The sequence below is a fragment of the Hydractinia symbiolongicarpus genome, chromosome 14 (genome assembly GCF_029227915.1).
Source record: "Hydractinia symbiolongicarpus strain clone_291-10 chromosome 14, HSymV2.1, whole genome shotgun sequence".
Lineage (NCBI taxonomy): Eukaryota > Metazoa > Cnidaria > Hydrozoa > Anthoathecata > Hydractiniidae > Hydractinia > Hydractinia symbiolongicarpus.
Genome location: NC_079888.1, coordinates 18,981,877 through 19,044,838, shown reverse-complemented (window position 1 = coordinate 19,044,838; position 62,962 = coordinate 18,981,877). Strand labels below are relative to the sequence as shown.

General features: G+C 33.6%; 3 protein-coding genes across 7 annotated transcripts; 1 reads left to right on the top strand and 2 right to left on the bottom strand.

Moving 5' to 3' along the window:
• Positions 1-6,831: 6,831 nt before the first annotated feature.
• LOC130625381 (uncharacterized) lies at positions 6,832-18,260 on the bottom strand. 4 transcript variants are annotated; one of them, XM_057440465.1, is made up of 13 exons: positions 18,092-18,260; positions 14,839-14,931; positions 14,569-14,649; positions 13,429-13,497; positions 13,061-13,186; positions 12,680-12,745; positions 11,965-12,037; positions 11,634-11,703; positions 10,202-10,292; positions 9,859-9,953; positions 8,992-9,221; positions 8,389-8,570; positions 6,832-7,670 (listed from the first exon to the last, which is right to left on the bottom strand). In XM_057440465.1, the coding sequence occupies exons 1-12, from the start codon at positions 18,185-18,187 to the stop codon at positions 8,395-8,397; spliced, it is 1,266 nt and encodes a 421-aa protein (XP_057296448.1). In that variant the 5' UTR covers positions 18,188-18,260; the 3' UTR covers positions 6,832-7,670; positions 8,389-8,394. The 4 variants fall into 4 exon arrangements, with proteins under 4 accessions (XP_057296448.1, XP_057296449.1, XP_057296447.1 ...); XM_057440466.1 differs by having other exon boundaries at positions 6,832-7,667; XM_057440464.1 differs by lacking the exon at positions 6,832-7,670 and having other exon boundaries at positions 7,733-8,570; positions 18,092-18,259.
• Positions 18,261-18,870: 610 nt separating this feature from the next.
• Positions 18,871-20,090, top strand: LOC130625382 (uncharacterized). Its single transcript, XM_057440468.1, has one exon. The coding sequence runs from the start codon at positions 18,992-18,994 to the stop codon at positions 19,925-19,927; it is 936 nt and encodes a 311-aa protein (XP_057296451.1). The 5' UTR covers positions 18,871-18,991; the 3' UTR covers positions 19,928-20,090.
• Positions 20,091-24,575: 4,485 nt separating this feature from the next.
• On the bottom strand, positions 24,576-62,035 carry LOC130624961 (general transcription factor 3C polypeptide 1-like). 2 transcript variants are annotated; one of them, XM_057440027.1, is made up of 34 exons: positions 61,979-62,035; positions 54,574-54,636; positions 47,226-47,401; positions 46,404-46,558; positions 45,990-46,233; positions 44,631-44,825; positions 44,049-44,274; positions 43,556-43,766; positions 42,935-43,241; positions 42,586-42,735; positions 42,050-42,174; positions 41,130-41,280; positions 40,840-40,948; positions 40,253-40,425; positions 39,829-39,932; positions 39,477-39,576; positions 38,491-38,677; positions 37,870-38,155; positions 37,624-37,784; positions 36,757-36,912; positions 35,854-35,976; positions 34,734-34,921; positions 34,440-34,619; positions 33,660-33,791; positions 32,604-32,746; positions 31,127-31,349; positions 29,342-30,619; positions 27,991-28,068; positions 27,774-27,851; positions 27,060-27,493; positions 26,544-26,667; positions 25,969-26,031; positions 25,418-25,502; positions 24,576-25,024 (listed from the first exon to the last, which is right to left on the bottom strand). In XM_057440027.1, the coding sequence occupies exons 2-34, from the start codon at positions 54,623-54,625 to the stop codon at positions 24,945-24,947; spliced, it is 6,477 nt and encodes a 2,158-aa protein (XP_057296010.1). In that variant the 5' UTR covers positions 54,626-54,636; positions 61,979-62,035; the 3' UTR covers positions 24,576-24,944. The 2 variants fall into 2 exon arrangements, with proteins under 2 accessions (XP_057296010.1, XP_057296011.1); XM_057440028.1 differs by lacking the exon at positions 61,979-62,035 and having other exon boundaries at positions 54,574-54,668.
• Positions 62,036-62,962: the final 927 nt, after the last annotated feature.

The window sequence follows — 62,962 nt, the reverse complement described above, 5'->3', positions numbered from 1 at the left end:
ACAACTATTTTACTTAAGAGGTCAAGAGCATCTCTTCTGTTTTTTGCCATAACAACGTGTTATTGTACTTATAAAACTTTAATACAAAAATTGAAATTTATATACAACTTTTCTCAAACAGTCATTGTTTACGGGGCCAAAGTCAATTTTAAATAATAATTTAGAAAACATTAAAATGTCATACACTATACTTTTTCACAACATTGAAACAGTAACACAAGAAATGATCTGCAACAAACAGCAATTGCGGAAATTTTTTCTCAGGTTTTTATTTATTTTATTTCATGTTTTTTTAGAAACTCTAAATCGATTCATATTTGTTACTAAATGTTAAAATACCATTTTCACCACGATTTAAATTTCACATATCTACTTAACCAGGTTTGGATTTATCGCGATCATAATTGCAATAAATTATCATTCCGTTAAAGGAAAGATTCTACGATTGCCCTGTTCATTTTATTCTGATCTTTCTGTGGTTCAGAAGAATTCTCGACTTTTGGCGGGAATACTTGATACAATCCAAGTGGAGGATGATCTCGACTGTATAAAACAATGCATTTTAAATGACGCCTGTCAATCAATCAATTACAATGACCAATTAAAAACCTGTGACTTGTTAGAGAGTGCAATCGCTGATAGTGGCAACAATGCAACTACTTCAAATGGTTGGATACACTATGAAACTGATCCTACTGACCAAGAGGTAGGCTAGACGGTTTCCATTAACATTAAAAGTCTTAAGCAAATTTTATTGAGCAGCAAGGACAACAATTGAACAACAGTCAACGTTTAGCAAAATCTTATTAATTGTTTGTCTTGCAAAAAACAAATGTGTTTCAGAGCTACATGTTCCCTCGCGTCTTTGTGGCACAATAAATATTGATTCTGAGATATGAGGATTTTTTTTCTTTTCTCCGTTCTTTAAAAAAATAATTTCTGCGTTTTACTTTTTTTAAAAAATCTATAAATCTCGAAAGAAAAGAAAATCTTAAATATTAATACAATTTCATTTTAGGCGGGTTTTGAGTAAATTATTAATTTCTTCAGCGAACATATATTTTAAATTTATTTAGCGCTAAATTTCATTCGCTGGTTAAATAATAAATATTATTCGCAATGAATTTTCTGCTATGTTCAACGAACCAATCAACGAATAAGTGTTGAATTTTGCCATCATGCGTTAACTAAGCATTCCTCAGGAAGATCAACATTAAGCTTCCTCTCAGCTTAAGCAAACGAATTTCTCAGTGTAAGTCAAGAAATAGAAAAAACCATGATACAAATTATCTAAAGAAAAAACCTGAAAGTGTTTTTTCCTCTAACTATTAATAGGTTGGAAATGTTTGTTCCAGCACATCGCCATGTAAGGGCCATTATTGCGAAGATATTTGTGAGCCGCCTGGTTTTAAATGTACATGCCAAAACAACAGATATGAAGAACGATGTGAGCTAGGTATAGTGAATATATATTATTGATATTATAATTATACTGTTGAGTGTCACAGTAGTGTGCAATGTGATTCTGCTTTCTTTTCGTTTTAGATCCTTCCCCCTTCCCCCTACTACACCCCATTCCTTCCTTCTCCAACTTTGACTTACCTCCTCTTCCTGAGTTGGCGTCATCTTTTGAAAGTGGACCTCAAGTCGAGATGTTCATACTTATTTGAACTCAAGAGGGATCTATTACAACACCAACAACAAAAGATTTTTCAAATAGATAGTTTTAATACCCCCTTGTTTCCTAACGGTTGGCGTCACTTGTGAACAATCCCCTTAAAGATTAAAACTGTGACCTTGATTCATAATAAAATGATATATATTAAACATAGAATAAGGCAGATATAAACGCTAATTCAACTTACTCTCTTTTCAGGAAATAATCTTAACCCTGGCAAGTCTTGCAAGTGGATTAAAGAGAATTACCCTACTATGAAAAGTGGCTATTACTTGGTACAACTGCACAAACCAACATCAGTATATTGTGATATGGAAACCTTGGGTGGTCAGTATTGCACATCAATCTGTTTCCCATTTTCGTGTTGCATTGTTGATTTTGCGTTTCTTAGTTTTTAAAGCAAAGAACTTTAAATCAGAACGATTTTGCCAAGGTTACATAACTTACCCTAAATGTGCGAAAAAAGGTTGGCCTCGCGCAATATTCATTTAATGCGGCTTTTTTCCGAATGAAATTTGAGGTGTGAGAAATTAGCGACATTATGGTAGCTAATATCAACTGCTCACGTGATCAAGTAATACACAATTATGTATTCTTAGTTCTATGAAAAAGTAAAAAGTGATTGGTCATTAAATTACGAATATCTCATTGAAGTAAAAAGTAAAACACCCTATTACTGAAAAAAACACTTCTCCCTCCCCTATACACAAAAACATAACAATATTCTGTTTGTTCATTAAAATTATTGCTTACTACTAACAGGTGGATGGACAAAATTTGGTGACGTGTTAGAAGAAAAGACGCCTACTGACATTCTCGAATTCGTTGAAAGCGACATCTCGCTTCTTCACGAGGTATCAACAAGAAGATTTCTCTTAGATGGTGCTGGCTTTAATGACTTGTACGAGATTCTTAATTTTACACAGTTTCGTTTTATGTGTCGCAAACAATGGCATGGCAGAAAGATTCATATCGTTACCACGGACAATGATTTAGGTCATAGCGTCATTGAATATCTTCGTGGAAAGACTGTCACACAACCCGATGCTTGTGGATCTTACATCAGACTTGCTGATGATACGTCTGTACTGTCATCTGATTGTTCGAGATGGAGAAGGTGGGGGCATCATGGAAATGCAGATAAACCTCTTAGTAGGCGCAAAAGTCATTTGTTTTACGTTTCACATAATAAACATGTTAACTTGATTGGTAGAAGAATGGAGTGTGATGATCAGATAAAAAAAGAATACAATGCGACCCATAAGTATGGCGAATGGAGATTTTATGTGCGATAGCTTGATGAGAGCAAACGAAGAGTACAGGATCAGTAGAAAGCATTATTTTTTTTATTATTTTTTTCTGTTTGTTTGTTTGGTTATTTGTTTTTATTGTTTTGGAAAGGATATGTTTAAGTAATTGGGGTGGCAATAGTTTGTTGATTACCTCAGGAAGTTTTTCATGGCTTGTTATAAAAACATAGAATCCTACGGAGTGCCAATTTATATATACCTGTATCTAATTTGATACAGAACGCATTCCAAAGCATAAAAATCAGCACATTTTTGTTTTGAGACAGATCAAATAGTATGACATATTTACTGTATCTTACCGGTTACAAAAGCCCTTATCTTTAAAATCACAATCTCCCCGGGTTGTTGGAATATTACCAGGCAAAGATAAGGAATATCCTTTTTGTCACTGCCATGGTTTTTTTTATTAAAATATCCTATTTAACTTAATAATTTTTGGGGAAAGTTTATTAGCATTGGTTTTACCGTGGGCGTTTATCACCCTTGTTGCCAGGACTTTTGTCTTCTTGATATGAGAGATGACATGGAAAAAGTTTTCGTGGGTGGGAATTTCGTGGGTATAAGACGTTTATGTAAAAAAGGCGTTTATGTAATTAGGGCGTTTATATAGGTGCGGCGTCTATCTCAATGTTTTATCTGGTAGCGTCTTGGATAATATATTTATAGATCTTTTAATTTCCTTCTTCTCCACAAATCGAAGGCTGAATTTTTCAAAACGGATGACTGCTTTGGCTTCAACACTGACTGTTGGTAGGAAGACTAAAAGTTGTACTTGCCAACTCATTTCTGTCCAAGGTTGAAAGTAGCGATGACTACCAGTAACAATATCTTAATTCTATCTGTAGTAGTATTTCTCTGTTACTTCTCTTTAGTTTAATTTTTCAGAAAGCTCACTTATTGTACCTTAGTATTTTCTTTTCGTAAAACTTTTCTCTGGTATTTAAGATTTTCTTAATTCAAAATATTGCCGAATTCAAGACGTAAGAAATAGGAAACCGTTATATTGAGGTGAATCAGTTACAGCTAGCTTACAGGTTTACACACGCTGCGAGGTCAGTTAAATAGAAACAGAACTCCCTATATTTTATCTTAGAGTAAAGAAAAAGTTTCCGAAAAGATAATTTTGCTAAACTTTTTTGTTATGTGGAAAATTATTAGAGAATTCATGAAAAGACACCCTAACCACACTTCCAACTAAGAAAGCTACAATCGCTCACAAAAAATTCTGAGATTCCATCCCCTTTCCCTAAATACAACCTTGACCTCTCTTATGCAAAGGCTTGTCTGTGCTACAATTGTTCCGCTTGTTTGACATCAATATCAAGGTAAGGGAATAAAGGAGCCATGATACAAAACTACAAAACTGCCAAATAATTTTTGTAACGGATCGTAGGTAGATATCGGGTATTTAATGTAACAATTCATGCAACTATTTTTTATTTCTTGTATTCCGTTAACATTCTTACTTCAGGATATAAATTGTGAATATTGCATTTTGTCTAATTAATACTAGATTTGCTTTAAACCTGGACCTGTAACATGCATCGAACTTAATACGCGTACACGGTTCAATTAGAGGAAATGCAAATACATATATATTATATATATTGCATGTATTTATACAAGATTTTTCATTTGAAAATATACTCATACAGCACAATATCTCTCTACTAAACTTCTCTAACTTTTAAGATAGGTTACACGAACGAGCAAAGATTGATCAGTAACCGAATTTTAAAAAAGAACGACAACAGAGCTCAATAAATTATACCACAAGCTCGATCATAGAACCTTGTACTGTGACCATCAAAAAGAGCGCTGCTGTTGAGAAGCAAATAGTACTGGGGACGAGGATCATTAAACATTCTCATTTAGAAAAAACTGGATATCCCCTTTTACTAACAGTCATTTTCCCCTAAAAGTAAATTTGTGATCCTTATACTTCAGAACTCGAAATAAAAATCCATCCATTTCAATTAATTAAACCCTATTAAAAATTATAGTCGAAAGAATTATAAAAATGGGTGTAGTCGAACGAATTATAAAAATGTGTGTAGTCGAATAAATTATAAAAATGTGTGTCGTCGAATGAATTATAAGCATGTGCGTAGTAGAATGAATTATAAACATGTGTGTCGTCAAATGAATTATAAAAATGAGTGTAGTCGAATGAATTATAAACATGTGTGTAGTCGAACGAATTAAAAAAATGTGTGTAGTCGAATGAATTATAAACATGTGCGTAGTAGAATGAATTATAAAAATGTGTGTAGTCGAACGAATTAAAAAAATGTGTGTCGTCGAATGAATTATAAACATCTGCGTAGTCAAACGTATTATAAAAATGTGTGTAGTCAAACGAATTAAAAAAATGTGTGTCGTCGAATGAATTATAAGCATGTGCGTAGTAGAATGAATTATAAACATGTGTGTCGTCAAATGAATTATAAAAATGAGTGTAGTCGAATGAATTATAAACATGTGTGTAGTCGAACGAATTAAAAAAATGTGTGTAGTCGAATGAATTATAAACATGTGCGTAGTAGAATGAATTATAAAAATGTGTGTAGTCGAACGAATTAAAAAAATGTGTGTCGTCGAATGAATTATAAACATCTGCGTAGTCAAACGTATTATAAAAATGTGTGTAGTCTAACGAATTAAAAAAATGTGTGTCGTCGAATGAATTATAAGCATGTGCGTAGTAGAATGAATTATAAAAATGTGTGTAGTCGAACGAATTAAAAAAATAGTGTCGTCGAATGAATTATAAACATCTGCGTAGTCAAACGTATTATAAAAATGTGTGTAGTCAAACGAATTAAAAAAATGTGTGTCGTCGAATGAATTATAAACATGTGCGTAGTAGAATGAATTATAAACATGTGTGTACTCGAACGAATTAAAAAAATGTGTGTCGTCGAATGAATTATAAACATGTGCGTAGTAGAATGAATTATTAAACTTTGTGTAGTCGAACGAATTAAAAAAATGTGTGTCGTCGAATGAATTATAAGCATGTGCGTAGTAGAATGAATTATAAACATGTGTGTACTCGAACGAATTAAAAAAATGTGCGTCGTCGAATGAATTATAAGCATGTGCGTAGTAGAATGAATTATAAACATGTGTGTACTCGAACGAATTAAAAAAATGTGTGTCGTGGAATGAATTATAAACATGTGCGTAGTAGAATGAATTATTAAAATTTGTGTAGTCGAACGAATTAAAAAAATGTGTGTCGTCGAATGAATTATAAACATGTGCGTAGTCGAACGAATTAAAAAAATGTGTGTCGTCGAATGAATTATAAACATGTGCGTAGTCGAACGAATTAAAAAAATGTGTGTCGTCGAATGAATTATAAACATGTGCGTACTTGAACGAATTAAAAAAATGTGTGTCGTCGAATGAATTATAAACATGTGTGTAGTCGAACGTATTATAAAAATGTGTGTCGTCGAATGAATTATAAAAATGTGTGTCGTCGAATGAATTATAAACATGTGTGTAGTCGAACGAATTAAAAAAATGTGTGTCGTCGAATGAATTATAAACATGTGCGTAGTAGAATGAATTATTAAAATTTGTGTAGTCGAACGAATTAAAAAAATGTGTGTCGTCGAATGAATTATAAACATGTGCGTAGTCGAACGAATTTAAAAAATGTGTGTCGTCGAATGAATTATAAACATGTGCGTAGTCGAACGTATTATAAAAATGTGTGTAGTCGAATGAATTATAAACATGTGCGTAGTCGAATGAACTATAAAAATGTGTGTAGTCGAAGGAATTCGTAATTTACAGCCTCAGAATGGTTTATTCAATATAGATAAGCAGAAGTATATTTTCTCTATTTCAATTTTTTCTAATTTTTACCAAATTAAAATACAAATGATATATATAATATCACATAATATAAATATATCCTATTTTTTCTAAATTCACGAAGCTATTACAGCAAGCAACGTTAAAAATTTCGTGTTCAAAGGACATGAAACCATAAGATAAACTACACTATATGCATTTAAATGAAGATTCCCTTATTTACATTTTTAGTTAAATGCGAAGGTGATATTCCCCTAAACTGGCGATATCAACAGTAAGATAAGATACCTCAATCAGGGTTTGAGTCATCGATCATAAGCCGGAAAATAGTAATGCTAACCTCACACTGAAAAAAAATCGCGCGTGTGTTTAAACCGTACATGGCAATCGCAGATAACGTATAGTCACTTTTGGTTCGAGGCATGCTCATATGATAATTTTCATTGTTATTTTTCTATTAGTACACAAAAATAAGACACAGAATTTCGAAATTTAATGTAAATAAAAAGACGTAAATGAGCCGCACTCTAAGTACTGCGTTCTAAGTATGAACCTTGCTTAGGGAACAAGCGACTAAAAACACACTACAATAACATAGAAAAATAATCTAACGTAAGGGAAAATAATTCTCTGTTAAAATAAAAAACAACTTCCAAAGTTGCACAATATCACTGACCACGCTCACAGGTTCGGAGCCTTTGCTTTGTGTTAGGACTGAATCCAAAAGGTATTGTCGAAAACTCTTCTTGATAAAAAATAATTTACCTTCATATTAATTCTGTAATAATTCCTTTTACTTCCATAATATTTTTTACTTCTATAATGATATCAACAAAAGTCCCATTCGCGAACTGCTGAATAATAAAGAAATTCGTTTTTAGATTAATTCAAAGTGCAGCCATTATGGATTTTTCGGTATGTCACTATGGGAAAAGTAAGAAGCGCAACCCAAGCATGTTTCCATGTGTAATGCGCTATTGAATATCCGAAATAAAAGTGCAATGGACCTGACAGTGCTTAAAAAATATGTGCAAGAAAGTTGTTCACGTGAAAATACAAAGTAGAGTTTGGGCTTTCTCACTAAATAATTAACAAAGAAAAATCCCAAGGAGTTTCAAGGGTTATACCAATTTTTAGGTAAAAGCACTGTAATAAACAATCTTTTACATATCTTTATCTTTTAAATTCGAAGTTCACTTCATCAAAAGTGCGAAAAATCTATAATGGAGACAGAAACTTCGAAATTAACTTCGAAATTAACTTCAGAAGAATAGCCAAGCTAAAAATTAATCCAATAAATGATATCTCTTTATATAATTATATAATTAATTCTGTTCTAAAAACATTCTTTAAAAAGAAATTCTCAACATGGGACAGACATTTGAACTCTAAAACGTAAACGCCTAACATAAGACAATGCTTTCTAACATCGAACTGTGTCCATTTTGAACTATTATTTGTGTGAAAGAAGCCCTTGCACTTCATGGAATAATTCCGGGTTACCTCTCTAACACTACAACGCGGATTATAAATACATTTTCCCAAAATTATAACCTTAGTATTGGTACGTACATCCTTTTATATGGTTCCTGGTGTTGCGGTAGTTTTCCCATGCATTATGGCAGCTTTAAAGATTGCGGCCGCACTAATGAGCGTTAGAAAGATCATCGCGTAGAAAGTACCGCCCCAACCAAAATTGGTTGCAATAAATGCAATGATTGGTCCTTCCAGTACAGTACCAAGACTTCCAAATCCTAAAAGGTGAAGAACATGCAGTCAACACGCGTTTTTAAATGCAACAGCCTTTATAGAGAAATGCCGCTACTTTCTGTTCTTCGTAAAAAGATTCGAAGTCTCGCATATTAGCTGCAATGTTAAGTGTTTTCTTTTGATGCCGTACGAAGATGTACGAAATCATGCTTTGCTGGAAAGAAATTTAATCGAATTTGTTTTTCCGCCAAAAGGTTATCTTCTGCTATATATTATTAGCAGCCACTACTGTGACACTTAGTTTTATTACAATATGCAAAGTCATTCGAATTCCCTTTACGAGAAAACAAATCATCCTAGAAAGGTATTGAATAAGGCGAGGGAAAAGACTTCGCAAGTCAAACATTTACAAACTTTTCTCGTGTAACTTAATTTCACGACCACGCTACTTTAAAAGAAACCTACCGTTCACTACACCAGAAACCGCTGACTGAGCATTTTCTCGTTCACCGACTTGTGACGCCAATGCGCCGGACACCACTGAATCCGGTCCAGAGCTGCAGCCACCAGCAAGGAAGAGAAAAGCGAAATTAAAGAGCAATCCCCATGAACTTGTCAGTTGAAAAAACATCAAAGACGTCGCGCTACCAATCAGAGCAAAAAATACACCCCAATGGGTACGCCCACCCATAAATCTAAAAAAAAGAACATTTGAATAAAACAAACTCCGTAAAAATTTAAGAAAAGCAAAGAATACACCCCAATGGGTACGCCCATAAATGTAAAATAAAAAATATTTGAATAAAACAAGGTCTAGAGAATTAAGTGGCCACATCTCTGTACAAAATAAACAAGGAGACCAACAATGAACTACCCACTAAACATAGAGACACCAATCTACCTACAGCGAACAAATTTCTTGCGTTCCTATTAAAATCACAATCTCGGAACAAAAGCAGGGTTTTTTTTACAAATAGGACCGAAAACAATTAATTGCGAATGTTCTGCAGCCGAAAGAAGCTACTTTTACACATGCTTCGGCCAGGCGGACATCATTTAAAATCTCCTAGGTCATGCTGACGTCAGCAACAAAACAACATCTTATACAGAACAACCTACATAATTACTTCTGGGGATGGACTTTGAAATTTACAGTTTTGTTTACAAATATTTAAGATTGCACATTTTTCTATGACGCACAGTTTGTTTTGGCTCTCACGGATGTCCGCTTTAATTATGTTTCACTCTAAACCTGTACTCCGACTTCTAGTACAGATTAAGGATTTTCTATTTACTTGACATCACAAAGAAAACACAAATTGCTCGACTCACTTGTCTATAAAAACGCCTATACCAGCGGATCCAAACACGCCTCCAATCTCAAAAGCTGTACTTAATATGCCAGCTCTTGCCCGTGGATAGTTCAACTAAAAAAAGACAATTAAAAAAAAAATAGATCTTTTTTTTCAAACTGCATTATGCTCCGAGGGCTGAGATATAAAAACAGGATACGAGAAAAGTAGTAAGACATTGGAAAGACAACATTACAAACACTTCTAAACTTCCCGTAAAAATTCTTCCCTGGTGTCAATAAACAGCCTTCGTTTAAAAAGCATAAACCGACTGGAGAAGGATTACGAAAAAAACAACAAGAAAAGAACATTTTAACACTTACATTTTGATTCAAATACATCGGTAGCCACATGTATAGACAATAACGAACCAACTTCATTCCAAACATGGTCCATGCTAACTCTGGAACCATTCTTAAAAAAACAAAAAAACAATTAACGACCCATTAAAATTTACTCCCTACATATTACTTTAGAATTGGTAGCTCGGTTCGTAGAGCGCTTGATTCACGTTTAAAAGATCGTGCGTTCGATCCCCTCATAGGCAAATAGGAGCTTCAAACACTTTAGAACCGCCTTTCTGATCCCTCCTAGAAACAATTGACAGGGTGGATCTCTCGAAATTAGCGAGTCTAAATATAAAAAATATAAAACACCACCACTCGAACCTTAGTCGCAGGAACGCGAGGCACTAAGTTGTTTATGCATATATCATATGCGGATGGGTTGTGTATGCAGATGTACAAATACACAAGAAAGTTTAAAAAAAAAGTTTATTATTTGATCAAAAAATGCTTACAGTATGATAAATATGTTCTTCCGAAAACTTTCCGAAAAGAACTTATAAAAAACTATGTCAACAATTCTCTGTTAGAGAGTAAAATAGTTTAAGTAAAAAATAACTAATTCGCCTTGATTTGCAATAGAGCGCTAGCTCAGTCTTGCCAAGTTTGGAAGATCGTTATTTCCACGTCCCAAGGCCAATCCCTTAGCAGTAAAAGCGAAGGAGCACAGTAATAACGGAAGATTATCGCTAAATTCTTTTTGGTACGAATGCATGACGCAACTGTGGAAACACAAACGGACTGGGTACCGTTAAAAAGTCGATGAAATGTAGTTGTGGAAACAATCTAAGGTGTGGATTGGTACCAAAGTAAAAATGGCTCTCAAAAATAGCTTTCAAATCTTGCAAAATTGGAATATCAGCAGGCGCGAGACTGACAACTACATTTAATAAATTTAAGCCTGAGAATGTTTGTAGAAAAAAAAAAGATTCTCTAGTTTCTTTGTCTGATATGGACAGAAAATTTTTCTAATCGGAAAGGCAAAATGAAATGGCTAATAAAGGATAAAACAGACAAATTACTTTTTCTATGGGAAACAGAAATTGCTCACAAGGCTACGATGGTTTCATTCACTATTTTTTAAAAATTAAAAAAAAAACTAATTGAACATGCTCAAAGTTATAAGATGGTGTAAAAGAACGATACTTAATGATTCGATTTTCAGGCTAAATACCAATTTTTGTCTTATATTTCTCCTTGTTTTTCAATACGTGTCTGGCGTCATTCTCAAAACAATAGGATAACCCATCTCGTTTTAAAAAAGAGGTCAGTTAAAAATATAGACTACTTAAATTGCTAGGCTATTTAACAGCCACTTAATGTTTTTTTGGCAAATAAACGAATGGACTACTGTACATAGTGGTGTACAGCTAATTTATGAGCACAGACATTCATTGAAAAAACATTTTACCTTATTCTCCAACACTGAAAGAAGTTTAGCTGCTTTTGCTCTACTTTTGCTGATATATGTTTGGGTAAAACTAAAAGACAGAAAATAATAAAAATTAACGCTGATTAGCAAGTAGCTACATGCAGTTTCTCCACAGGTATTAAAGAGATCTCTAATAACATTAAGGTCTTGATAGTCAAAATGCTTCATATCCTAGATAGAATTTCCTTCAACCTTCAAATGCCAACGGCTCTGATCTCTCACCTTGTACCAACTTCTTAGTGATCGATACAATAAATGTATTTTGAAATGATGCAATGCACGAGTTCGTGTAATGGTGAGTTCTCCCTACCTCTTTTTTCTACTTCTATTTCCATCTCTTCGGGCGTTCTTAGAAATGTGTATATAATAACAGCAACCAAGAGCTAAACGTGGAATAAATATGTACACTATTACCAACTGGTAGCCTTTGTTAGAGCGCTCGATTCCAGTGCGGGAGGTCTTGGCTTCAAACCCCGGCCCAGTCATGCCTGAGACTATAAAAGTGTGAATCTATCCTTTCTGCTTAGCGCTCAGTCTAGTTAAGCGATTGCTGTGCTTGCACGACTTTCGTAGCTCAAAGGAAACTTTAAATGCACTGGGACCTCCCTTTGCAGGACCCTTGTTGATAGCAGTACCAATAGGAACTGAAGAGGCTATCCTGGGAAAATAATTTTTATAATAATAAAGCAGAAATTTTTCGACAATATTTTATGTTATTGACAAACAATTGAAACTCTCTTTCACGACTTCTGGTGTTGTAAAGATGATGTCCTTTTTTTAAAAAAAAAAACACACAGAGAAATAAATTAAATGCTATTTTCATGCATCAATAAGTCAATATCACATGCTTGCTTGTTTTTTAACTGAAAAAACCACTGCAAAAAATGTATTTTTTTGTTCGAAGAAGTAAAGTAGACTAGCTGATTAACAAAAGTTAAGAAAAAGTGAAACAATCAAATATATGCATATTTTGATCTAACCAAAAAAGTAGTGAACAGACCAAGCATTGTAATGGACGCACTTACCACGACAATAGAAGGAATAATGAAAACCATTTTTAAATCCGGGGCATACATAGCTTGTAGTTGAACCTGTTAGAAAACAGAAATACAAATACAGTATGCAAAATAACTACTCTTGTAATATGATTATGCTGAGCAAAAATTCTGTTGGTTCAACTGTTGTGTAGATTTCCAAAAATGAAGAAAATAATAGCGCAGCGTTTTGGTTCGCCATTCACACAAAACTTTAAAAAAAGTTCAATGAAATATTTACACTGAAAGTTTTTTCAGGTATGCGAAAAGTCTTTTTTAACAAAGATGAAATTCATTTATCTTCCAGTCTCAAATTTTTCCAGATTAATATGTATACAAATCGCAAGATAGGAAAAATTAAAAATAAATTACTGCAAGTGCTGTTCCAAATATACCACCAGCAAATGTACAAGTACCCCATATTCCAAAAATGGTGGCACGTTGCTCATCGTCGTACCATTCAGAAAGGGATTTAACACAGTTTGGCCAGAGAGTAGCCTAAGTACGAAGATAAAGGAAAATAACAAGGAAATAATGTCACTTTTCAAGTTATTTCTAAAAACCTGATCTTTCACCTTAACTATACAAAATTTTTCCTTAAAATAAACATTTTCAGAAAATCACTCCAAACATTATTAAAAAATAATCTAGAAAAACAGGTTTAACCAAAAATAAACCACCATGAAAGTCAAGGTATACATAGAGATACTTGCATCGGTAGTATAGATGCACCAACTTACCTGCGCTGAACCGTTAAGAAACAGAAGGGCTGCCATTGCAACTGTGGACGTCCAAAACCCAAAAGAAAACTAAAAATATAGGATCATCTAATTTTTCAGTGCGTGCAAGATAATACAAAAAGATGTCTTTAAAATACATAAATTAAAACAGTTTGCTAAACAAATTTAGTGATGGAAAAAGATTTAGCATTTAAGCACAAACTTGAAATCTAGAAACTACCCTAAGGCCCAGGAACATAAACATCTGGTTGGTGTCTGCCTGACCTAATTCTATAGCATGAGTTTTTTGGTTTTATTGTAGTGTATCTTCCTTCCTCCTCAACTTAGGGGCAGGTAACATTTACCACAAAGGAGATGGAGAGTTCAGCAAAAAATATTAACTTCATCTGACAAATCAATGTTTCCAAAACATTTTTAGATAAATTTATGACTAGGTCTCTAAGTTCATCAGGATGGACAACAACGCGCCCACAAGCTCATTGTTGTGTACGCAAATAGTGCACACCTACAATGAATGACCATAACCTTTATTACTTCTTTTCTTAGGTTTCGTACGCAACTTTAACTTTAATCTATAACCTAAATCTATTTTTTATTATTCACAAAATAAACAAAAGAAAGAAAATACTCTATAGACATGGGATTAATTTTGGCACCATATATTAGACATTTAATTGTTTCAATAAAGTATTGTGGCATATATTAGAGAACTAAGAATATTTTTCATAGATGAATTTGAAATTATTTAACTTGTCAAAATCAATATGGAGGACATGCACATTATTTTGTGTACACTATTAGAAGGCCACGTGTATGTTGCATGCACAGCTGTCACTGTGCAAGCACTTCATGAAGGCGTGCTTATCGATTAACTGTTGTCCAGCTTCACAGAAGTTTTCCATTAAGGGAAGGGTGTGATTTAATCCCAGAACAAAAAACAGTCATTATGACTGGCAATGTAAAATTATATTAAAAAGATATTAAAAATCTTGCATATACATCTACAATTTTTTCAACAATAAAACATATCTTGCGTGCACTATTTGGGCATTAAACGCTCACCAGAATATCAGCTTTTGTTAACCTGAAAACTGTTAAATGAAATCAAAACATTATTAAAAAAGGAGCTAAATGTATTACCATTGAAATACTAATTGTAACAAGATTAATGGTCAACATGATTCTAGCACCATATTTATCACCCAGGTTGCCAAGTATAATCTACAACGTAATAACAAATTATAAAGAAGAACAAGATTGTGAAAATACAAAACAGATGCATGTTGAAATGTGACAATGCGAAAAAGAGTGGTACAAAAAGTATGTGTCAATCAGAGATTTTATATGAGTAACCAAACAACACATCACATTTTGCAGTTTAATCTTTATAATTACACAAAACACACCCACCTGCATAAGAGCATATGGCAATAGGTAGCAAGAGTCCAACCATCCTAGGTCAGTCTTGGATAGGTTATATGAAGTTTGAAGATCTGACTTCACCTAAAACAAAATCAATGGTATAGCAGAGAACAGTAGTCATAATGATCTGAAACTAAAAGATGTGGAAACTAAAGTTTGCAGGCTGGCTTCTTTTAAATATATATTTAAAATATATATTTAAATAATTATTAAAGAAAGACAGGGGGTGTTCCTTCCAATGAACTAAATAGGGTTAACAAATCCAAAGTTACTGATGCCAAAAGAGTCAAAATTTAAATATGATACTTATACAAAATAAATCTAAAAATTTTTAAATTAAAATATCTTGATAATAAAAGGTTTTTTAACACTTTTGAAGTTCTACAATGTAAGTCAAACTTTAATTTATACCTCAGGGATCCTTTTATCATTTTGGTATAGCATATTGAAGGGGGGATCATTGCATTAAAAGATACATGAATGTAGTGGGTATTTCTGCAAATCCCACTCACTGCCAGACAGTATATTAGCAATGCAGAAATACCAAAAAAAAAAAAAAAATACTTAATTTTCATAAACATTGAAACTATTCACAAATCATCATGTCCACCTCAACAAAGACAAATTCAGAATCATCCACAGCCTTGGCACGAGAGGCATGCAACTGATAATATACATATAAAAAATTAATTTTGGACAGGGTGGTTAGTTAATTAGCAGGATAGCTAGTTAATTCTCACTTTGATATTTACACAGTACTTTTTTAGTATGGGCCAGTAAATGTTACTTTAACCCTTGGTAAACCAACGTCATGTGCGGGGAATTGAGGAGATAGTACACTGTGTCAGCTGTTGGATGTTGCAGGGAGTTGTCTGGTAGAGCACGAGTAATAAATACTCTAGGAAGCCCCATCTAAGCCATGGCCTTTTCTTGAAATAACACACAGGGCATATTCATCAATATTTGTGAGGCCATGTAAAATACCATTTATTTATCTCTAGCGATTTTGAATTTCGAATTTGGTACTCAGAATTTGTTTTTGTCATAATTCGTTTTTCTATTTTAAGTTTGTATTATTATACTTACTTATGTTACTTATGTTAACTTTTGAAGTTGTAGCTTCACACCTGTCATGACCGACGTCAGTCACTTCTTCCTCTTCCTCTTCTTCTACTCTTATTATTATTATTATTATTATTATTATTATTATTATTTATAAAGTCATCAGAAGAGAATAGAAAAAAATATGCTTTGTTTTCAAATTAAAAAAAAATCTTTTAAGTTGCTCAAATAAAAATTAAAATTCATTCAAAAATTTAGCCCTATTTTACAAAATTTATACAGAAAAAGTTATATGGCATGTGGGTTTTGTTTTTTTAAATTGTTTGAATATAAATAACACTTGTAGCATTCGAAAAAAATCAATCTTAAGGCTAAAATACACTGTAAATTTAAACGGACCATTTAGTTGCGAGAAAAAATTCTAAGTTCAGTTTCAGGTAATGCACCTAAGTTAAAATGTATAAGTTTTTTTATTTATTTTTTTTTCATAATAAATGCCAAAAAAGGCAGACTAGCAGTGGTGTGATTAGAAACCGAAAAAATATGCTCAAATCTTTATTTTACACAACAGCTCATTAATCATTCTGTTAATTTCAATAGAATAATCTTGGCAAAAGTTGAACATGTCCAACTTTTGAAAAAAACTTATAAAACCGAAAGAAGTTTACCTCTTCCCTGTTTACATGGTAAGTTTTTTTATCTAACATTACGGTCCGTTTGAACTTACCGTGTATTTTATCCTTTAAAATAGCTAAAGTTTTGCATAAATTGCGAAAAAAAAATTCAGAGGTCCTAGTTTTCGAATATACAATAGAAAAACAATATGCACTCCAAGTATTTAAAGTGTGTACTACACATGCCTAACTCCGTGCAGTCTGTTGCACTAGCCAACAAGATTTTGGCGTGTGATGGCCCTCACGCCAGATATTTTACTCCTGTCCAAGCCTAAAGAAAGGATTGCATGGTATAATCGCAGTTATTTTGAAAGTACAGAGTATGAGAGCTATCACTAATAATCGGCGCCATCCATCCAATACCTTTCAGAGCTTATTGGCTTTCACTCAACAATGCTCCCAAAAACCTCTTATAATCATTTAATAGGATTATCCTTATGACTTGAAACTTACAAAACAACATTATTTCCTTATAAGGAAAATCTTTCCGAGTATTTTAGTCAGTTGATTAATCCGATTACCCGATTTTTTTGGTTTTACACAAAAAGCGTAAATCAGGCAATTTTGGCATTTATTCATGCAAAATATGTAAAAACAGGAAAATAAGTTGAATAACTTTTATTTGGCTGTCACAAACTAAAACTGAATGTAAAAATTTCCCCTAGAACATAAGTAATTGAAATATTACGCATATAGTTGTATATTAGACAAAATGTCAAGTTGCAATCACGTCACAGGAAAAGTGCTGATGTAAGCAAAACTTAATTGCTGTCATTTCGTTTCTTTCATGACGTACTATAAGTGTGGCAAGTTTGATTCAATTTGAACAAGCTTGTCAAAAGTTAGGGGGCAGGGCGAAACCTGCTCCTGTTCATATTTTGTTTGAAATACCTTGGACCAAATAAGGTTAATACTAGCTAAGTAACATGTTTAAAGAAGCAAAGAAAGGTGGAAAGACAAAAATTATTGTTATTGTTACCATATCCCCGGGTTAACCCAAGCCATGTGAGGGAAATTGGGGAGATGGCTCCATGTGTGCGCCGTTGGATGTTGCCGGGAGTTGTCTAGTACAGGGCGGGCCTTAATTGGGTCTGCGTAGCTCAAAATGAGCATTAAATACTCTTAGACTCCCCATCTGAGCTAATAGTAGACAGTGTATATCCCTTGATATTTGCGAGGCAAGCCATATAAAAGATACAGATCATCTTCAACGATGTTCACAAAGCAAAGAAGATATATAAAGTGAGTTAAAATGCTTTTTGATGTTGTGAATTGAATTTGTTTCTTGGTGATCAATCCTATTAGGAGGCAGAGTTTGAATGTTGGACAATTTAGTAAAAATAAGACAAATAAATATTTCCGCAGATATAGCACTTAGTTTGGATGTGTTTTTTTAAAGGATTCGCTTGTTCATTTTTATTACTTGTAAACGCTAGCTCCCTAAGTGGAAAAACACTTTTTAGTTGGCCACACATGGTCGCAAAACTGAAAGAATAAACTCCTACCACTCCTAGCGGTTTCCGCAGTAGATAGGAACATGCATAAACAAACCAAGTTAAAGTAAAAGTTATGATCTGCCTTTTTCTTAAGGGTGTTCTCATTGTTGCCTTTTTAACAAAAATACTTTCGTGGCGATCACGTTACTTTTCTACCATGTTGGATTGGGCTTTAAAATATTTATGTGAGCAGGCATGCAGTGCTCCACCCTTTGGTATTTTAAATACTTTACTTATTGATTGTCTCTGTAAACACTATATCGAAATTTTTGGTTACCTCTAGACTTACGTGATATATGGTAGTAAGATTAGATTTTCTTAGAGTTAAATAAAAAGAAGTTTAATAGTTTTGGAGTTTACTTATGTTTTGTATACTAGGGAGGAGGGTAAGAAAAAGTTGCGAAAGTACTTCAGTGGGTCAAAGTACTTCTTGTGCAGCCCACTACGTGTAAGAACGATCCCTATATTGTTTAGCTATAAGCAATTAGGAGTAATATTTAAGTTTTAATACATACTCTTTGTTACTTGTGTGCCAAATTTTGCTAAATCACTTTTACTTCTTTTAAAACAAATAGATATAAAGGCTACCGTGAACCCCCGTCTTTTAAATCTGTTGGCTTTGTGAACAAGGCTTTTATATATTGCGTAACTCGCTTGCATCATCGTTTTTTTTAATTCAAAAGTATAATTTCATTGAACAGACTTCCTAAAATAAAACTTGCGGCGATATAATAATGTTTTTTTAAGAAAATCTCATTCGTGTTTGAACACGGAAGGTTGTTTTGAAAAAATATTTCAAAACCTCAGCTCATTCTGACAAGAAATATTGAGCAACGCGCCTTCGTGAATAGCGCAGTCGAGTCGACAGACACGTTTAATTGAAAACATTAAACAATAAAAAAAATAACTATGAATTCTGAAAATGATGAAGCCGGAGTTGGACAGTGGATTTCTAATTCAGAAATTGCGAATCAAGTTATAAGTAAATATACAGGCGCAACATCAGGGAATAATAACAAGCGAAAGCCAGCCCCACTGCAAAAGGAAGATGAAGAATACGTTAGAAAACGAGCAAGAAACAATGTTGCTGTTAAAAAGAGTAGAGAAAAAGCAAAAAATAGAATACAAGAGACACAATCACGTGTTGAACAGTTAAGCAAAGAAAATGAGGATCTTCAGTCAAAAGTTACTCTTTTATCAAAAGAATTAAACGTGCTAAGAGCATTATTTACCAATGGAGGTTTTACCTTACCATGTGATCTTCAGTTTATGAATGGCAGTGGTAGTGGTTCAGAGAGCGTTAGTAATCATTCTAATCCAAGTTCACATATCTCTGAAGACACATCCATTCGCCATCACCATATATCATCACTGCAATCAAATGTGGATTCTGAAAAGTCTGCTTTTCATTTACATGAGGAAGGAAAGATTTCTCCTCTACGACCTATGCCTCGTGTTCCTTCTAGTCATAAAACTTTGCCACCAGTCCACTCTGGAAGCAGAACAACGTATGAGAGAGAACGTATATATGACTATCCTACCAAGTCAAGTGATTATTCAATTAAATCAAGTGAATATTCAAAAAAAGAAGCATCTAAATCTCCAAGTAATATTATGCCACTTCTCGTACAGCCAGGTCATTCAAGCATGTATTCATCACCACCTTACTCACCAAAGTATAAAAATCATGGTGAAACTCAACATACATCTGTCATTCGTAGTGCATCCCAAATAAACGGACAAAGTCAGGCCGCATTTTCTGTGCCTAATACACTTGGAAAGTTTTATATCATCCAGGATCCAGAAAACAATGGTCAAGTAAAAATAGTGCCTATAAACAGTTGATATTAACTGTAAATTTACTCCTTGGATTGAACTGTGCAAAGAGTGCCAGAGATTTCCTGATGAGTTTTTCATGTGTAGCTAGTAGAGTTACCCAAATATATAAATATTGTAAATATAAGTTTAAGTTTGTATTTTTGTGGTTATTGTTTCTGGTGTACAACAATATTTTAGTATTTTTTTGTATCTTGCTTCATATGCCATCTAGGATTAGCTCAACAAATTTACAGAAGCTATGGATATCGAAGAAACATGTCTAATATTTACTTTGCACCAGGCCAGGCACCCTTAAGTAAGCAAGGTTGCTTACTTAAGGGTGCCCTTACTTAATACTAACTAATATTTTGCCTTTTATACCAAAAGTTTAGCAATGTAATAAAGATGCTTTTAAATGTGTTCCAAAGGTTCCTTATCTTATACAATTTAAATCATCTAAATTTTTAATTATTTTTGCTTTAAGCCTTTTTTTTACCCCTCATGATGTTTGAATTAAAAGAGTGCAATAAAAAAGAAAAATATCTTAAAAAGGAAAAAAAAAGTTTTGTCCATTTTTAGTTGGTCTAGTGATCTTTTAAATTGCCATTTTTTCAACAACGTAATGCAAGAGCAATATAAATAACAGTTTTGGGAATTAAACTCTCGCCTTATTCGTTTGGTAATAATAGCCTTTTGTTACGCAACTGATTTGCATGACGTTACAAAATCGTGTTTGTTTTAATGACATACCGATCATTCGTGTCAGATGAGAGCAATTTTGTCAACAAACAACAATGAAAGGAGGAGATAAATCTGTGGTTTATATGATAGGTACAAATCGTTGTTGGTATTTAATTATTATCGCCTTGTCGTACAAAGTTAGATTATTTTAGTTAAGTTTCGGTTTGTGGTACTTTACTGAAAGGTAAATTTAAAATCTGATTTTTTGTAAGGATGTGATTAAATCTCCACCCACAGTTTATTATTTCCGACGCAGCTCTTCTCCTCTGTGACACTAAATATTGCTCGTTGGTATTACACCATCAATGAACTGCCTATGTATATATGTTGCCTCGCAAAATAATTTCTAAATAAAATACAGATTTTTTTGTATTAAACCCCACCTTATAATAACACTACATCTTGGAAAGAAGAAATAATCATAGTGGCAATGTGCTTTTGGAAAACAATGCTCTGCTTTTGACAAGCATATTTCACACGTTGTTGAAAAAAATTAAACCTCTTGGCAATCTCGTTATCAGCACCCTTCTGTTGATATATGGTGACAGCACGGCTTCGTAAAGAAACATTGAATACGAAGTGTTTATTAAGGAGATCCAAGATGCACGGTGAGAAAAAGCTCAATGGGGTTTAAAAAGCATTAAGTTTAGTTAATTTGATTAAACCATGTTTTGTTGTTTCCACAATATATTTTTTCTCCGATTTACGTCAGTACATTCGAGTATGTGCACAGAATCATTAATGAGAGACCTAAGGTTGTTTCTTATCCAGCTTTCTTCCAGCTGAAAAATTACCAAGTAACTTTCTTTTAAAAAAATCATTTTATTCGTGCATAGCATTCCATACACAGTACTTTGCAGTCCTTCTCGCACACTTTGCCAACTTTTAGATAGACCGGCTTTTATTTTCGTTCCAAAAACTTTCAGAGATATTTCTTAAAAGCTTAAAGAGCTCCGGGTACAAGATTATGGGCTGCTTTGTTTCGTTATGTATAATATTATGTATAATGACTCCTCGTACATAATTTGTGAAGTATTGTCCCAAGGACATTTTGATTTTTTTCTGCTATTGAGACGGCGATTACGTAAGGGGCAACTTGAAGCGAGATTGTTGTATAGGGCGCATTGAGGAATAAAACGTTATGTAAATTATGCAAATGAAATAAGTTTCTTTCCACCGGAAAAATAAAAATGTGGTATCTCTTGTGACGTTGCTAAGCAACGCTCCTCTCAGAAAACGATGAGAAACATGGCAGCAATTGTTTTGCCACTACAAAATTAATAAGTGTTCCCACGCAATGAAACATCTGCTTCTGATATAAACTTTGATAGTGCGAAAGATAATAACGCAATGTGTTTATTCTGATCTTAATCTCAAAACTTTTCCTATGAAATTGTTTATAAAAAAACAAAGTTGTTGCAACACGAATAACATGAAGACGTGACTGCGCACTCTCCTTCGTTGTGTTTTATTTTCAACTTCCTTCGTTTCGAAATCTTACTATCTTGCAGGCGCAAGACAAACAATCATGAAATATGAATGCTGTATTACACCATCGTAGCTAAGAAAACACACAACACTTCAGGTTTTTATTCAAAGTATTTCGTAAATAAGAGAGAGGGTAAATTCCCACACACGAAGCTTGGTAACTTTTATATCGATCTTGGTACATTTTGGCGGTAAATTTTGCGACGCTATTTTGAAACACCAGCGCTAGGTGTATATCAATGGCAATGTATATTAAAAACACAAATACATGAAAGAGAACTGAATATATAGCCCGCGGAAAATATTTTTTTCGTTTTCAGTATTTTTTTTGTATTGAATCCACGGGCCCGCCCGTCCTCATTGCGTGCTTCCGCTATTGCGCAGCTAAGCTACCATTTTGCGTGAAACACAGACAGACAGACGCATACGGGTATTATAATATAGATTGAAATTATTAACCCAGGAGAGCCTTTAGTTCCTACTGGTACTGCTATCAACAGGGGGTCCTAGCGCATTTAAAGCTCCCATTTGAGCTACGAAAGTCGTGCAAGCACAGCAATCGCTCAACTAGACAACCGCCTAAGATATCAATCCTATTCTCATGCTGAGCGCTAAGCAGAAAGGATAGATCACACTTTTTAATCTCTGGCATGACTCAGCCGGGGTTTGAACCAAAGACCTCCCGCACTGGAAGTGAACGCTCTATCAGTCGGTCGCTACCAAAGTCTATTCGATTATGTCTGTGTCTCTGTAGTTACTTATTGCATCTTTATTATAAGCCTGAGAAGAGTTGCCAAGAAGTTCTCTAGTTTTAGGGAGCAAATTGGAGGCTGCGGCTAAGAAAAAACGTGTATTTTAATTCAGTGGGGGTTAAAAGCAAGTAGCGGTGGTTTTTCTAAGTAAAATACTGATTTGTTGTGCAATGTTTTTTTTAAGTAACCGAGCGATAAGTGAAATGTGAGCTTTCTGCGTTTTAGACGATCAAATTACAAATTGTTTGAACTTCGTGTTGTTGCGTAACATATTAGACTGAAGAGCGGGATTGTTACAAGCTCGTGAGCTTAAACGCAAATGTGTCCTACAAGAATGGAAATTTTTGCCTCTCTGAGCACCGACACGGGAGTAGTCGTGTGTTCGAATCTCATCTTGGTAACTATTTTTTCTTTTTTTTTCTTTTTACTATCTCGCCCGCGATGACGTGTTTACAGACTGACCTAACGAAAATTGAAATTTCGAGAAATTTTCTATCAATATTATTGCCTATCCGAATAGCAAAATATGTCGTGTCTAACTTCAGCTTTTTATACACTTTTTGGCGAGGTTGTTTGCGTATATCATACGTCTTGTTTTTTTTTAAAACAGAGATGAGAATAAAAGAGAAAAAATGTAAGCAGATGTAATATAAGTTTAATTTCCATTATTAAATTTTGTTTTGTGAAGAAAAAAACAACAAAAGTTCAATTTGGAGAATAATATTTTATCGACCAGAACGTTTTATTGAATTTTTTTTTTCATTGTATTTTATAATTTATTTTCGTGTACAAATATTTTTCAGGCCGTGCTTGCCTTGACCAAAAAATAGTTTCAAATAGCTTTTTTTCAAAATTTAGTTGGTAAAAAGAGTGGAAATTGGTTAATATTTCAGTCGAGTAAAACTTTTCACTGATCTTTTTTCTGCTAAATATTTTTACTACACTGAATAGGCGAGGAAGATTCCTGGGAAGGAGGTTGATTATAACAAAATGATACAAAATGCATTAAAAATTGTTATTACAAAGGAACTGCTTGCTGGCCACATCTATAAATTTTTCAATTTTAGAAGATTTTAGGACCGTTTTTTAGATTAGGAGATCTTAACAAACCTTGAGGAAATGAAGAGCGGGTAGGTACTTTCAAGTCTTTCATATGGGAGGGTTGGACGTTTTTTAAAGAAGAAAAAGAGAATGAACCAGGAAGGGCAATTTTAGGGAGAAATTTTTGGTTATTTAGCAGATTGAAATCAACGTTTTGTTACATCGTTTTTCTTGAGTTTACACTACACACACTTGTAAATAAGGCGTGGTCAAACTACCCACATTGTATAGTACAAGTGTGGTCAAACGAACCACATTTTATAATAGAAGTGTGATCAGACTACCTACATTTTATAGTGCAATCGTGATCAAACTATACCCACATTCTATAGTACAAGTGTGGTCAGACTACCCACATTATTAGTACAAGTGTGGTCAAACTACCCACATTTTATAGTGCAATCGTGATCAAACTATACCCACATTCTATAGTACAAGTGTGGTCAGACTACCCACATTATTAGTACAACTGTGGTCAAACTACCCACATTTTATAGTGCAAGTGTGATCAAACTATACCCACATTCTATAGTACAAGTGTGGTCAGACTACCCACATTATTAATACAAATGTGGACAAACGGAAACATTACGTTCAGTGCGTCCAATCAAAAGACTGGTGAAATCTCAACTTTACCTTAAAATGATGTTTACATTAAGACTGTCTACGTTTGCAACACTGTGTGCAAAACACGAAATATAATATACATGTTCGTTTTACGCAATCGGAAACCAGCCTGTGAGGTCTTCTCATTAAAACCTGAAGTGGAAAACAATTACGTAATTCTCTTCAAGTCACGCGAGATGTTTTAAGAAACGGGAAAAAAATAAAAGTTTATTTTGTTATTGAAACACAAAGTCTCAACACGCAGGGAAAATGTTTTTTCGTAAACTTTAAACGAAGCTTGTCTTGTTTAGTCAACTTGTCTCCACTAATGCTGACGTCGACAAAAACTCCAAGCGTTATCTGTTCATATCCATCATGTTGAGCAACGCACATTTCGTGGGCAAGTAGTATGTTTCACAGTCATCAAATGACGTACCTTTAAAAAACAAAAAAACATTATTTCAGTAGATTTAAATAAACACGTAATCAAAATGAGGACAGCTTTATTGCTTCACCTGGCTAAAAGTTTTTCATTGACTAATATTAATCTGGCTATGTATCTTTGAGAACTTCACTAACGGTCGTTTTTTTATTGGAATGTTCCACTCTTATGTTTAAAAAAGAAAAAAAGAAACTCTGCTTAATCTTGCCGCATGATTTTTAAGCAAATCTAAAGTTAAATGTTCTTATATATCATGTTCTTATAAAAAGAAAAGTAGGTATTAGCCTTTCATATTGTGGGCGGATTTACCATCGAAATACTCTTTAACTTATTTTATCCTCTTAGCTTAAACAAAACAAGCACAAAAACAGTGATGGAAAAACTTACCATAGGGCTGTTCTAACGTACTAAAGAGTGTAGTTTTGTGTTTTTGTTGATAGTGTTTTCGCACGGTGCCATTTATCTCGAGAAACTAAATAAAAAGTAATATTCTTCGTCTCACAAATCACACCGCAATCATCAAAGATTAGGAAGAGAGGACACAACTTTATTTGCTAAACAACAACTTGGTGTTAGTAATCACAAAAAACATGTTGAATTCTTCGCAAGACTTTACAGCGAAGACGTGAAGTGGGCGAGGCTTGCTGGGCGAGTTGTAAATTGCGGGGGATTAATGAGTTTAGTGAGAATTAATGGAGAGATTTACACGATTTTCTTAAGTAACACAAAATTTAAGGCTCGATGTTGTTTATAATATCAATAACGATGTTTCCTGGCGACATCTAAAAAGGCGGCGTCTAAAAAGGTGACATCTAAACGGCGAGGTTTAATAGTGAGGCTTAATGTAGAGATCTAAAATGCGAGGTGTATGACGAGTGTTGATCGCGAGAGTTAATGGCGAGGTCTTAGTGGCTTAACCGTGAAAGCAAGATACTTACTTTCAGTATTGACTTCACAGCACACGGCTTCAAGATAAGACAGAAGTTCTTTACAATCTGCGACTACAATAAAAAGAAAAAAAGAGTAAAAAAAAGACCATTTAACTTAAGGCTGTTCGACAAACAAAATGATAAGCTTGAAATAAAAATAGGGAACCAATAAATAAAACAAACATGAAAAATGTTAGTGACGAGAGGTTTGTGACTAGGGACGATCAAGCAACCAACTGCACAAAAATCTCCCTAAAAACAAGACCTGGCAAGAAGATAATGATTAAAAAACACACAATACCTAGACAGAAACACAACGACCGGACTATAACACAATGACCAGACAACTACACAATAAACGGACCAACACAATGACCCGACAACAACACAATGACCGGACAACAACACAATGACTGAATATCAACATAAAGGTCAGGTAATCACACAATGACTGGAAAACAGCACAATGACCGGACAACCAAATAATGACCAGAACCGCATAATGACGACCGGACAACAGCACGATGGCCGGACTACAACACAAAGGTCAGGTAACAACAACCGAATTCATGGCCACATCTTACCTCTTTCACACCCGGATTAATCATCACATACGTCAGTACGACTTCTTGAAAGCGTTTTAAGAGGAGACTGTTTAATTCACCGTTCAGTTTCAACCATGGTCTCACTTTTGTTAACTTGTAACTCCTGCACATAAAAAAATGTCATTGAAAGACGAGACAGAAGAACTAATTAAAGCTCTCAAACGCAATGGACTTTATCAATCTCCAACTTTTAATAATATTTACAGTGGCAAAAAAAAATTCGAGATCAAGAGACTTGTGAATTAAATGCTTTATTTAATTAAGATAGTTAAGCAACCAGGGTACGTGTCTGTTTACTGCATCCACTACAAACACACTGTTTAATTACAGTGCATAACATGGATCTAGTGATTTTATCTCAATATTTCCATGAGGTCTTATTTTTTTCACAGAGAACCTAGTAATTAGTAACCGTCATAACAAAAGCTTTCACAAGTTTTACACTTGAACTTCAGTACTAGCAAATACTCGAAAACAAAACTCATTAAGTCGTACACAGATGCTTGGTCCACTTTTGCACCATCACTTGCGTTTGGATCATCTGTTTTTGCACTTAAATGAGAGGTTCCACTCTCTAAAACCTCCAGCGATTCTGTGTTCTGCTTACTACCCCATGCAGTCTCCTGAGTTTCGCCCACCGCAATGTCCTCCGTACTGAATAATGCGTCTTTTTTTGCGACAGTCACTGCAGTGTCTTGCGCACTACTTGAAGCATTTTCTTGTGAGCCACCAGTGACAATGGCTTGCGTACTACTTGAAGTATCTTGTACACAACTTGATGAATCCTGATTTCCTTTTGTGCTAGTGTTGCCCGTCTTTTCATCACCCTCGGTATTCTTGTTCTCAGCATCTGTTGCTTTAGACTGAACAGCTGAGATCTCGCTGACGTTAGGTTGTTTCTTCTCTGTGGATTCGAAATTACTTCTAACCTGGAGTTAATAGATTCCTCAAGAATTTCAAGACGAAAAAACATAAAATTTGAAAACTTGAAAAAGCAAATTCCTAAAGTGGCATATCTAAAGACAATAATGAACATGGTACGTTGAGCGTTGAAATAGCAAACTCCTAAAGTGGTATATCTGGAGACAATAATGCACTTGGTACTTGTGGTGCTCAGATACAATAGGAGCAAAATAAACCCTACTGCTCATAATACTTTCAATAACCAGAATCCAAGCGTTTCCGTTTAATGTTAACACTCATACAAACCTGAGGAGCTCTATAGCACCATACAGGATAATACGCTGCAGTGACAAGACGTTCATCGTAGTGACCAACATGATACAGCTAAAGCAGAACAGTTATGAATTTAAAATTTCACTGTGTGAGGGTCAGTATAAAGCAGTAAAAACAGAACAAAAACAGAAATACATTGTCGTACGACTGTAGTAACTTCTCGTAATCCAATGTTTATATTTAAGCCTACCATTCGAAAATTGACCAGTGTCTGTAAATGCATATGCCAGTTCTGTAATACCTCGATATCGATGTCTGAGAAGATGACCTAAAAGAACGTGCCACTAAATAATAAATATCTCTTAAGGTTACTGTAAAGGAAACAATTTTTTTTTTTTAGGTTTTTTGCAAAAAATTCATGACATATAGAAAAAAAAATTCTCTTTCGAATGACATATTTTATATTCCATGAAAATATTTGGAACATCCCTTTTTTCTGGAAAGAGCCTTTTCAGAGGTGTTATATCCTTCACACCTTCGAGAAAATATGTGCAAAATGAGTTACGCATATTTTTTGTAAACATTATACATGATATGAAACTACCGTATAAATATATGCATAATAATATTTTTTAGATAGTTTACTTTCACCATCGATATATATATATAAATGTTGTCATATAAAAAATCATTAAAAAAAATCAAAGCTAAGGAGTATGCATATAAGCTTTCTCTTGTAACCCTGACTTCTGTCTGTTAATAATTCTGAACGCGTGCACGCATATTTAGCATAAAGAAAAAGTTCACACTTCTATCATCTTTCTGCATACTCAGTTCACACATTTTCAAAACACCTACGAAAATCTTTAAAAACAAATAACTCGTTAGTAAATTTACGTTTGTGGTCTCTTTTTCCGAAAGCTTCCTATTGGCTCATTGAAATTTTTGGTAAAGGAAAGCTGAATAAATTATGCACAAAAGGTTCCCGGATTTTTTTGTATAAATTACTGATTAGCGAATTATGACGACAGAAAGAAAAAAATATGCATTTTTTTGAATGATTATATATAATTACAAATAATTTCATAACGACGTTATTACAAAAAAAAAACCCGGGAACCTTTTTGAATTTAATTTATGCTGGATGTAATAGTTTAAAAACGAGACGTCTGCGACCACGCGTTCGGAAAAAGAAGCCATTTTAAAACGTACGGTGAAAAAAAAATGGTGTGTGTTTAATTCATTATATTTTCTTTTTGGAACATTAACATCTTACGAAAATAACACCATCAAAAAAGTCTTTCATCAAACATTCAGAAACAAAAAAAAAATTAAAAAAAATGTAAAAGTATTGATAAAATATAAGGGTTTTTCTGAGACTACTCATCAAGTGAGTTTTTTCCTTTACAGTAACCTTAATATATACATTATTTTAAAGCATGCGTTGGACAAATTAAGATGTAACGCTACAGCGCCTTTAGATCGCATAATCTTAAGTCACATGGTCCTATGATTTCCCAGTTTCTGTTTTAACCCTTTCCAAGGAGCGTATATTTTGTTAGAGAAACTTTAACAGCAAATGACAACTGACATAAACCTACCTTAAAATCTTTCAGTTTAATCCCAATCGTTTGCGCTGCACCTACTTTATCAATAATAACTACGTGCGTATCGACTAGTTTTGCACTATACTTTAAATCTTCTTTCAAAATTGTACAATACTCTGATATGGAGAGTGTTTCCATTGCGCATGTACTATCCTCCTGCACGCGCAGCCTTTTCCATGCGTCACTTGAATGATGTTTTAATTTCGTAAATGCTGTACGAAATGGCGATGATCTGACGTGGTACTCGACGCGCATGGGGTTGATTATCAGGGCGTCATGCGTGTTCATTGCGTTAGTGGGTACAAGTTGTTTGTTATTTATGGAACGGTGCATCGTCAACGCAGTGCGAGACGCGTGCATTTTTTTTTCTTTTAACAGATCTAACCTGTCGCTGAGTGTCCTCACTTTCTTTGCACTGTCCGTGCTATAGCGAAATTCGTTTTCTCTGTCGCTAAATCGACACGTAAGTCTCTGCTGCTGTTTTTGCTTTGGAGAAACGTCCTTCGGCGTTTCTTTGTAAGAACAAGAAGTAGTGGCAGTACTTATTGACGCGAAAATTGTTCCGTGCTTTTTCTGCTCACTCGTCTTGTTTCGTTTATTACCTAGTTTCAAAGTGCTTTCCTCCGTAAAAGATCCCTTTTTAATAATTTTTCGAGGCGGTGAAACACCTCTGTTTAGCGAGTTACGTCGTTTGTTAGAAAAACCTTCTGTTTGGTTTCTACATACACTTTTAACGTCTGTCTCAACTTCGGGAATAATTGAGGAGTTCACCACCAAAGATTCCTCGCGCTCTAGCTTTCCGTCATCAATAGCTTTACTAATACTGCTACTTTTGGCCACATCGTCGTTACTCTTTTTACGTTCAATGTTACCGAAAATACCACCCTCGCTATGTTCACTGTTAACGTTACTGCACACACTATCAACAGTGTTTCGATTTTTGTCAGACTCGCTACCAGTGTTAAAGGTTTCTCTACACACACTTTTAGCTGCGTTACGACTTTCGGCAGATTCACAATCGGTAGCCTGAGTTTTACCAGTAATGCTATCGAAGGATTTTCTAGTAGTCAAAGTACGAGTGTTACCAAGTGTACTCGCGTTATCATCAAGGTTACCAGTTAGCGACATGCGCGAATTTACTAACGATTCCCCTCTTCTCACTCGCTGTTCGAAAACTAAACTTTGGAAGTTCAAGTTTCCCTGTTGTAACTTCTTCATGTGATTCTCATCGCACTTCGTCATTTCGTCAGGAAGAATGAACTCAACAGTCGCCTGTAAAAAAAAGGAATAAAAGGCTTTATGCAGAAAAAAAGACATCTAGCAAAAATTACAATTTTGAACAAAAATTAGTGGACAAGTACTTGGCTTATTCCGCCGTCCTTTCTTTCCCATAGCCCGTGTTCAGGTCAAAACAATGAGTGGGCTTCAAACATTCAACCTTGAAGCTGGGGCGAAGGGACCAATTGAAGTCTATATACATTTTGTACAATAGTGTAGACATATGCTTAAGTTCGTGAGCTATCACTTAAAAATAAACAAGTAAACACAAACAAACAAATCAAGTAAGCAAACAAAGATACATACATAAGCAGGCAAACAAACAAAAAACTCAAGCAAATAAAAAAACAGTAAACAAAAACAAGTAAACAAATAAGCAAACAAAAAAATCACAAGAAAGTAAGTAAACAAACAAATAAACCAACCAAAAATCGAGTAAACGAATAAGCGTTACAAAACAAAACGTTACAAAACAAAGCAAAACAAAACAAACAAACGCACCTTATCATTCGTCAGCGCACTTGTTAAATAAGCCACATGCCCTCCGGTGATTTGTCCAAAATTAAGAGCGCAGGTTCCTGGTGCAGCAACTGTTTGTGATTTCAAAATATCTTGTTCTTTTGAAATGTTTGTATGCGCTTTTCCATCGCGAAGTTGAACGTACATGCTTCTAGCGAGTTGGTATATACGGAGAGGCATTATTGGTTCAAAGAATCGGTAATACCTAAGAAAAAAATTCGATTTCGTATGAAAACACCAACGTAGGAGAACCTTTTAATGCAGAGCTGTTTGGTTATCGTTTTATTGTTATTATACTTGCACATACTCATCTTCAGAAAATTCCATTTTACAGATGTACACATGAGCACAAAAAACGGGCATTGTTGAAAGCTTAATCAAACTTTATTTATAAATCTCCACTAATATCTCTATAATAATAGCTGTATTCTGTGTGTTCAAAAGAGTTACCGCGTCCCGTAACGGAAATACGAAATGTGATATATAAAGGGAGGGCGACCCCGTGGATTTTTCCACGGGCCAACGACTAGTCTATATTATAATACCCGTATAAGTCTGTCTGTCTGCCACGCAAAATGGTAGCTTAGCTACGCAAGTAGCGAAACGCACGCAAAGCGGCATAAAAAAGACGGGCGAGCACGTAGATTTTTCCAGGGCCTAACTATTTTATTTCACGAACTTCATAAAATAATTTTTTTAGTGTATTTTTTTACTCTCAAAGACACAACGTTACATGATAGGCAATAAAAGCATGCTGAATTAAAGCAAAAATGATTAAACACAAAATAACATTAACTAAGCTAGCTCTTACATTAACGTTTCGCTACGCCCGCAGTAAATTTTCGGGCCGCAGCCTTCTTTAACGCCGGCCATATGATTAACGCACATGCGCTTTTACTTTGGTCAAATTAAAACAACGGAGTGAAATTTGAACCGGAATACGTTTCGCTTCAGAGTTATCAGTAAAATGTTACGCGCCTGCTACGAGATAAAAAACGCACATAGTGAGGTAAGATGTTCTCCATCGTTGAGGGTATAAAAAAAAATTTCCCTTCGGGCGCGGTAAGACTGTCATACGGGTTGGTAAATCAAATTTGAGAGTATTTAGACTTTTTATGAGAATTTTTATCCTTACATTATTAAGATGACGGTGTTTCCTTAACAAAACAATATTTTTCCAAGAAAATGGAGAATATTCAAGGAGACTATAAAACATATTGCCACATGCAATGAAAAAACTATATTACTGTGAAAAAGTAGAATTTTTATGTGTTTTGAAAATAAGAGAGGTGACAGGATGTAAAACTTAAATTGAGTAGAAATTGTTTAAAATCTACTTCAAGAGGGAATTTGGGTAATCTATGGTAAAACCTTTTAAAATTGAGGAGAAACCCTGCCATATTAACGCCCCCTAAAATTAAAAACCATTATAATAAAACAAAACACACGAAACACTTACGTGTTGGACAAGTTGTAGGTCATTGTCGATACTGGTATGGATCTGCGGCGAGGAACATCAATTCTGTATCGACTAATTAACTTGTTTTGTTTATAAAAATTAAACGCTGTGTTTAACTCTTGTGAGCTGTACGCGTCGAACATCTAAAACAAAAACAGAACATTTTTGTATAAAATGGATGTTTACTTGTCACCTAGAGTACAATAATACACATTGCAATATTTTTCCCTCTCAAATTCCACAAAACTGGTGTTTTCCTAAGTCCATAAAAAAACCTCTTCTTCAAGTCTTCCCACAAAACCTAAAACGCAAATCGTTTTATCATTCTACCTAAATTTTTTTGGGACTAACAGAAATATATAAATATACAACACACACTTTTTAAAAATCAAATTTTAATATGTGTGGCCGTACAAAGGAACCAACCATTCGACGTCACAGGCAAAATTGTTTTCATTAGCCTTTCAGGCTTCCTTGAGTTTCCTCATCAAAGTACTTTACCAAAATTTTAGGGTTCTCCATAAAATTTAAACTAGATGAAAATCTTTTACTGCGCACGACAAAAATGATTGTCTGGCGAGTACCAAATTGGTATGGAATAAATTCTAAATTTTTCTGTCTATTACTTTTTAGGACTGGCCCCCAAAATGGAATCTTTCTCGTTTCAACTACTTTTTTCCATTTTGTTTAACCGACTGGTAGCCTAGTGGTAGAGTTTTCGCTTACAGTGCGGTATGTCTTTGTATTCTAACCCCGGCCGAGTTATGCCAGAGACTATGATTTTAAATCTATCCTTTCTTTTAGCGTTCATCTTAGGCAGTTGTCTAGTTAAGCGATTGCTGTGCTTGCACGACTTTCGTAGCTCAAATGGGAACTTTAAATGCACTGGGACCCCCTTCGCAGGACCCTGTTATACCAATAGGAACTGAAAAGAATATCCTCAGTATACAATTTCAATAATCTCCCATAACCATATCTAATCTCACTTTACGACCATGCGCTACTAACAATTAAAAAATATTAAGAGTTTGAACCCAAATTTTATTTATATAATACCTTAAAAGCTACTGACGGAATATAGGACGTCAGCTTTTGTGCCGTCATAGAATTGTGCATCAGATCTTCTAGCAAAGATATTCGAATATCACGCTCAGATTTCAACTCAGTCCTCTCTTCCTCCTTCTCTATCTATAAAAACAAAACAAAAAAAAATAAAATAAAATAACACATCTCAAAAATATTAGCCGTATCCCGTCTGTCTATCTATGCGCAAAATAGTACTCGAAGTAACTTGACACAAAAAATGCAGTATATAAAGGACAGGCGAACCCGAAGATTTATCCACGGGCCACGAACTAGTATATAATAATAGCCGTATCATGAAAAACCGATGCAAAAAAATATTTGACGCCGAAAAAACTAAGGACCGGCGAACCCGTTGATTTTCCTACTAGCCAAGTGAGAAACTTTTAAACGTACCCAAGGCGTATATAGAGCTCAAGCGCAGTGAGTTGCACCTCTAACTATATATAAAAAGGTTAAAACACATTATAAAGGATTTAAAATAGGATTTAATAAATTTGATGAAATAATATTTTTAATCCTGCCTGCTCCATAAACCATTTAGAAAAATATTTAAAACAGCTTGGCCAAACAATGTATCAAAGTTTGGTTATAAGTGAAGGGAAATCCTGATACGCAAAGGCAATGAAAATTCCTTCTAGTAAAATTTGCCTTATTTTGGATATTAACAACACCATGAAATCAACAACTATTTCGACTGTGATGTAGAAATATTTGCTGACTAAAAACCCTCAACGATGGAGAACATTTTACCTCGCTGTGTGCGAACTCCATCTCGTAGTCTGTGCGCAATTTCTCCAACGTTGGAGGAAGCTCGCCTATATCAATTTCTTGATTAAAATGTCGGCTGTAGCTAGCTGCTGTTGCTTCAAACACTTGTATCAATTTTTCTTTCCAATTTTCTATCGTACACTGCAGCGATGCTGTGAACTCCTACACGAAGGGAAGAAGCAGCTTTGTACAACACAAGTAACTGGTTGTACACTTTACGCAAAACTTTGTATGATATCAGAAATTTTTTTAACAAAACAAAACAAACAAACAAACCTTATCCTGTTCTAGCTCTGCCACGCACGTTTTGTATACAATCAAGCTATGTGGGTATTTCTTGATGTAACGAGCACGACGTTCTAAAGCGTTCCACGTTTTATCACTGGACTCTGGCACTTCTTTATGTAGTAAATCACGAATTGCACGCCAGAAGATTTTCGGATGCTTTTTTTCAAGTGGTTGGCCTAAAAATACGTCATAAGGATAACATTTATTTAACATTTATAAGAAAAACACTCGATCTATTATTTAGAAACATGGGCTTAACCAATGACTGAGGACCTAAAAGTTAAATGACTTCTATGCAAGATTTCGATTCCACTGTCAACAACATCAACGTGCAGTTAGCTTGAACCAGAAGTTGGAAGTAAGGCAGTATTAAATAATGCTTGGTGGTTAATCAAATCTAATTTCTCTTGACGCTATGATAGGTACCAGCTGATGGCTTTGTGGTAGAGCCTTTGTATGCAGTGCGCAGGATCTTGGGTTTAAACCTCTGCCGAGTCATGCCAGAGACTATAAAAGCTTGAATCCAACGTTTCTGCTTAAGGTTCAGCATGAAAATAGGATTGATATCTAGGACCCCGTTTGCAGGACCCTCATTGGAACTAAAGGGTTTATACTGAGTAAATAATAGTAATAATAATACATGGCGGGTAAGAAAGGTCTCGTCATGTTTTAAATAAAACAATTATATAACTCTACGCAAACTTTTAGTATTTATGACTAACCTGAATCGGCCTAACGCACCAGGTCGGCCGTTTGTTTTAAAATCTCTAAATTTTGAATGAGTACTTGGAGGATTTTTGAGATTTTAGAAAAAAAAAATGGTAGATTGCGATAAACACTTATTGAAATTGTAAAAACATTTTAAAAATTATTTTTTAAAATAAAGTGTGTCTGACAAAAACACTGAATAAAACAAAAAATGGAAAGAAATAAAATATTTTAATAAAATTTAAGGAGAACCTAGAATATTTTTTTTTTTGGAAGTGGTCACTATGTGGCTATAACTGGTTAAAAACAAACACAAACAAATAAAAAAACAAATAAAAATATAAACAAAAAAACAAAAAATCAAAAACAAAAAACAAAGGAACAATAGCTTTCCTTCTACCTTTGTCATGCAACTTCATCATGGCTCGAACAATTTCAGCTAACATAATGTGAGCATCTTCGCGTTCTGTAAACGAAACACGTTGACCCTTCATTCTTTTCAAAGCTGCCCGATCGGTGTCATCTAAAATAAAATTTCGCCATTTTTATTTTTTTGGCTACCCTTTTGTTTTAAAATAAAAAAATCAAACAAAAAAATTCATCAGAACAAGACTTTTGTGCCAAACTTACTGAATCTACCATCCCTGGCAAGACATATTTAAATAAGGTGGCGATTTTCAAAGTTCGTCTTCAAATTCTCAAATTCACTCAAATTTCTGGGATCTTTATGCCCCCCTGACGTTAGGAACTGTTAGAAAGTGCAACTACCGCATTTTAAACGCAGGTAACACTCTCAATTCGCGAATAAATGCTGTTTCCTAACTTTCGAAAACGACCGAAATAGTCTCATTGACTTTTTGTTGCAGGAAAAACTATTAGTTAAATACTTACGAATCTGAGCCAGGCTCGGAACTGCGAAATTTGATTCTATTTGGTAAAGAATGATTGTGTTGAAATTTACCTCCCACTGGCTTTAAATGCTTTTATTTTTTCGAAAAATCTGTTTTCAATATTTTTATGCGTCATGTATTAGATATATATGTAAGATGCTTTTTTCAGGGATTATCAAGGTATTTAGTGATGCTTTATCCATTCACTTTGATATTTTGAACATATTTACAAGAATGTATTAAATTTTTCTAATTATCATTCATACCAGCAATTTCTTTTAACATCTATCTTATGATGTCATAATTCAGCATAATTAGCTCAATTTTTAAGGAAACCAAAAAGGATTCATAGGTAACTTTCAAAGTTCTTTGTGAAATCACAAATATCTGATGTGTCGATGCAAACCACTTACCATGATTCAACGCACTCAACTCCCTTTTATTCTTTCTCATTGTTTTCTTTTTGATTTCATTCAACCGCACTCTTTCACGGACGTGTTCGAATCTTTTGGCGATCATTTTATCGAACTGTCTCTTTCTTTCCAACTTCATCTTCTTCGTCAACACACCTGCAAACATAAGACTTGCATTAAAAAATATAAATTGCTGGTTGTATCAATCATGGCATTTTAACACACACTATTTTTCAAGAGCATGCGCATATTGTAAAAACTTTCAACACCGTTGTCAACAAATTAAGAATTTTTCCTAACATTAAACTATAAAAAAAACCTAGCAGTGAACTAACTAAAGAAAATATAATTTTTCTAGTAAAATGAAACACAAAACAAAAGAAATTTAACAGTCTCGGTTATTAAAATTAAATGTTTTCATTTTTTCAGGTCTGTCTGAACACTGCATACTTTCAACGATGTGTTTTCAAAAATGAATTTGTTTTTTTCGTGTACACACACCACATTAATAAATAATGAACATGTTTCGTCGACTAGATCTTGACCAAAAGTTTATAATATAATCCAATATTTTACTTTTACTTTTATAAATTTATCGTGGTCTTTTTTTTTACAGAACAAAATAGACTTGTTATTTTACAGAACAACATATGCTTTTTATTTTACAGAACAACATATGCTTGTTATGGAATCGTGTGGTTCAGTATAAATCTGGAATCTCAATATAATGGTTTGAAATCATACATTAGCTTCAATTTTTTTTTTTTGGTTAAAATTTTTAGAACCAAAAATTATGGAAATGTAAAGTAACAAGAAAATCCAAGACAACATGATAGACCCTAGACAATAACAGATTAAAGAAATTACTAGAAACATTAGCCAGTTTTCTTTTCAACCCTTTTCCTCCTGCTCTGTTTCGAATGACTTCACTAGATACAATGATCTTCTTGCCAAGCTTTGTAGGTTCCATCTTGTTAGTGATAGCCACAGAGGATGCCTTCTCCACAGGTAAAGATTTACCATTAGCGCTATAAATTTATGCACAGATCCATTACGTTTGATATAAGCAATTGCAAGAATTTTGAGCTCTTCCAACAAAAACACTGCACTTACTTTGCAACTTTTTTTGGTTTTTTAGCACATTGCCAGTTCTTTGCAAGATGGCCGAAAAAGATAGAATCCAGACCTCCAGCTCCAAGATTATTGCCAAATACAACAGGTTCCATGTTTGAAAAATCTTTATTCTCGTAATACTGCACGAAATCTTTAAGAACGGTAAACGAGCGTAAGACGCGACCAGTGATTTTAGCGGATGTCCTACCAACACCTGACCTGCCCAAGCCTTCGTCATCTGCATTTTTAGTTTTGGAAGATTGATTCCGCTCAACACGATTTAAACCTAAATGGTATTTTCAACAAACATAGATGTATGAAGTTGCCAAGAAGCTTAATTTATTCATCCAGTTTACGAGGGCTTTACCAAAAATTAATATTGTCCGACATCAAAATTATTCTTCAATTACAGCAGTGAAATACATTAAGAAGATCTTGTTGAGAGGTGCCTAAAATAGTTAGTACATTGATTCTTATTTTTTTTGTCATTCAAAAGGTTTGAAGAAAACAAAAACAGTACTCCTGGAGAATTTTAATGGGACATACGTTTGAAAAATATTGTTTACAAACGAACAAACAAACAAAATAAAATTATGATTGTAAAATACTATAAACTTTTACCTAAAGGAGTATTTAAGCAAACGAACTGTAAATCAGTCCAGTATTTCTCCACATCATCTAAACATTTGAAATTGTAAACGTTGACAGGAAATGCATCCAGTCCTTCTGGAAGAATAGTTTGGCAGTACGTCTTCTCTGTTAACCTGGTGTCGGTTATTTTCGCTTCTTTCCGAACAAAAAGCATGATCTAAAGAATACGTTCCAACTACCTTTTAGGATTTTTTGGGTCATGTCATGTTCTTAATCTTCTCATGTAAGTTAAAAGTCACAAATATTTAAAACAATAAGAGCAAGGCAATCTGGTTACCCCAATCTACAAATCATGTCCTTTTGGCTTTTTTTAACTACGTTCCTAACTATGACCTTAAGAGTTTTCATGCATGTCTATTACACACCAGCCTATTTAGCAATCTAAATTTCCACAAAAGCCTCACAATCTGTAAAATAAAATAAACCTTGTTAGGATTAAGGTTAAATTGGATTTTACTTTTAATGTGTATACAACCTCCATGATGATATAGACTTCGTGTTATAGATCGTATAAGTTTATTAAGATTAATAATCTTATACAATTGTTCAAAAGTTTTTATGTGCTGTCTTCAAAAACTGAAATGGATACAATCAAACTTAAAATAAACTCTTTCTTCTGTGACGTTTTCACTAAAAAATCTCCCTGGTTCAAAAAATAGTTTTCACAAACATAAGGCAAACTTTTAAAAACTTTATTTTCTTTATCTATCTATACAGGGGAATACTCTCAGTCTATGCATTAACCTTCCAAGTTTGGGTCTATACTTCTGACTTTGAGTGACTTGAAATACAAAACAGTTTATATTGTACTAGTCAGTGGCCCGTAGAAGAACCCACTTCTTCGTCCTTTGTATACCGCATTGCGTTTGTCTTGCTACTTGCGGTACCATTTTGTGTGACAGAGTATTATAATATAGATTAATATTAATATATATACAGCTTAAAATTTCACCTACTTCAGATCTGATTTTTGGATAGTTTTCGGAAGAAATTGCAATCAAGCCCATCTGGGCAAGCAAGACAAGCAGATCGACTGTAATATCAAGATGTTGGCGACTAAAAAAGAAACATGGGTAACACATAACTGGAGGCTCTTTAAATTTGAAGATGATTTCAATAATTGCTTTTCGATGTCTTAGCCTGAAGTAAACTCGCTTGTTCATGAGAAGGATAATAAATATATTATTCAATGACAAGGTTTTTATTTTATTATCCATGCACATACAAGAATTACAACAACGACTGTATTTGTAAACAAGTTTGTTGTCTAGCATCACCAGAGAAACAATAAAAAACAAAAATTCATACTTTGCTGGGCTCATAAGTAGTTTGTACTTCAGTCGTGGAGGTAAGTCCGTCATTTTTAACAATCGCTTTTCTGAATCTTGCAAATACTTAAGGACAGTGTCACTCTACGAAAAAAAGGAAAGAAATTGTAATTTGTTTTAGCTCAGGTCTCATAGGCAAATATTGGGCTAACAAAAGTGCACATAGAATGCTAGGACATACATTTTCCTCAAGGCCAAAGTAAAGAGACTTTTTTTGACTCTTTTTTTTGTCTGAGGTTAACTTTCACCTGGCTAGTATACCACAAACATTACCATGATATGCATTACCCAAAAAGAAAAACACAAATTTGAGCAACATTTATAAAGTACAACCTTGTCTTTTTGTTTGTCAAACTTTTAGTGAACAGTCATAAACGAATAAACGATCAAAACAATTACCATACCCAGCATCTAATACCAAGTATTCTGCATGTAACATCTAAGGGCATCAATGATATTATGTCTCTAATGTTAAACCAGCCTGGACCTTGTTTGTATTTAGGCAATCCGCTAACCTTCTGTAACCATATATGACGACTTTGAATCAGATCCGAATACTCCACACTTCCTGATGCAGCTAGAGAAATTGTAAACTCAACAATAAAAATGTTGAATCTATTACCCATAATTCCTAAATACTACTACAAGGATGCCATAAATTTTAACAAATGAGTAATAAAATCTATTTCTACTCACTAAATATACATTAAAATTAACATATTAAGGTAAAATAGCCTAATAACATTGGCTTTATCAAAATACTCAACTTTATCTAATGATCACATTAACTATATCTAGCTATCAACCACCTACAACTACAGCTACCTACCTGCTATACCTACCCGCTATAGCTACCTAACATCTTTATGTACCATAATTTTTAGCTACTTATTGTCTTCAGCTAAAACTACAGGTAGCTACAAGCTTTACAGCTACCAACCAGCCACAGCTAACTACCATCTACAGCTACCCACCTGCAATAGCTACCTACCAGCTTTTAATGTCTTCAAATCATCGTCAGTGCCATATACAAGCATCCACAGGTAAAGATGTAAAATGTGAAGCCTTTGGAATCTGCCATACATTGTAAATCTACTTCCCTAAAAATAAAATCAATAAGATTTCGGAGCACATCACAATTGGTGTATTTTTTAAAGCACAAGTAACATTTTCAAAATTTGAAAGGTGGATGCATGTATATACTCGAGCTCCCAAATTTGACAGATCTTACGATGAAAGAGTTCTTACGATGAAGAGTCCTTATGATAAAAGAGTTCTTACCTGATCCATGTAAGCTTTCATACTTTTTGTTTTCTTATCAAAATCTTCATCATCAGTATCAGTTAAACCGTTTTCCTCCACTTCACCGTTCATTTCAGTTTTAACAAAACTCTCTGCCTCTGTCTTTACTTCAGTCACTTTTTTCTTGCCACTATAAAATCATGAAAGAAGAAAAACTTTTGCAATATACTATAATATTTTTTACATCGGTAATTACCTAAATTGATTATTATAAATTTTGTGAAGACTTCTTTTACGAGGTTCAAATAAATACATTTGGTGAAGGTTAATTTTCGCAAATCAGTCATATCAAGATATTTCGCAAAGATTTTTTTTCGTGAATAAACTATTTTCAGGATTTTTGTGAAGAATTTTTTTCAGGAATCTAGTAATTTGTCGCAATTTTAATTTATTCCAGGCCTGTTTATTGAGATAAATTTGCCTTTAATTGAACTTGCTTGCATCCGAGGCTGTCAATTATTTTTATCATCTAGATTTTAAGATTCATGAATTTAATTTCACCAAATAATTTATTTCTGGTAATTTTCGCAAATATTTATTTTTGCTAGACCTTTACAGGAATTTTTTGTGCAGAAAAATCTTAGCGAATACGGATAAAATTTGCAGAATTTGCGAAAATTAATCTTTGTGAAATTCAATCAAGGGTTTAGATATTAGTGGCAACAGCAGTTCTGCTAAAAGTACACAGTAATGCTCATGCTCAAAACGGGTGATATAGAATGGTATACATCGTTTTCCCAGAATCCTCACAAATAATCTCAAAGCCTTTAGCATTTATCCTGAACCAAATAAATTTAATTAAACTCTCCCAATTAGGACCTGGGCAAATATCGATAGCTGCAGCAGAATCTTGTTGGTACTTCTCACTGCGTAAAATCAGTGTACAAATTAATCCATACCTTCTGACAGCATTTCTCATTTCTTTGCGTTTTTCTTGTCCTTCGTGACGACTCCGTGCAGCCGACAAGACATCTAAAAATTCCTGGCTATCTTCTGTGACATGGGCAGCACAGTAAAACAACGCCTGGAAAAATAAAATAATTTAGAAGGAACAACTCATGCATCTTTTTGTATCACAAGGCATGCTATCAAAAACTGCAACCTGTATAAAAATATCTTGATACTACTATAGAAACATAACCAAACTCTTTTACGTTTTCTGATGCCGAGCTTTTCATGTAGTTGCATTGTTTTTCCAAATTTCAGGTTAATATTACACTATTAAGAGGCAGTTAGCAACGCAGTGATATTGTAAGAACGGTTAAACATCAAATTAAATTTCTAAGCAGGGCGTACAGATTGAACAATCGAACCCATGAAAAGGTACACTGTCATTAATTTGACTTAATGGTAAAAGCAAAATATAAATAGCTTAATAAGGGGAATGTGTGCTACATTGACGTGCTAAGCATCACAGTAGTAAAAATAAAATTACCGTCAGAGGTGGTACACATTTGCGATCGATCTCTGCTGTGTAAGTTCGTATCTGTCCCTCGTTCTCCAGAATTTTTATTATTTTCTTGATAGTTTTTCGACAACAAATACCATGTGTGTGTCGTTGTGTTTCTTCATAAGCAATAATTTTCTAGAAAATAGGTCACGAAAAACAATAATAATCACAGCTATGGGTAAAACTAACACTATTCAAGGAAATTTTAGTAGGCAATGCTGATGTAAATCTAATGTATACATTCAGAATACAGGAACTATACATTGTTGACATATTTCATGTTAAATTCCTGGAACAAGGTAGAATAAAACATACAAATTACAAATCTTTTCACCTTATAAATCTGATTGACCCCTTCATATACTGGATGTGCTTTTAAAAAATCCAAAATCATGTTCTTTCTTTCCATGTGACGTAGGGAGATGTTACTCCTTTGAGAGACACATGTAAACCCAATTCGGTCAGCCAATTCATTGTTAGATTTCATTAGAGAACTACTGGGGTCTACCATGGCACTTTTTGTTTCATCTGTTTTGGGTTTTTCATCAAGAGTCAATGCCCTGTGCTGTTCCATTTTCAATTTATTTGTCTGTATCTTTTTTACTGTCTCTGATTGATGTAAAAACTGTATCGCCACAATTCTAAGAATTAACAGAATTGGATGTTAGAAAATTGTAACCTTAGTTAACAAAATAAAGTTCCTTTCATAAAGATATAGTTAACACATTACAGATCTTTTTTTTGCAGTTAAATTTTTTGGTCAATTCTTTTCATAACTTATAAATTAAGTTATTGTGACACAATTAATTACGTTACTTAAATGCCACTATGCTTTTGGCTCATCATCTACTTTTTACAATACTTGAATATCGTAAACTTACATATTTGCTTTACATTTTTAGTAAACAAAATAAAAAACACTACACACACACACTAAAAAATAACAATTTTCTACTTTTGAAGTTTCTGTTTCATGTGATCCACATTAATAATGCGGCCAAGCTTTCTTGTATCCAAATAACGTATAAGAGATCTTGACATTGTATAGGGTATGCACATAACTTCAGCTAATTTCTTCATTGTGATGCCATTCTCACGACATGCTAACAGTACACAGTAAGCTTGTCGATGCATTGACTCTTCAAATACCAGTTGGGGTTCAATATCTACATGTTAAAAAAACAACAAAACAACAAAACTATTCACAAAATATAAAATTCTTCTGACATAAACTCTAACACAACAAAATCTATACATTCTAGATGACTTAAATTATAAAACAACAATCAACTTAGTAATATCAAATTACTGACACAAACAATATTTGTGGCAGCGGTTAAAAAAATTGTAAAAAGATAAGGAATTCACAGGCCATGCTTATCATTCACAGATTTAATCCAAGCTTACACCGGGGAATAGCTCCAGAATATTAAACACTTAACACCTACCATCACAATTCTCTATGTAATCCATTAGATCATCGTCTTTATCATCGTCACCTTCAGTATGTTGAAACTTTTTGATTAGACATACATAACATGGCCGGCTTGAACGGATATGTGCTAGCTGAGAAGTGTCTCCAGTCTCAGAATTCCAAAGTTCACCATTTACAACATAATTTATATAACCATTCTGAAATAACCACTGACGGATCTTTTTGAATTGGCGAGTATCCTAAGAGTCATAAAAATTGAAAGAAACATAATAAAAGAGAAACATGTTAGATTTTTAGCTCGTAGTTTAGGGGATTGTTATTTAGGACTCAAATCAGAAGTTTAAGCAATTTTACTTTTCATTTTATTACTCGATTGATATGTATTCATTTAATTACTCGACAATAATGTTTTACCTTTTATCTTTAAAAATATATTATGATGGTAAAAATCAGATTTTATTATTATATTCAGACAATTCTTTTAATGTCACAACTTATTCTCTGGTTTAAATTGTTTTATTAAACCATCCTTATTTTACATTCTGATCACCTTAAAAATTCTCTTTAATGAAGTCTCAATTATAATATATCTTACCCCAAATGCTGCTCTTAGTTCACTTCGTTCCATAGTTTGACATGGTGCGTCCTCCAGAATAGAACAGATCTTAGCAGCTGCTTTTCGAATGTTTGTAGTGAAAACATTTGAAAATTGGACCAAATGTAACATCTTTGTAGCCTTTGGTGGTACTGTTGTGACCTCATCAGTTACCGGGGAAGAAACAACGATATTCTAATAGAAAACATTAACTGTTACGCTAACTCCTGTTTTTTTTTTTTAACACAGAAACAACAATGCATGGTATTCTTTAAACTTTGTTTAAAAAAGGATGTTTACAGAAGAGTATAAAATTAAAAATACTATGACTATTCTTCAGGTATACATAATCAGGCATAAGAAATATTTAACAAAAAGAAATGTGAAAGGGTATGTTAGTAAATTCATATAGAATAGAATTTATGTCTTGTAATCAGTTCTACAAAATTATATTTTTCTTTTTCTTGTTTACTTTAAAAAAAAATTTTTAATGATTGCTCGTATTTCCACAGAACACTTTTTATTTCGTAACGCTAAGGGACAGGGTTTATTTCATACACCAAGGCCATAAAAACATTCATTTGCTGTTTTTTAACAAGTTTTTGAAATTCTAATTTTTGGTTAGGAATTCAAAACATCAAAACATCAGAGTAAGCCAAGACTGTGTACAGTCGCTGTCCTATTTGTATATTGGTTTGTGGGGAGTGTTGTTCGTCTGCTTTAACCCTTTTTATGCTGGGCTATTTAGAGGCTTCTTGATACTTTGGAAAAGGCGGTTAATTTGCTTCCCCCCCCCCCCCCTACAAACATTAATCCATCTTAAAAATACTGCAAATGCTCTAAATAAGTAAACTAACTAAGTGTTTATTTATCTGTCAGATAATTTTAACTAAGGACCAGGCAAACAAAATAAGAATTTTATATTTTCATTTTTTGTCATTTTCATCATTAATTCAAGATAAATAAATTGCTTGAAAGACGAAAATTCTAATAAAAGCCCTTTAAGTGAAAAAAAATTGACTGGACATTAAAAGACTGGACATTAAATTTTCCAATTTTAAAGGTTTTTTATTAAAGACCGCATTTAACAGAGACCGTGCATTCTTTAGAGCATTACGTTAGATGAAAAAAAAACTATTCAAGATATAGAAACTAGGATGTCCTATGTTAAACTAAGCATAATATAGTAAAACAAGATTAGCACAAAGACCAGAGTAGATAGTAAAATAATTTTTTATCTGACTAAGAGATTGAAAAGATCTAACAACTCACCAATCCTACAACAAAACTACTAGTTCGAGAACAACAAACCAACAATTACTTAGCAATGGCTTTATACAGAAAAAGTCACTCATTTACCTGTTTTGTGATTAAGTGAAGCTTTAGAAGAACTTTTATATGATGGAAACTTGTTCTTGGGTCCAAACCATAGATTTTGTGAAAATCAACCTGCATAAAACCAGCCCACCTAACTTTTGCAATAATTTCAAGCATGATATATCTTAAGGGTACCATTTCTTCTATTAAGGGAGGATTACATTGTCCATACAAGAGTCTTCTACGATATTCCTGTACAGCCACAATTACAAGATTGTCTCCATATCTAAAACGAATTGTTATTTGATTCTTTTCTCTAATTTGATACAAATGCATTAAAACAACAAAAACAAACAAGCTTTTTTAAAATGATCTAAATTTATAAAAAGAAAACATCAAAAGAAACATCTTGTAATATTCCTGTTCAGTAAACAGATGAATAAATATATATATTACTTTTTATGAGCTTCATCGAGTGACATCATATTTTCCTTGCCATGAATAATCGCAGTAACATTGGTGCGATAATAAAATGACGTACTGTATCCTGTTGTACCATCAAGGTAGTTATACACCCAAAACTGGTTCGGTAACTTTGGAAAACGTTCAGCCTATAGAGATATAGGGAATGTTAAAATATTTAAAAAGCAGAGATAGGTCTCTATACATTTCTTTCCTTATTTAATGCTTATTTGTAAAAAAAGAGTCACCTGAACATGTTAAAAGTTTATTTGTCAATGTAAACTTGGGACATTATTACAGGCATGATCATTTCACACATTCACAGGTAGTCTGCATAATTTAACTGGACATTGCAGAAACTGCACCTAGCACATTTTTTCTTTACTCATTCTACACATCTGGTCAAGCAATGCTGCTTTGCAGTTTTGAGATCCAGCCAAAAACAGATATTTTCCAGTAGGGTTATAAAAATTTTTTGATTGTTTCTGTTTTTTCAAAAGTTTCATTTTAGGATTGTGTTTAAATTATAAACACATATTGATACTTATAGTAACAGAATTTATGGTGAAAAGGTTCGAAATACAGAAGAGAAAATAGTGATGTGAAAATTTACAAAAATTGTCCATAGCAACAATACAAAGAATACTAAAAACACTAATATAGTATTATACTGAAAATGTACATAAAATGTACAAAAATCTGTTTATCAAAACAATGACACATACTTGTTGTGAAATTTCTCTTTTCACTTTAGTTCACTTAAAAAAAACCTAAAATCTCAAGAGCCTGGCAGTCCACCAAATGCGAAGAATTTACCTTGTTCACTTTCACTTCTGGTGCCTTCGGGCCTTCAAAATCGATATAATAAAACCGCACATACTCTGACTGAATGAGGCGTTTCCATATATGGGGTTTAGTCCATTGGTCAATAGCACAATCAATAGGTGGCAATCGCTTTTTAAAGCATTTCCACAACCCAGAAAGTGTTACACCTAAATAGAATATAAGAAATTGAGAATGTACCTTCTAAAATTGGACAACTTGCAATAAATAGTGTTTATTTATGTGCATTACCAAGTTTTGACTTAAAACAAATGTCTTTGTGTATAGTTTATATTTTTGTGTGTTCTACGAGCTATAACAACACACTATTTGTAAACTACACTTTTTATAATGTAAAGCTGTAATCATAGACTGAAATCGAAAACGTTTTGACTTTATAATACATGAAATTAAAGTCTCAGATGTTAAGTATAAAGTTTGTTCATTTTCATTTTATAGTTTTTAAGAAAAAAGTGGGATGTAGTGAATATTTTGCACAAAAATTGATTTCAACCTATTATCCTTCCCCAATTTAACATCCGTAAAAACTGCATTGGCCTGGATAATTGTTTTTGACTATATTGCCTCACACCACCAAACCAAGCCTATGTATTACAAAAGAGAAACTCAGTATTTTTGTAATGACTGTGTATTTGTAAAGGTTTTGGGGATAAGGGTAACAGCCTATATTATTTGCAATACAGTTATACCAGTAAAATAATTACCAGTAAAATAACGGTTTAAACAGCAAATAGACATTTTTTGACTAGTCCAAGGCTTTTTATGTCTCAATCCACCAATCAGTTTTTGATAAAAAAAAAATTTCTTCTGGTTTGTGATTGATTGAGTATGACTTTGATGAGGAACAAAACCTTGACAAGCTTAAGTGAATTTTCCATATGTTTGCTTTTTTATAAGTGACCTAATTGGCTAATAAATTCAGCGATAAAATTTACATTATTTTAAGGTAACTCGTTCATCATCATCATCATTCTCGACTTAACGTTCGTTTTCCATGCTAGCATGGGTTAGACGGGGTATATTAATGACTTTCTTCCAATCTGATCTAGACTGTGTTAGATCTAAACTCAACTTGTATCAAGTCTGTCCCTATAAACTCCTGCCAAGTCCTTCTCGGTCTGCCTCTGGGATTTGCTCCAGGAACTATCAAGTCTCTAAACTTTCTTAACCAATTATCCCCCTCCATTCTTTCCAAGTGCCCAAGCCAATTTAATCATCTTTAATTTTACGGATACTTAGCCTGCTTCTTAGTCCATCTGAACTCCGTCTGTCTCTAAGACTGGCGTTACACATCCACCTAACCATTCTCATATCATTACTTTCTAAACGATCAAGATCTTCCTGCTGCACTGCCCATGTCTGACTACCGTACAACATAACAATTCTTAAACAGGCCTTATACAACCTACCTTTTACCTCAATTGACAAGACTCTGCTAGTCAACAAAGGAAGTACCTCTCTGAACTTTTTCCAAGCAGAACCTATCCTGCAAGTAACACTTCTTCCAACACTCCTTTCACTGCCCAACATATCACCTAAGTAACAGAAGTTCCCAACTATCTCTAACGAGCCACTGTTGTACATCATTAAAGCTGGAAATACTTCATTCTCTATAATCTCACCTTTGAACACTTGCATATGAACTGAATGTCAGCTCTTAACCTTCAACCAATACGACTGCACTTTTAGACTGTTCTTTGACGTTTTATTACTTTTATTTGAGACGTTTTTATCCATCAAAAAAACATTCCAATAAAATTGGAACAATTGTAGCAAAACTGTGTAAAATAATATTAATTAAAATGTCATGATATGTTTTACCTTTTTCTTTAGATGCCTAGCTATAGCTGGAAATAAGCATGATATTCGGATATTCAGGTCAAGTTACAGAAACATAAATTATCTGGAAATTACTTGAATATATCGGGAAAATAAATAAGAAATAATGAATGATATATTTAAAGATTTTTAGCATATGTTGACGATTGCATGAGAATCGCTTGTCAGGATTTAAAAACACATTGGTAGTGGAAAATGTAGATGTTGATATAAAATATATAATTTCCGTTTTTGAACTTGACCTGAACTGACAGGATTAAAAAGTCTACCGTCTACTACCCCAGGTGTTTTGTGACCTACAATATAGCTATTTAAGTTTTTCTGAAAAGTGTATTAAGACTGTACGAATCTGCAACATGGTTTACCTGCACTAACCAATCAGCTCGACTTCCTTCCTGCGTTTATCATTCTTTGATAGAATACCATGTTTGGTAAGGGTAACATACGGTTCCTGTTTTGATGTCTAACCAAATGGTTTCATTGTTTTATAAGGAATTAAGAGGTTTGGTAAACTTTGTGTTGTCACTTTTAAATAAATGGAGATTTAAAACTATTTTATAAAGGTAAGTTTTTGGAATTTCAAAATTTGCTGTATCATCTTCTTAAAGCAGTTTTGTACCATTAATAGCAACACACAATGATTTTTGTGCTTGTGTTCTGAAGTGAGTAAAACCTGCACTATACCATACAACCTATGCATTTTCACCTATTACATTTGAGAGGGAGGGGTGAATTCCAAAATGCAAAATTAGATTTTGGGTAATTTTTGGCACTTTTCATGCAAATTCTGTCAAAACCCGACAAATATTAAATCAGAACTTTAACCCTATTCGGTCCGGGGGGGGGGGGGGGGGGGGGGGGGGGGGGGGATTCCGCCCCCCCTGACGTTTTTTTTTTAATAACTCCTGATGGTTGTCGTATATGGCTATGATACTTACTGAGTTTAAACATTTATCTATTAGACACCTGCATGCTAAATTTTTAGGTCCCATACCTTTTAAAGGCTTTGATATTGGTCATTACTCAAAACTACCCCTAAAATCTCTATGAAATCCTTATAATAGGGAAAATATAATAACTCCTGTTAGGATTATCCTTAGAACTTGAAACTTGCAACACAACTTTGTTTCATCAAGAAGAATCATTTTGAAAAATTTTGACACGTGACTAATCCGATTTCCCGATTTTGTCGGATTTTACCCGAAAATCGAAAAAAAAACAGATTTTCGGGCAATTTTTGGCAATTTTTTATTTGATCCATGTGAAAACCGGAAGATATGTTAAAAAAAATTTATTTAGCTTTCAGAAACTTCAAGCAGAATGTAAAAATTCGCTCTAGAACAAAAGTAATTATATTTTAAGCAGATAGTGGCATTTCTAACAATTTTCAAGCTTCTGATGACGTCACAGAAAATGTGCTGACGCAAGCAAAAATTTATTGCCGCCATTTTGTTCCTTTTATGACGTACTATAAGTGTGCCAAGTTTGATTCAATCTGAACAATCCCATGACAAGTTATTGAGGGGGGGCGGAATCCGCCCCCCCCCCCCCCCCCCCCCCCCCGGTCATAGTATGTTCGAAAAACCCCGGACCGAATAGGGTTAAAAAAAATGTAAAAATTCGCTCTAAAACTTATTACATCCTAAGCATATAGTGGCATATAGTGGTATTTCGGACGATTTGATGTCAAGAACTTTTTGAACTTATTTTTAATGTTTCATGACGTACAGTACTGGAAAAAGGTTGTTTAACATATCGAGCGCGCAACATGAGCGGACTCCCTCAATAGGCGATGTACCGCATCTATATAATAATACGCTTGTGTGAGTGACCATTTGAGTCCACAATGTGGTTTACAATGTGTGCGCCGTATCTAACGGAAACAAGTTGTTTTTGTCAACTGAAAAAAGAAAAGCACAGCGAAGAAGGTTGTCTGTTTTTCAAAGTAATTCTGGAAAAAGTTATTTCAAACAATGTTTACTCATCATAATGTTATAGATTAAAGCTTATTTGTTTCTTCTATATTTTCCATTTTTATGTTCTGGGACCGAGGTTGTATCGCATTCGAATATGAATGTAATTCGAATCTAAAATGTAAAAAACAAAACTGTTGTTACAGAGCGACTGTTGTTGTCGAGTGAATATAAAAAAGGATGTTATAAAGAAGAAAAACGTACAATGATGTAACGCCAAAAAGAGAACTGATTGGAAATGTATCAGGCAATTGTAGCTAGCTGTAAATTTTCAATTTGTTTTCTTTGGAATGAAGCGAAGTTTAGTAATCAAAGTAAAATACTGATTGGACTTTTATCCAAAGAACGCTAGCTAGCTGCCTACTGAGAAAGCGAAAGAAAAGGTGTGTTGTTTAGATTATCTGGTTGATTAATTAATTTGGGTAAACACGCTTCCAGCTAAACTTTCTCTTAAATATGAAGTTAAATATGTGTTGTCTTCAGCTTCAACATATTTTTTGTAAGAATACACTTAGTGTCAGTTAAGAATATATTAAGAATATGTCCAACCTTGATTGTTTGTTCTAAATATAAAAAAAAATTGCCAATAGCCATAGCAAGCTTTATTTTAATAAGGCATTATATATTTTTACGACATGGACATGCTAAGAATATATTCACAATAATGAGGATAGTATTTGTCCAGAAAGTTAAGAACTATTTTTGTAATAATATATATACTTTAAATAATGGGTCAGAAGTTCAGAACATTTTAATAAATGTCTAACCTTGATTGTTTGTTCTAAATATAAAAAAAATTGTCAATAGCTATAGCAACATATAGCAAGCCTTAATTTATTGAGGCATTATATTTTTTTAGGCTACGAGGATAGTATTTGTCAAGATGGTTAAGAGCTTACTTTGTAAGAATATACGCTAAACAATGGGTCAGAATATCCTAAGAATATGTCTAAGCTTGATTTTTTGTTCTAATATAAAAATTTGTATGATGCACAAATTTAATTAGAAGTTTACTTTTTTATTGCGTATCTCACAAACTGAACTTTTTTCTGTCCAAAGCAATGGGCCGTTGCATGTAGCAGAATTTGCCATTAGCTATAGCAACTTATAGCAAGCTTTATTTTATCAAGTCATTTCATATATATATTTTGAGGCCATATCCCTGCTAAAAATATATTAGGAACAATAAGAATGGTATTTATCAAGAAAGTTAAGAACATTAAGGCTGAAACGGAATAATTCTTATAAAATACAAGGTGTGTATTCTAGATAAGAATTTTATAAACTACAAACTAATTTTTCCGTTGTTACTGGTTTTTAGATTAATGTTTACATCTGTTACATTACCGTTTAAAATATTATTCGAATCTTAAATTCGAAAACACTGCATTGTTATTATGCCTGGCACGTTTGGGCATTGGGAGGGTTGCTGTATGCAATAGACTAAATAGCTAATTTGGTATGATTCATTATCATACGTGGAAATTTTGCAATCAGCTTTTCTGTGTGACTTATCGATTTTTTCTAATGTCTCTTATACTATTTTCCCTGGTGTACTTCTGGCATGGCAAAGGAAGCATATAGTTGTAGCAGATTTAGATTTTTTCATAACCGTTGTTAGCCACCTTCGGTTTTGTTAGACCTTTTGCATTTTTATTTTATTTCATTTTAAATTTGTTGTTCGACCTGCTTATATTTTTAAATGTTCTGTATAATGCAGATTGTAAGCAACCTCAATCCCAGGGCTTTTTTTTCTCCTTTATTATTGATTTACATGTTTATTTTTTTGGACGTTTTGTTTCAACGGTTATAGATATAGAATAATGCAAATTGTGACTCTTAAAAATTGAAATTACTGTGTTCAATGTTTTTATTTGTCACCTCTCATATCGACTCAATGAAAGATACAGTGGATTCTTCCACGGGAATTCGGCTAGTTTATAATAATAAGGAACAAATAAAATAAATTGTCACGATTTATCGAGAATCTAGTATCGTGACAAAATCTGTCGCGATGGTAAGTTTAAAATAAGAATAAAGAGAAACTCTTTTTCATTTCAAACACATCTCTGCTTTATCTTTTTATTTTGTTTTAAATAAGTTATGTATAAATATAAAAAATGTATATTATAAGAAAATTTTTAACTTTCTTATTTATTAAAGTAATTCTACCGCATTACTTTTTCAACGTATTTTTTTTTTCTATTGCCGCTTTTTAACTTTTAAAATGCGATCTCTAACAAAGTTTTTCTATCTCCGTTCTTCGTTCTTAATTTTTTAAAAAGCGATCTAATGAAGCATTTTTATCTACAGCAAAGTCTATCTACGGCATATGCAACCTTTGGGTACATTTTTTAACAAAAATCATTATAAGAAGCGCGTGTAAAATAAAAACATTTGCTGCTTAGGATCAACCAGACATGTGAAAATATAGTTCAACTAATAATATTTAATTGAATACACGCAATCTCAGTGCAATGTTTTCCAAAGACAGATTAACCCTAGCTGTATGCCCTAGATTGTTATGTATAAGTTAAAAAAATATAACACAAAGGAAGTATAATTATATTTAAACATCCACAATCATTGTTGAATACACTCTTATTTTAAAATAGTTCTATTATAACCAAGTGGTAATGGCCTCAATAGCTTCGAGAATGATATCAAGACCGATGTATCACAAAGCCCTCTCGATACAACTTCAAAGTAAAAAACTTCTATCGCGGATCAAGAATACCGTCGCGATACGCAAAGCGCGATGTTAAACAACATTTTTCCAGTACTGTACTATAAGTATGTGAAGTTTCATTCAATTTGCACAGACGTATCAAAAGTTATGGGGGAGCCATCTACTCCCCTCCATAATATGTTTTAGGGTTGATTTTTTGTAACAAGATGATGATTTTATGGGCTTCTTTTTTGTTGGTAATTTTTAAACTATGCACAGCCAAGTTTGTGTAACTTTATAATAAAACAGGGATTTTTTTAGCTTTGCACAGGTGTTCTCTTTGTGTTAGGAAATAATACTGAGATTATAAAGATTTATACAAGTATGAGTCCGTTTTTTAGAATCAGCTACAGGTGTTTTTAAGCCTTATATGTTAGACCCAAAATTAATTGTTGGATTGAGATAATTTAGGCAAAATCTGTGGCTTGTGTTCTTATAAACAACATCTGAAGTTTACATCGAATTGCTTTTTGCTGAGCAATTTTTTTGAAATTATAGGCCAAATACTTCTTACTTATAAAAATTATTATTAATTTTACAACTAGTCGATAATAATGTTAAAAAATACATTTAGGCAGAAGAACAATAGAAAATATATAGATTGTTTAGGAGTTTTGATAACGTTAGCAGTGTTTAAACGAAAAAATTATTTTAGGAAATTTCCTTTAGCCTTTGTCTTTTGTGTAGAGTAAATGTATAGAATCGTGTATTTTTAACTTATGGAGATGTAAGAATTGAATGAACAAACTTTCGAATAAAGAGGCCTAGAATTAAAGAATACCTTCTAATCCTTCATAAGCAATTTCCTCAAGAGCCACTCTGTATAAATCCATGCTCAACTAGCCTAAAAAAATTAAAATGAAAAAAACAAAACTCAAAATTTAGATAAATTTGCTAATTTACTCATGTTCCACACTTTTTGGAGTTTTGAATATAGTGTGAAGCATGAATAACACTACAAAATGTGTCAAAAGAAGTAATTCTCACAGATTTTACTTGTTGAAATTCCATGATGATGGATAAAGATCACTTAAGTCATGTGATAATACCTGATCCATTATATTCAGGTTATAATTTACTCATGAAAAGCTAGATGTAACCAAACGTTCCCAGCAGCCGTTAATTAGCTATTAAAGGATTGAAAATCTTTTATGGTAGGTCTCTAAATGATCCTTAAGGAAATTCATAATTTAGTTCTCACAGCTTTTTGATTACACAAAACCTAAGCTTATACTTATATTGGTTTAAGACATATCTAGCACTTATTCATTTTATTTTTAGATTATGAAAGATGCTGGTTCTCGTTTTGGAATGATACAAATACATCATTCCTTGATATCAAAATTCCATTTGCCAGTTATAGTTTTTTCCACTTTAACAAACATTTTCTTTCCCAGTAAATAAATTTTATGATGTGTTTAAAACAGCGGTCTCCCTGCACTAATTTTGATTTTTTCTAACTGCCATTAATAATATGTTATGTTCGTGTCCTTTCACAAAATTAAATAAGTATATAAAAGAAAAGTAATCTGAACTCTACTGATATAAACGAATAAAATATTGTGCTGCTGTTTTAGGCGTGACACTTTGCTGAATTGTCTTAATTTAATTCCAATTCCATCATGTAACTGTACTTGTAAGTGTTTAAAACAACAGAATTTAAAACAAGAAAAAATTATAATTTGAAAATTATACTGAAAATATTTTGTCTGTGTTTTTTACAACTTCCAACAAACGCTTTTTATTAATTAGAAAGGTATTGCTAGGAATTGGAAGCTGGGGATGAGTTTGGTAGTTTGGTGGTAGTTAAAATAACAATGGTTCATATTTTACTAAAAAAATTACAATGTTATAAATAAAAAGGAATAAAAATGTTGAGGGAATAAAATGTTTTGATTTTCCTGTTCGTTAATTGCTACTTCTCACATAATAACAACCATTTGTCGTCAAACAGTTGAAGCAAAAACATCTCAAATGGAAAATATGGCTCCACCACTGTCTTACAGAAGAGGGAATATATAACTGCTTGGTTTATATATATATACATTTCATAAAAAAACATGCTGATATTGTGAGAGTTCTTGCTACCAAGAATATAGTTGTGTCAAGACAGATTGTTTAAAAAATTATATACAAACATAATAATACAGGCTTTTTTCATTACATCGTTAGTCACTGCACCCATTAAGGTTATTGTTTAAAGTCAATCTTTATCTTCTCACCCTCTAGTGGATTTTATTATTTTTGGTTTTACTTCAGATTTAGGTTGGAATTTGATAACAGGACATTAACCTTTGCTGTCAGGAACAATAAGTCTGCCTACCATCATGGTGAAAAATCGGGATAGCTATTTTTAGGAACTAAACAGTGGACATATACCATTGGGCCATTCATACAAGAACCAATTTCTCATTTTTACTGATCGCCACTTGGGGCTGCAACAAAAAAGGATGGCACTGTTAAGGTGATTTTTAATATGTACAGTACCGCTCGTATGTAACCTTACACATATACGCAATAGTTATCACCTTCGAATCATAACTTTTGTTGTTAATTTTAACGTATTGTTAAATACATGAGCTATTTTTGCATGCTGACAACAACAGAGTTTGTGTCTTGTGAACACAATTTAATTAGCTCATGTGAACTACGTGTGTCCTATTGTTGTATTTAATTGCTATAGTGTTAAGAGATCAACGAAAGAAAATAAAATTTAACAAAAGATTTAAGTATCTATTGTTTATACTCACAAACGGCAAACAATTTTAAACAATAACATGCATGCTACATGTAAGAACAAAAGGATTCATTAAATCTTATTGTTATGACTGGCGCACAATGATAACAATAGAAAGCAATTAAGTTTGTGTGTCAACAAAAGATATGTGAAGGTTCTTATGTAAACATGAGATTGTTACATGAGGTCGTAAAACTCACGTACCGTACAGTCCACATGTAAGTGTACGTTTACGCTCAAGTTTCACACCTTTTTCTCGGAGGCGGTAGCTGTTTGTCTTTTGTTCCTATTAATTATCTTGTGAGTCTTGTAAGTCATTAACTTGCGCGTAATAAACAAAAGATTATCGAAGTAAAAATAGCTTATTATACCTGCGCGTAACTATTGTTAAATAGTGTTAACATAACTATTCCCAATAGCATAATTGCAAATGTTATCAACTCTATCAATGTGACACGAAGAGCCATTGTTAAATATTTTTATTAAACAAAAGTTTTGCGTGGAAACTAAATAAACTAGCGAGAAGTCATTGTTGGTTGCGCGGGTTAAATAAAGCTTTTTAAAAGTTTAAAAACGAAAAACGGCGATAGAAATGTTTTTTAGATCGCCTTTTCAAAATTTAAGAACGAAAAGCGGCGATAGAAATGTTTTTTAGATCGCCTTTTCAAAATTTAAGAACGAAAAGCGGCGATAGAAATGTTTTTTTAGATCGCATTTTAAAAGTTTAAAAACGAAAAACGGCGATAGAAATGTTTTTTTAGATTGCATTTTAAAAGTTTAAAAACGAAAAACGACAATAGAAATGTTTTTTTAGATCACATTTTAAAACTTTAAAAACAAAAAAAACGGTGATAGAAATGTTTTTTATAGATCGCATTTTAAAAGTTTAAAAACGAAAAACGGCGATAGAAATGTTTTTTAGATCGCATTTTGAAAGTTTAAAAACGAAAAACCGCTATAGAAAAGCTTTTTTAGATTGCATTTTAAAAGTTTAAAAACGAAAAGCGGCGATAGAAATATTTTTTTAGATCGCATTTTAAAAGTTTAAGAACGAAGAACGGCGATAGAAAAGCTTCGTTATATCACATTTTAAAAGTTTAATAACGAAGAGCGGCGATAGAAATGATTGCTTAGAAAGTTAAAGAACGAAGAACGACGATAGGAAAGCTTCGTTAGATAGTGTTTTAGGTATTTAAAATGTTATCAACTCTATCAATGTGACACAGCGAGCCATTGTTTGATAGTCTTATAAAATAAAAGATTTGCACGAAAACTAAATAGACAGCAAGATGCATTGTTTAAATCTTTTAAGAGATAGAGCTGTTGCGCGGTAAAAAAAGTTTTTAAAAATAAAATGTACCGTGATACTATAAAACGTCAAAAGTTATATTTTTAGATTTATTCTTTCTTCAGTATTAAAATTTAATTTGTTTTCGAAATCTTATCGCGAAGGGAAAAGTCCCGAACATAGGGTTTTTCCGTTTGCGTTGCTAAACGTTGCTTTTTATAAAAAGGACTTTTAAAAGTTTCGCATGTTAAAAAATATGTTTCGACGATAAAGAAATATTACTAAAAGTTTTAAAAGTAACATTAGTTTTTTTTAAATACTTAGATCATTGGATTTGTTGTTTTTAAAAGAGTTTGTGTTTTTAAATAAATTGAGATTAAAATCGCATTACTATAATTTTCCTTGTTAAAAAAAATAAAAATTCAATGGGAGATTATTGTTTTTAAACAATGTTTCTTGTTAAGCTTTTGTTTTTAACACGAATTATTTTCGCGCAATTTGAAAGGAACTCGCTATCCTATTGTTTTTTTTAATGAAAGCAATTATTATTGCAAAACGCATACGCTTACATCTGGACTGTACTGTACATGTACTTACATTCAAGCGGTACTGTAGGGAAGTTGTGCAAAGTATATATATACAGGCTTCTATTTGTGTCCTGGTTGATATATTTTTGAAAAGTGTTGTCTAAACTCAAATATTAGAATTATTCTTTCCCATAAAGTAATGCTCTTTAGATAATTGTAAATACAAGCAATGTAATGTGGTAGGAATGTTCTGACCCAACTATGGACACGGGCCGAACATTGGACACGGTATTGGCCCGTCTATAGACGGGAGGGCCGGTCAAAAGACCGGTCGGTTCATTCGCAGTTGGGATGGCCCATCTATTGACGGGCCAAGAGCAACTTTGGACAAATGTATGCAAATCCGTCTTAAGTTGGAACAGGCCCAACTATTGACAAAGGAATCTCCCGCTTTAAAAAAACCGTGACATTGGATGGGACAAAATCAACTGTACACAAAAGACTCTTGCAATTTTTGAAAATGTGTCATAACATGAGACAGGCGTGACTATTGACAAACAATTCCCATGCTTTTTAAAGACTGTCACAAGATGGGACAGGCTCAACTATTGACAAAGGACTTTCAAAAAAAGAAACAGACCTAACTATTGACACTTTTTAGAAACAGCGACAACATGGGCCAGTCTGAAGACTCCCGGAATAAAGTTAAACCTTGTACCATGGGCAACACACTGTTACGAATTGAAGGCAGGCCCAGCGCAACTGTGGAGAAATGCAGTGTCTTTAGGAGAAGACTGAGAACAAAGAATGTATTGAGAAGAATATATCATGAATTCTTTAAATAAAATCTAATTCATAGCTAAAGTATGGGCAATACAAATACTATGTCATAAATTATTTTTTCTTAAAAAATAAGACAAACACAGACATAAATTGACAAATAAATTTGATAAATAGAGATCAGTGGCACAGTCAGTGGAGCGTTCGACTCATGTCCAAATGTTTGTAGGTTTGATCCCCACATAAGGCTGTCGTCCAGTTGGGCAAGAATTTCAAAAAAGGTTTTTTGTAGCTCAAATGGGAGCTTTTAAGACTCCGTTGTTCGAAACTGGTGAGACTGATCACACAAAATATAAATTAAATCATAGTCATAGTCTCTGTTTCTTGAATATATAACAAAATATTTTAATCATGGCTGCCCCAGCCAAAACGATTCTGCCTCTCAAGTTACGTAAGGTCAAGTTGCAATAATTCAAAGACTATCTTGAAAAGTAAACATAAATAGCTTAAACAATAGCTTAGCTAGTTGCTATATAGCTACCTCTATATATATATAACATGACATCACACTGAGCTAAATATCATATTTTGATATCTTAGTCATAATTATTTAGCTAGCCATCATGCAACAAAAAGTCTCTAACTGCTTTAAAAAATGCATTAACTGATATGGTCTTGTTGTTGTGTTGTGTTTGCTACCCACAACGATCTTGAAATGCATAACTCGATTTAATTGCAACTATCCATATACAACAAAACACCAGAAATAGTTGCAGCGGTTCAGTTTTTTCACTTTATTGGAGTTAGTTTACGTTAAAGCTTACCTCCCACTTCAAAAAAAGTTCATCTTATTCTGTTTATATTATGATGAGAATTTGTAATTTAACATTTATTAAGTAAAATTTGAAATAATAAAGCTAATATAAAGCCACATTTTCTTGTGTTTACAGCATGGATGCTTCCTTCTTGAAAGCCGCCATTTTTTGATAATTTTTTTTCGGATTAAACCCAGTTTGACGTCATCTCCCAGATGGCAAAAAGGCCCCCTGAACATGTTGCCGCAAAACAATAACTCAGAGAAAAAGAAGAAGAGTAAATTGTTGAAACTAAGATTAATTTTGTTAATAATTATAAAATGTGTTTTTGTGCTATGGCTTTTTGTAATAAGAATAATAGAAGTAGCGCTGGAAATCATTCCTTTGCCAGTCTTCCAACAGGCAAGAAGAAACGAGCTGCGTGTACTCATTAACAGAGAGTTGTTGATTCTTCTTTCTTTCTTTTTCTTTTTTCCTTTCTTATACTAATCTATTTTAATTTATTTTCTGTGTCGCGTTTCATTCTCATATCAAAGAACGCTATAGGCTCTGGAATTGAGGTTGCTTGATTTGTTATTATAATAAGCCCAGGGTTGTGTTTTTGCGCCCGTTCTTTCTATGTTTACTTCCGCATGGTCGTGATTATTAACGCTGCCAATAAAGTTTTCATCAAATCTTCTAAATTAAAAACGCTTTCAGAGTCTAACTCTTCTAACCAACACAAACTCTTAGGGATCACAGTGCGGCATTTTTCGAAAGAGTAAAATGAAATATCGCCCGCCATGGTTTGCTCTGATAGCCCTAAATAGCTTCTTTTTCACTTTAAAATATACTTTCCGGCGCTGCAACCCGTCTCCTGTGGGCATTGAAGTCTCTACACAAGTCAGAAAGAGCCAATCTCGTTCTGAGAGCATCGGAATAGCTAAAAAGGCCATGGTCCACTACTAAGCTATTGCTTCAACTTCCATTCTCATCTTCATATCAGCTTTCCCAGCTAGAGTCTGATTCACTGTGAGGTTTTGTAGACTTTTTACTGGCCGACTAAGAAAGCCCACAACTTTTTCACGGGAACTCAGTTTTAAAAAGGAAAGTAAAAAACAAGTGTTTACTTATCTTCAGTATATACTTGTTACAAACTCATCTTCAGTACCCGTTACAAATGTTGAAAAAACAACAACCGCTTTGTCATATATAAAACCGCTTTGTTTATAAAAACATCGGCCAACGGCAGAGTCAGCGAAATTATCTTCCGGGAGTTGACGTCACAAGCCCTCCCACGAAGGAATTTATTTACAATCGGGACACAAGATGCCGACTGGCACGAACTTCTTCTTCAGCTAATATTTTACAACTTTAACAACGAATATCTTGAGAACAAATCAAAATAAGTACAAAAGAAATTTTTTTTTGTTATTAGTACAATATTTTGAGTTGATTTTCGAATACTTTTTTTAAAGTGGGAGGTAAGCTTTAAATACAAGGTCTTGATATATGAAAAACTCTTTTAACGCCATGTCGCATGTTTATATAGCTAGCTAGCTTATGTTACCGACTACCAACTTTACCGACTGATAGCATTGTGGTAGAGCGTTCGCTTCCAGTGCGGGAGGTCTTGGGTTCAAACCCCGGCCAAGTCATGCCAGAGACTATAAAAGTGTGAATCTATCCTTTCTGCTTAGCGCTCAGCATGAGAATAGGATTGATATCTTAGGCGGTTGTCTAGTTGAGCGATTGCTGTGCTTCCACGACTTTCGTAGCTCAAATGGGAGCTTTAAATGCGCTAGGACCCCCTTCGCAGGACCCTCGTTGATAGCAGTACCATTAGGAACTGAAGAGGCTATCCTGGGTAAATAATAGTAATAATAAAGTTAATTGCAGTTCCCATTTGGTTGCTTGTTGCTAGCTAGCTATTTTATAGTTGGGTGAACTAAAATGTAAAAGTTGACCTCTGTACCTAAGCTGACAAAATTGTTTTGAAAAAGCTACAAAAAAATCAATAAATTAGAAACTCGATTAGGAATAAGAACAACAAGAATTACCGTGACCTTGCTTGTCTGTGGCCGGTAACAAGACAAGGAACAATACAAAACGTCAAACTTGTAAACAAAAATATTGTAGATTACAAGCAATGACTAATAGTAATCATTGCAAAGCCAGTCAAGTCTGACATAGTGTGTTTTCATAATTACATTAAAAAATCGTATTTGCATTAATCATAACTTAAAGTCACATTTTCTATAACGCACGCACATGTACAGGTCATTTACTGATGTGTTTGTTTCCGGAAGCAAGTATGGCAGTATGGAAAGACGGAAAACGTTGTTAATGTTTTTAAAGTTCCCTATTTTCTAGCTATAGATAATTGCCCAAATCGAACACAGAACTTTATCTACCGCATGGTAAATTGTTTAATTTTCCAGAATAACAAATCTCAAAATGTTAAGTCAAAGTGATGGTCAATAGACAGAGATGATGTGCATAATTACAGGGCTAGCCTCACAAATATCCAAGCATATCCCCTGTCTGAGAGGCCATTGCTTAGATGGGAAGACCTAGAGTATTTTATGCTTATTTTGAGCTACACAGGCCGAATTAAGGCCGAACAAAGGAGAACTTCGTTGCTCTATGATGGGGTACAAGGTGGACATTTCATGGTCAAACCTTCACAGTGAAAATGGAAAGGATTAAGCAATATCTAAAACATATTAAAGATTTGACTAAAAAAAAAGAAGAATTCCTTGAAAAACCAGTATATATATATTGTCCTGTCCAACCCATGCTAGCATGGAAAACGGACGTTAAGCCCAGAATGATGATGATGATTTCACCACAAAACATTATGATTACGGCATTTGTCTATTATTTCATAATGGCTGCTTAATGTGAATCCTGGCCCGTGATGGGTTCAACCAGTATTATGACGCGAACTAGACCGGAAAAAAGAGCTGGGTCTGCATAGAGTTGAACTCTGCGCAACCATCCAACAGCGGCCCACACAGTTGTGCCATCTCCCCAATTTCTCT

What these genes read in the sequence shown, in the direction of transcription:
- LOC130624961 (XM_057440027.1), bottom strand. Translation starts at nt 54,625, where the DNA reads ATGGATTTATACAGAGTGGCTCTTGAGGAAATTGCTTATGAAGGATTA. An exon ending in AAAACTGGCTAATGTTTCTA is followed by an intron (nt 36,913 to 37,623) that starts GTAATTTCTTTA and finishes TTATGTTTGCAG; the next exon opens with GTGTGTTGACGAAGAAGATG. An exon ending in TACGTTAGAACAGCCCTATG is followed by an intron (nt 25,025 to 25,417) that starts GTAAGTTTTTCC and finishes TGTTTTTTAAAG; the next exon opens with GTACGTCATTTGATGACTGT.
- LOC130625382 (XM_057440468.1), top strand. Translation starts at nt 18,992, where the DNA reads ATGAATTCTGAAAATGATGAAGCCGGAGTTGGACAGTGGATTTCTAAT.
- LOC130625381 (XM_057440465.1), bottom strand. Translation starts at nt 18,187, where the DNA reads ATGAGAACACCCTTAAGAAAAAGGCAGATCATAACTTTTACTTTAACT. An exon ending in TTACAATTAGTATTTCAATG is followed by an intron (nt 13,498 to 14,568) that starts GTAATACATTTA and finishes CTATATTTTTAG; the next exon opens with TTTTCTTTTGGGTTTTGGAC. An exon ending in TTTCAGTGTTGGAGAATAAG is followed by an intron (nt 10,293 to 11,633) that starts GTAAAATGTTTT and finishes TGTTTTTTTAAG; the next exon opens with AATGGTTCCAGAGTTAGCAT.